The sequence below is a fragment of the Mesoplodon bidens genome (assembly GCF_964165515.1).
Source record: "Mesoplodon bidens genome assembly, chromosome: 15".
Taxonomy (NCBI): Eukaryota; Metazoa; Chordata; class Mammalia; order Artiodactyla; family Ziphiidae; genus Mesoplodon; species Mesoplodon bidens.
This window is the reverse complement of record NC_138171.1, coordinates 1071639-1128417: the sequence shown is the minus strand read 5'-3', so window position 1 is coordinate 1128417 and position 56779 is coordinate 1071639. Positions and strand designations below refer to the sequence as shown.

General features: G+C 62.9%; 1 protein-coding gene across 9 annotated transcripts; it reads right to left on the bottom strand.

Annotated features, from left to right (window-relative positions):
• Positions 1–566: 566 nt before the first annotated feature.
• On the bottom strand, positions 567–48200 carry KCNQ2 (potassium voltage-gated channel subfamily Q member 2; the record flags this gene model as incomplete). Of its 9 annotated transcripts, XM_081257144.1 has the most annotated exons (18): positions 567–1298; positions 1755–1878; positions 4420–4527; positions 6531–6662; positions 7073–7181; positions 7608–7831; positions 11290–11343; positions 15367–15396; positions 16267–16335; positions 19959–19988; positions 21075–21169; positions 26464–26559; positions 27241–27351; positions 31174–31299; positions 32162–32337; positions 32626–32752; positions 33626–33716; positions 47905–48200. In XM_081257144.1, the coding sequence occupies 18 exons, from the start codon at positions 48198–48200 to the stop codon at positions 567–569; spliced, it is 2730 nt and encodes a 909-aa protein (XP_081113270.1). The 9 variants fall into 9 exon arrangements, with proteins under 9 accessions (XP_081113270.1, XP_081113271.1, XP_081113273.1 ...); XM_081257145.1 differs by lacking the exon at positions 11290–11343 and having other exon boundaries at positions 7608–7827; positions 15363–15396; XM_081257147.1 differs by lacking the exon at positions 4420–4527 and having other exon boundaries at positions 7073–7202.
• Positions 48201–56779: the final 8579 nt, after the last annotated feature.

Below are 56779 nucleotides of genomic sequence, written 5' to 3'. Positions count from 1 at the left end.
TCTGCTCTGGGGTGGTCCCAAGGCTCGCCACCCTGCCCCCTCCAGGCCAGGGTACTGGACTTGGGGCCGGCTCCCATCACCGGACACTCAGAAACCACGGGAAGGAGGGCGACTGACCAGCAGCTCTGGGTGGGCACCCAAGACAGATGGGGCAGGACAGGAACGGGGGGCGGAGACAAGCCACACCCGAGGGGCCAGCCACCGCCCACCCAGGCCTCAAGGCCGCTGATCCTCACAAGACAGGCCTGCGCCTTGCTGCCACCCTCACCCGGCCCTGCTCCCAGCCCACGCCTCACCCCAGCCGCCAGGGGCCCGTCCTCAGCCTTGACCCCGGCCTCTGTCACGCCCAGGCCAACAGTCTGCAGAGTCTGCAGAGTGGGCACGGCCAGCCTGGCTGCCCCTCGCTGGAAAAGAATTTCTGCCGACCTCCAGTGCGAGAGACCAAGGGCCACGCCTGCCCAGCACCCCACACGGGCACCTGCACTGCGCTACTCTAAGCAAAGGGCCCCGGAGGGTCCGCCTCGAGACCGGGAGGCCAGGAGTCAGGGGCAGGCCGGCGGGCGGCCTCACTTCCGGGGCCCGGCCCAGCCCACATCGCCAAAGGGGCCCTCGCCCGTGGCAGAGCGCGGCGGAGGCCCGCACGGGGTGCAGAGGTCCGAGTCCGTGTCCGACTCGCCCTCCGCAATGTAGGGCCTGACTTTGGCGCACGGCGCGGCGGCGGCGTAGCAGCTGTTGAGGGCGTCCAGGTTCTCCTTGGACTGGGAGATGCTGAAGCCGCTGAAGGAGCGCTCCAGCTCCTCGTGGTCCACGGACGGGATGGAGATGGACGTGTCGCTGTCCCGCAGGGCGCCCTCGTGGGGCCTGCAGGCCGGGCCGTCCTCCGACCTCAGGAACTCCGTGCTGGCCCGGTGGCCCCCGCTGTAGGCGGACAGGGACCGCTCGTGGGCGGGGGGCGGCGGGATGCGCACCAGCGAGCCGTGGTCCCCCACGGGTGAGGCGCCGTGGCCCTGGCGCGGGTGGTACTGCTGCTGCCACGAGGTGGAGGGCGGGCACTGGGCGGGGGGCGCGGCTGGGGGTGCCGAGAAGTTCTTCTGGCCCGTGGAGCTGGTGGAGCGGACGAGCTTGATGATGCAGCCATTCCTGCTGCCGTGGTCCCGGCTGTCCTCGGGGCTGTGGTACGGCGGCGCCGGCTCTGGCTCCTTGGCCCCGAAGTAGGCCTCTGTCTCCGTCGGGGGGACGCCCATGCGCTGTGTGTAGATGTTCACCAGGAAATCCAGCTTCTTCTCCATGGACAGGACCTGCAGGAGGGGCTGCTAGGCCATGCTGGGCTGCTCCCCGGAGTGGGGGGCCCAGGCTGCTCCCCGGGTTGGGGGGAACTGGGCTGTTCCCCAGAATGGGGGGGCGACCCAGGATGTTTCCCACAGAGGTGCAGAGGCAATGGAGGGCAGACCCCCCACAGCAGCTCAGCCTCTGACCCCACCCGTCAGTGTGTGAGGCCTCAGGACTTCAGACATGGACCCTCCTGCTTGTCTGGGCCGCCCTGTGTCCGCTGCGGGTTCACCCCTTAGAGCAAACCCTACAGAGGGAAAGAACTGGCCATTCCTCTCCTCAGCTCCCATCAGGGAAGTGCCCCAGGCCCGGGGGGTGCTCCTGGGGGCCCAGGGTCCAAACACAGCAGCCCTCCCTCCCCCCAGAGCTTCAGCTCTCTCCCGCAGTGCCCGTGCCGACACCCCAGGACCCCCAGACTCTCCCACCTGCTTCTCCACCTTCCCCAGCCGTCCCATCATGCTGGGGTCCTCGGGCACCTCTGCCTCAGCCGGGCCCTTGCCTCGGTCTTTGTCTGCTATCGCCGGGCCACGCCCCACAATTTGGTCCACTCTGCCGGGAAGAGACCCCGTCCCCAGCGTGAGTTCAGGTGGGAGCGGCGGAGCCCGTGGCCCTCTCCTCCTGGCCAGGCCGCAGCCGCCAGATCCAGGCTCCGGGCTGGGTCCAGAGCCGACCGGGGGACAGCGAGGAACCAGGACACATGGACCCCGGGCGCCTGGTCCTTGTCCTGCTCTCCGCTGCCCTCGGGGCCTGTCCCCCGACCACTCCATTCCAGTGGGGCTGGCACATTAGCAAGGGGTAAAGAGAAGGGAGTTGGGGCCAAGCACCCCTCAGCTCCCCCACCCCCACCCCCGAGCCCTGCTCCCGGAGAAGGTGCCACCGAGGCCCCTGCCCACCCGGGGTCTGGAGGGGATGGAGATAAACGTCTGCAGCAGGAACCACAGAAGCGGGGGTGGGGGTGGGGGCGTGAGGACTTCGCGCCATGCGCCGGATGGGGGAGGGGACACAGACCAACACAGGAAACCACCAACGCACAACCAGAGGAGGGGACAGACAGAGCCACTGGCAACCAGAGAGGGGGTCCGTGTGTGCTCGTGCGTGCACATGTGTGCTTGCTGTGCATGCACTTGTGTGAGAGTGTGTGGGCCTGTGTGTGCGCACGCACGAGGGAGACGCAGACGCAGCTGAGGTGACCTCAAATGAGGCCATCAGTCACGAATGCCGAGAGGGGAAGGAGGCCTCCTTCAGGGAGGGGGGCTTCTGCTTGACCCATGCGGCGTCCCCTGTCCCCTGTGCTGAACGGGAAGGGCCACTGAGGGGCTCGGAAGGGACCTTGGGAGTGTCAGGGTGGGCGCCCGACACTGAGCCCCAGAAGTGCAGCCACGTGGACGCTGGGCAAATGCACCAGGGCCAGGGTGCAGCTGGGCAGGACAGCCACCCAGGCACAGGCCACACAGCCCCACCGCTTCTCTGGAGCCTCATGCACGAAGTGCACCACCCAAGCTCCCGAGTGGGGAGGGGCGCCAGCTCCTAACCCCGCAAGCAGCGTCACGGGAGCTGCCAGCCTGCTCGGCGGCAGTCCTCACCCACAGTGCCGCCCTAACTGCCTATCGGGGCTCAGGGTGGTCCGTCCTTGCTGTCACAGGAAGCAGGAGGGGATCAGGCTTGCGTCAGCCGCGGGGCAGCCTCTCATGCTCCACGGGGCGTCATGCTTGGTCATGCGGTGGCAGAGCTGCCGTGGGGCCCTCGGGCTCCCAGCAGACGCCAGTGGGGACAGAGCGGGAGGAGGGCTCTCTGGCTCCAGGCGTCCACACAGTCCAGGCACGGGTACTCAGGGCCTTCACCCCTGCCACATGACGGGCCACCCTCCCGGCTGCTCCCCTGGGAGCCTTGGCCCAGGGTCAGCCTGGAGCTGCCCCCGGTGGGTCTTCCGTGGAGCCTGTGCCACCCCCTCCCCTGGGCCTCAGGCCGAGGAGTCGGGCTTAACCCCTGTCCTTCTGGCTCCTTCTCTGTGGGCATCTGGCTGCAGTGGTCCAGGAGGCCCGCGGGGCTCCAAGGGCTGGCAGGGCCTTCCCAGCCCATGGCTCTGGATGCCCAGCCCCTGTGCCCTGCAGCAATGCCCAGGGGTGTGGGCTTCTGTCTCAGGGTCCAGCTTCCTTGGGGCTGGAGGTCCCGGGCAGAGCGGGGGACGCGGTGAACACTGTCTGGGCTGCCCGGGCTCAGGCCTGCTCCCCCGGAGATTCCTTTCTCATGGGAGAGCCGCCAGGCTGAGATGCCCAGCACACACTGACCCTCGGCCTCATGCACAGAAACCTGGACACACAGGGTCAGGCACCCCCAGTCGCCCCAATGGCCCAGCTGCCAGCACCCCTGCCGGCCTCCGGGATGCCCCTGGGCCCCTCTGCCAGCTTGGCCGGGCGTGTCTGCCCTCACCCCACATCCTTGCCCTGGGCTCTGCTCTCCCAGACCTGCCGGGGGGCGGGTCACAGCCATCATCTCCGTAGTCCAGGGGAGCAGGAAGGCTCCGAAGTCTGAATTCACCACCACCGAGCCTGCTTTTGCTGACTCACCACCTCACTGCCCACCCCTCACCCTGCCCACTGGCTGGAACTGTCTTCTTCAATAACCCTGACCACGGTGAAAACTGGAATAGAGCCCCCAAAGCTCTGGGGACTCCCCGGGAGCTGGGCTCCCGCCAGGACCTGCTCAGTCCACACAGCAGCCCAGGTCGACCCACCGGCAGGTGGTGGCAGGGGTCTGAGGCGGTGCTGGGGCAGGGCTCCACGTCTAAACGCACCTGATCCCTGGGGGACTGCCGCCCTCTTCTGCCCAGGGAGCCCCCACCCCCAGCAGACACCACACAGGTGTCGGTGGAAAGGAGCCCCCCGGACAGCCTCCCCAGGACCCCGCCAAGAGGAGCAGTTCAAGGGCACCCCAACCCAGCCTGCCAGGGCCTGCAGAGGACATCATTTTGTCAGGGACAGAGAAACAGCCCCTCGGTCCCATCGAGCAGAGCGGGTGCTGCCGTCATGTGGCTGGGGCGAAGGGGGCTGGCCATTCCACAGAGACAGGCGGGAGGCTCGGCATCCTGACCTAGGTGAGTACTGGGGCGACTCTCTCGGAGGGGCCGTGGGTCCTTTGGTGGGGTACTTCTTGTGCCGGGGAGTTGAAGGGGGTGGGGGGCCCACAATCATATCTATCCTGGCGAGTAAACAAGAAAAGAGACACCAGGAAAATGCATCGTGAAGCAACATGAAAGGGGAGGCAGCCGGAAACTTGCAGAGACAAAATGAATGACCCGCTGAGAGCAGCCGTGACCTTTCTTACAAACGGGACGCAGGGACACTGCGTTCCCGTGACCCCAGATGTGGTCAAGCGAGCACTGGGCGAGGCCACGAGCTCGCAGAGCCCCATCTGCCCGGGCAAGGGTACACGTCCAAGGACACGTGGCAGCTGGCAGCAAAGTACCAAAGGGCCCCGGGAAAGACACCAAGGCCCTGCCAGCAAGCGACAGACATCTGGCTCCTGTGGGGGTCGGTTTGTCTCGTCTGTTTTCCAGACAGAAAGGGAAAGAGAGGGGACGGCCTAGGACAGAAGAGCCTCGTGAACAAAAACCGCTGCCGTGAGTGGAGGCGGGTCAGCCGTCGAGACCCAGGGTGGCCTCTCACATACACACGTGTGCTCACACCTGCACACACACGTGGACACATGCACGCTCGCACACATGTACACACCGCAAGTTTGCACGCACGGCACACATTTGCACACTCATGTATACACGTGTACACTCTCACATGATTTACAAGTGCACAACTGCACGCACGTTTGCACAAACACACAGGGCTACTCAATGCTCAAGGAGGACGCTGAGCAGTTGGCCTCCCGGCCTGAGCCTGGGGACAGGAAGGGGTTGTCCCCTGGCCTCACCCAATGGGAGCAGCTGGAGGCCCAGAGGGGCCCCTCCCCTGGGATCTTGAGCAGGATGGGGAGACGCCACCTGCCACGGGGCTGGGATCTGGGCTGACCCCCAGGACTGCCCCAACCATTCAGACCCCCCACGGCCAGGGCCTAGGCTTCAGGGCCAGAGAACTGGCAGCCGCCTCATTGGAGGGGCCCTGGCCAGGAGGGACCTGACCAGCAGGAAGGTGGGATCCATTCCAGGAGAGACCCATGACAGCCACAGGCCTCCTCCCAGGCACCAGACACACGTGTGTGCCCCCGCTCGTCTGTGTATGGACGGTGCGTGCCTATGAGCACACACGTACTTGGTGTGCGTGTGTCAGTCCTATAGGACACACATGTGAGCACAAGGCTTAGAGCATGGTTATGTGTGTACACATGTGTGCTGGCACACGTGGGCATGTGGGAGTGGACATGGGTCTGTGTGTGTGCATGTCCTGGGTCCTTGCTGTGTCTGTATACACGTACGTACAGCTGACTCCTGGGGTGAGCAAGCCAGTGCTCACATGGGGCCAGAGATGGCAGTGCCAGCGTGTGCCCAGCCACGGCCCACCAGGCACGTGTCCAGCCCCACCGCCAGCTCCGGCCATGGGAATCCCTCTGTGCAGTGGGGAGGGAGGACCAGCCCTCTGTTCTGGAAGAGGTGCCACGTGGCCTAACTGCTGCCTGATGGGCCCACAGAAACCTGCACCTTCACCTCTCAAGAGAACTAACTTCTCTCCCCAACACACACGGGTACACATGGGCAACATACGTGCGTGGACACATGACACACATGGCACAGCACACACGCGTGCACCCACACATTTGCCAAAACATGTGTTGCACCCGTGTGCACACATGCACATGCATGCAACTGCACACACATGTGTACACACACATGCACCTGAGGCCTGAACACATGCAAGCGCACGTGTGCATTCACGCATGTGCATATGCACGCCCGTGTGTGTGCACAACACATACACGCTTGCCCATCGCAGCACGGGCAGGAGAGAGACAACAGAAAGGTTAAAAACAGACCACACAAGGATATGGCAGAAAGCCCACGTGGGGCCGGCGAGGAAGGGCCCACATGTGGCAACTAGCAGGGCCGGCCGCTGCGCCCACGGCACATCGCCGCCCCACCTCTGGCAGGAGTGTGCAGCTGCGCCGCGCCCCTGTCCCCAACCCCCACCCAGTTTTGGCCCAGAGGACCCAGCTCCACGCCCCCGGGGCCAGGCAGGCAGGGGAGGTGCTCTTGCCTGGACTGCAGGTTTTTGATGCGGGACAGCATGTCCAGGTGGCCAGCCGAGTACTGCTCAATCACGTCCATCACATCGTAGGGCCGTAGGCTCTCCTTGAACTTGCGCTTGGACACCAGGAATCGCATGACACTGGAGGGGGTGGTCGGGAGGCTGTGAGCCCTGGGCAGAGACCACCGAAGGCAGCCCCCCAACATCCACCTGCCTTGGCCCGCCCAGCATCTCTGAGAATGTCTGCTGGATGACTTGGCCCTGTCATCTGGGCCACCCACCTGTCTCGTACCCCAGCCACCCTTGGGTCCCGCTGCGCAGAGGACCCTTGTCCACCCGGGAACCCCTGTGCAGTGGCACCTCCCAGCCGTCCACTAACAGCCTTGGGCACCCAGCACCTGGGACGTAGGCAACGGCTGGGACAGCAGGTGCCTTGTGAGCCGCGGGGGCCGGACTGAAGGGGCGTCGGCCGCAAGGCAAGGCCCTCCCACCAGCCCCTCAAGGCCCCGCGTCCGTGGACGACTCTGCGAGGGGGCCCGCCGGGTCCTCACCACACGGCCCGGATGCTGACTTTGAGGCCCGGGGTCAGATCCTCCGTCACGAACTCGCAGTTGCAGCTCTTGTTGTCGTCTACAATGTCCTCCCCTGGGAGACTTGCTTCTGGGTGGAAGGACACAGCCCGTGAGGGGCCGGGCCACCCCCGGGATGGAGGGGGCCTAGTGCTCCGGCCCCACAGCGCACGCGTGTCCGAGGGGGCCTCCGCAGGCACACCCACACTCCAGCCCGCCCCCCGTCCTGCTTTTCCAGCCTGCTTCCCTCCACTGTGCTCCTCAGGGAGCGGCCACCACGAGGGTGTAAGAGGGCATCCCTGTGCACAGATAGAAGGACAAAGTGGGATACGTCCACACAGAGAACTCGGGGAACATCCGCCGTAAAAGCAGTGATGCGTCGGCACCAGCTCCATGGCTGAGCCTGGAAAACACGGAGCTCGGGGAGCAGAACCCGGTGCGGGGGGACAAGCACGTGTGGCCGTGTCGCATGGAGCTCCGGGAGAGCAAACCCCAACCCGGAGGCTGCCCGACCCACCTTCCGAGTTCTGCCGGGAGGCGGCGCCCCTGGCCCGGAAGGCCTGCCGTGCGCGGCCGCGCTCCCCGAAGCTCCAGCTCTTGGGCACCTTGCTCGGACTGTCCTCCAGGCTCTGGTCGGCGCTGGGCGACCGCCGGACGGTCTGGGCCTGAGGGGACCCCTTGCCCTTGGCAGCCACGCCGCGGGGGCTGGAGAAGACACGGTCTTTCAAACTGACCTTCTGACTGCTCCCGCGAGAACCGACAGACGGACAGACACACAGAAAGACAGCAAGAGAGGTCACTCTGCAAAGAACACTCGCTCCCGCTGGCTCCTGGCGGGTGGACAGAGTGCCCTGGCCGTGGGATGGAGCACGGGCCGGGGCGGGAGGGTCGCTAGGGCGAGCGGGGACAGGTCAGCTCCACCACAGGCTCCCCGGGGCCCGCTCAGCACTCAGCCTGGCCGGGGAGTGGTCAGTGGACTCTGAAATCACCTTCAGCTACCACCAAAAGCTGCCTGAGAGCTCGCCACACTGTCAACCAGGGCTCCCTCTTCAAACGCCCTGGGCGATGACGGCTTTTCCCTGGGCACCTCCTGAGGGCCCCCGGCCACTCCAGCAGTTACCGTGCCCGCCCTCCACCCCTGTAACCGCCCCGGGTCAGGACGGTGAGGTCTGCAGCTGGCCCCCGGGCCCCTCGGCCGAACCCCAGGAAGCTGCCTGGAGAAACAGGTCTCGGGGGGGAGCACGGAGAGCAGCACGAGGGCCAGGGTCTGCCCACCTCCCCTCCACCCAGGGCGGCACAGGCTCCACCCCCCACCAAGGACACGGCCGGGAATGGAACGTCCACACTTCCGGAAGGATGCTATGGGTGCCGGTCAAGCCCTGGCCCGAGGCCGCAGACAGGGTGCAACCACGGCCGCACAGCCACAGCCCCGTGAGGGTCTTTGGGCCTCGCTGCCCCCGTCTCTTGGTAACCATGGAGACGGGTCTGACACCCCACGTTTGTTGGTTCTAACACCCTCCAGGCAGCAGGCAGGAGAAAAGGGCGGTCTCTGGTCAGGGTGAGGTCAGGCCCAGGGCCAGGCGGCCACTCATTTTCTCCCGTGGACAGTTTCCACCATCTTCCCAGGAGGAGAGCGAGGCCCCCATGAACCATGAACCCACTCACGCCACCACACTCAGGGGCCACCCTCAGAACCTCCCGAGGGGCCTCTGCGCTGCCCTGGGGCCTGGGACCAGCCCTCATGGGTGCCTGGCAGGGCCTCTGCTGTCACTGGGAAGCTACCACCACCAGCTAATCCCTCAGACAGCGCCAGCCCCACCGCAGATGGCCCAGGTCAGCTGCTTCCATCGGCCCGAAGGGGACCCACAGCAGAGACACGTCGTCAGACGGCGCAGAAATGACCCACCATGGACAAGAACCAGCCTGTGGCCTGGTCCAGCCAGCCCACACACTGTGGTCCAGGTCGGTGCCCCTGCCCCGCCGCCCCCCAGGCAGCCGAGACCATCTGTGCTAGTTCTCAGGCCCGAGGCATGGAGCCCACTCAGAGGGGTGGCTCCTCCAGAGACCCTGGGTGTCCTGTGTCCCCATGAACACAGGAGCCGGGGTGTCTGCTTGCTCAGGACGCTGGTCCCAAGCCTGTAACTGCTGTGCCCGGCACGAGGCCAAGACAGGGGTGGGGGACCGAGGGGCAGCCAGAGCCAGGCTGTGGAGGCTGCTATGAAGGTGACCCTCTCCGTCCTTTGTTCCCAAAGGAGACCACCAGCTGGTCCAGGGAGACCATGAAACAAGGGCCCCACCAAGCCAGGACTGCTGGGGACCCCTGCTGGACCTGCTGTCCCGTGCACAACAGGGGCCCCCAGAACTGGGGCCCACGCAGCTGACTGCGATGACAGAGCCACAGGAAGGAGCCTTCCCTGGCCTTGGCCTGGCCCTGCCGTCCCTGGCTCTCAGATTGCTCAGACTGGGGAGGGGTGCCCTGCTGGAGAAGGCCACGGGTGGCTGTCTGGACTTCCACGGTCATCACAGCTCAGGGCTCACAGGCACGCAGCCCCCAGCCACCCCAGGCCTGCCTCAACTCCAGGTGCCCGAACGCCGACGGTCCTGCAGGTGTCGAGAGAGACCCTCCCTCGCCTCACAAGCCAAGGACAGAAGCATACACAGGATAGGGCTCTGGCAGCCTGCCCCCAGGGAAGGAGCACGAGGCCAGCCCACCTTCCGAGTGAGAGGGCATTTACAGGGGCCAGGGGGCAAGCTCAGGAGGGTCTGGGGGAGAAAGCGAGGCCCGGCCTCTCCTCCCCTGCCTGCCACCCTCCCCAGGGCAAAATTCCCAACAAGTGAAGCCAGCCATCAACAGGGACAGGCGAGCGGGGTCCCCGGCTGAGCTCGGCTGCACCCTGGTCTGCACGGCCGGCCGGGGCCCAGCTCAGCGGGGAAGGAGCCAGCATCCAGAGAGAACCGCCTGGCCCACAGCTGGACCGCGGATGCCCAGGGAAGGCAGGTGGGGGGGATGAAGTGATGTCCGTGAGACGCACACAGCAGGGCCAAGTGAGGCCTGGGCTCCTGGCCCAGCCATGGGCACCTCTGGCCTTTCTGGTTCCCAAGCAGCCTGATCACAGCCCCTGACCCGACCAGCCAGCCTGTGGCCAGAAGCACCCTGGACACCGGCTCTGGGCAAGCAGGACGGCTTCTGCCGGGGCCCCAGATCTCCCCTCCTGGGGCTGCAAAAGCCTCCTGCACGGTGCCTTACGTCGGGAACACACAGGCAGCATGGGCAGGTGGGGGCAGGCGAGCCTCCGGGCCCCTCTCGAGGGCGAGACGGGTTCAGAGCATGCACGGATGCAGATGTGTAAGCATGCCGCCGCCCGGGGGCCCCAACCCTGCTGCCCGGCCCCTCCCCACGCCCGCCGCTCGGCACCCCTGCTTCCAGGGCCATCACGGACCACATGCACACGATGACCGGTGAGTGCAGCTGCCAGCACCTGCAGGGCCGCACGGGGCAGGGAGGGGCGGGCAGGAGGGGGCCCCAGAGCAAGCAAGAGGACAGACGCTTCCACACCCCCGAGAGCAGATAGGGGAGAGAGAGAGGAAACGTGCCGGCAGTCAGGGAGCCCACGGGGCAAAGATTGGGCGGCCTTTCACCGACCCGTTTCCAGCCTGCCCTAAACCAGGCCTGCACGTCGGAGGGGGAGCCGCGGACCTCTGGCTTTCCGGTGTGTCTGGCGTGCCAGGACCGCAGGGAGCGGGCACACACACGACAGAGCTGCCTCCCGGTGGGCGGGCGGGCTCCGGGTTGAGGGCAGCGGTCCTCCCGTGCGTAGTAGAGGTGCTAGATGGACGAGCCGTGGAGAAGAGGCTCGCAGGAGAGCAATCAGGCCCCTGAAGGCGCCCTTTCTGGTTTTCAGAGCCCCTGGCCGGCCCCCCTCCTGCTTGGAGCACAGCATCGTTTGGCATGGGGAGAAGGAAAGGGGTTATAGCTCCACGGCCACCGTCACCCAGGCGGTAGTCTGGAGCCGGAGGGGGCCTAGGGCTCCACCAAGGGGCCGGGAGGCGAGCTGCCAATCAGAATCGGGGCCTGGGGGGCCGGGCGGGCGGCAGCCTCTCCCTGGCGCATCTAGAACCTCTAATAAGCAGAGTGCTTGGAGCGGGAGGGGGACAAGAGCCGTGCAGCAATGGTCGTCCGAGCGACGTGTCTGAGGTACCTAGCGTGTCCTGGGCAGCATCCACACAGGGACTCTGTGCACCGTCTGCCTTTACTGGAAATGAGGAGAGGACAGTTAGTCCCGGGGGTGCCGGCGACCTGACGCGACCAGAGGGAGCCTGGGCCGGGCGCGCGGGCAGGAGGCACAGGGACGCGAGGCACCAGCCACCCGGGGCGGCTCTGTGCTCAAGCCGCACCCGCTACAGAGTTCGCGTCTCAGAGAGAACGAGGGAGCCGTGCGTAAAGTCCTTCGTCGGCCTGGAAAAAAAGTAGTCCCTATTTTTGGAGAAAAAAAAAAAATCCCTGTTTTTTCCTCCAAAAATAACTTTTCCTTCCAGCGTCAGTTTGGGGCCACGTCTTTCAAAAGATGTATTATTTTTTTTGCTATATTCATGCCAACAACAACAAAAATAATACATGGGCTGAGGCTGTGCTGGTTCTAGAGGGACAGGATTCCAGAAAGCTCACGTTTCAGAGGAAAAACGTGCAAGTCTGGCTTCACAAACCAACCCAGCCAGCGGCCCGATCAGAAGTGGCCTCAGTTTACCCACAAGGCAGTGGCTGCCCCTCCCTGGAGGGGAGCTAAGGAGAAGGGAGCTTGGGGCTCCTGGACTTGAAAGGGCCGCCAAGGTCAGACCTTGGGTGAGGTCCACCCCGTGCTGAGGGCAGAGGTGGACCTGCGGGCGGCTCTTCAGGAAACGCTGCCCATGGTCACCCTGCCCAAGAACCTCCCCAAAGGCCCAAGACTCAGCTCTGCACTAGAACCTGAAGACTTTTCAGCAAAGATGAGAAGAACCAGCCAGAACCTCAAGAAACCCCTCACTTCCCTGTGGCCTTGCTCTCTGCCCCCACCTTTGCTTCTGAGACAGTGGTTCTCAAACTCTGTACCTGAGGAACCCAGACGCGGCCAATGGTCTTGACTCACAAAAGTGTTCAGTGTCCACACGTTCACTTAAACACCGACAGTGCCTGCCAGTGTCCAGACAAGGATCCCCCCACTAAACGCCAGCAAGCCAAGGTCAAGTCTCCTCAAGGAGCCCTCGCTCGGCTGCCCAGGCCTCGCCCTGCACGGAGTCCCCTGCGAGCGTGCGTGCTTCCCCAGTGGGACCTTCCCCAGTCACTTCGGGTTGTAGAACAAAACTAACTAGAGGTCGACCCCGGGTGGAGGGAGCTGGGGTCCAGCTATCCACCGAGCGCACCCACACAGGGGCAGACCTCCCCAGTCCCACCAGGGCCTGCAGGACAGATAAGGACCCTAAAGACCAGAATCCCCATGGCCAGCTCCCGCCAGGGGCCCCCAGGCCTGCACACAGGACCTGCCCCACCCCACCCCACCTGGAGGCTCCTCCCCTGGGAAAGAGGACCAAGCGGGGCGGGGTCTTTGCCCCCAGCCTTGACCAAGTCCCCGCCTCAACCAGCTTTGCTGCCTTCAAAACTCCCAGCAGTCACCTGCCCACAGCCCAGCACCGCCAAACCCACCGTTTCCTAGGCGACCGCCCCACGCCTGGCTCCCAAGCACACAAGACTGGGGAAAGGCTCTCTATCTGCAGCGACTGTCTTTAATTTTAACGAAAATTTAAACGGCCTCACATGGCCAGCGGCTCCTGCATGAGACAGCGCAGCCTGAGAGTGGGACAAGAGCGAGGGGAGGGTGGGCTGCTGCTGGCCTGGCCCCCCCCGATCACTGCCCCTCTGGTTCCGGGGGACGAGGAGCCCCAACTCCAGCCCGTTGCCTCTGGGTTCCAGGCTGGCGCTGGGGTTTCCTGCCCACAGCAGCCAAGTGGAGCTTCACCCCATCAGAACTACCGGCAGGCAAGCCCGGGCTCGAGAGGGTGGAAGAGGCGCCCACGGACACTCACCAAGACCAGACTGGACAGACACGCACCCGAACACGGCACACTGCCCCCCGCGACGAAGAGGGGAGCCACAGGACAGGGGCAAAGCGGCTGGGGCACAGGGGTTCCCCCAGGCACGGGAGGGGCGGGGGCAGTCAGAAATGGGGTGGGTCAAAGGGCAGGTCAAAGCCACACCCAGAGCAGCACAGCCTGAGACCCCCGCCTGCCCCGCCCCCAGCCCCACGCCTTGGTCTGACGCCCACACAGCCACGGGGCGCATCCCCATCCTGAGCCAGGACCGGGGCTCTCACGGCAGCTGAGGGAGGGTCCCTGCGTCCACCCCGTCCACCTGCGCTTCACGGGACAGGGTCCCCTCACCAGGCAGCCCAGGGACAGGCCCACCCTGCCGTGGGTCCTGTGGCAGGATCATTTCCTGCAGACCTACTATGCACTGGGTGCTACAAAGGGGCTCATGGCTGCTCCAGTCAGGGAACAGAAATGCCACCTGTTACCTGGCTGACAGGTGTGCATCCAGGAGAGGCAGGCCCTCTGTCCCAGGGCCTCAGCCCGGGGCCCCCAGGGGAAGCCGCTGGGTCACAGGCAGGGACACACGGACACAAGGGGAGGGAGGGAGGAGCAGGAAGCAGGGGGGCGGGGGGGGGTAGCCACAGAACGTGCCGGAGAGCCGGGGGGCTCCAGCGTATCCTCACCTTGAGTCCTGCTTTCAGGGTCAGCCACCTCATCCCCAAAGACAGAGCAGACGTGAAAGGGGCCCGAGAAGGGCAGTGACATGATTAAAGGCACTTGGGGGGCAGAGGCAAGAGTGTCCAGATCGGGGGAGGGAGGGCAGGAGGGGAGAGAGAGAGAGAGAGAGGCTGAGACGGACATTGTCGGGAGTGGAGACGCAGCGGGGCGGCGCGCACAGGAAGCCGCGTCGGGCCACAGGGGCCGCCGGGTGGGCGGGCCGCGCCGAGGGCCAGAGAGGCGCCCACCCGGGCAGAGCCAAGGGCAGCCGCGCCGCCTCCCCGGCCTCAGGGTCCCGGGGCTCACGGAGGGGCGGATGGCAGCCCCGACGGGATCCCACAAAGCACGCGAGGCCCTGCTGCACGCCCCTCCCAGCCCCCCTGGCCACAGCCCCGCGTCGGGCCCCCTCGCTCCCAGCCTGCCCAGGAAAACAGAGGTCACTGCCTGGGCTGAACCCTCTCTGGTCCAGGTCTGGGGGGTCACCACTGCTGCTCTTCGGGCTGCTTCGGGGCAAAGCCCTGCCGACCTTTCCAACCCCAGGCCCCAGCTGACATCCCCCTTTGGGGACTTGGGGGTGGGGACACATGCCCCCTTCCGATGGATGCCGAGGCGGGGCTCAGCCCAACGCCTCCCCAACTGGGCAGCCAGCCGAGCCGCCTTTGATCCAGGAGGGCACTAATGTGGGCAGGCAGCGTCTCTGGCCCCCGGCCTCGGGGACAGGGCTCCCTCTGCAGGTGGAGACGGGGCGCCGGGGGACCCTGAGCTCAGAGGTACCCAGCGATACACGGACAGGCTGGAGGTCACCAACTTGAACGCTGTGAACTGATCTGGATTTTTTTTCCAACACTAGGAGAACAGCAGAGTGCTGCCATCCCTCCTCTGCCCCCAGCAGAAGTCATCCCTGGGAGTCCCCATTCGGGGTCTCAGTCTCAAACTCGCCTAAAGCAAACAGAACCGCAGGGGCCTGGACAAACCCAGGGAGGGGGAGACCGGTCCCCACCGAGGGCTTGTGAAGCAGGGCAGGAGGCCCTGCCCCCAAGGGGACCCTCTCCCACTCCTCCAGAAACCTTCCACAAACCAAGACCTGACGGGGGTGACGCGAAGACCCCTCCTCAGAGCTGCCCCTCCTCCCACCGTCTGACCCTGACCTGCAGTGTCGGGGGGACACCCCGTGGGAGTGTCCACCTGGGTCGCCCTCGGCTCAGAACAGCCCAGGCCCTGTGCTGGAGCTGGTAGGACTGCTCCCCCGGAAGCCCCCCGCGTCCGTTCCGAGGGGCTACAGTCACGGGAGGGCAGGAGCTGCCCCTCAGCTGCCGAGCAGGCCCGGGGCCTGGGAGGGGGCGTGGACACAGGAAGCGTGATTTAAGGGCCCACATCACCAGCAGGCAGGGAGGGGTCCACCCTCAGCAGCACAGAGGAGCATGCACAGCCCGGAGGCAGCCCGCGCTCCCCGAGGACACACTGCATGCGCGGAGGCAGCGGGAGCAGGTGGCACTGACCTTGGAGATGGCTCCGGCTGGGGCTCCTTCCTGCAAACAGAAGCACAAGCCTGTTCGTGGGCAGCCCTCCGGGCCGACCCTGTGCAGAGCCCAGCTGACCCCCCCATGCTCCCACAGGCCGGGGGCTGCATGTGAGGGGCAGGAACAGCCCACCCACCCCGAGAGCCCACTGGGGGCCGGAGGAGGCGGGTCCCAGGGGACAGGGAATCCGGAAGGGGTCACGAGAAGTTCTGAGGCCGCGGTTGCTACCGCCCCGTGTTTATGGACACGCGCTTTCATCAGAATCACCGACATTAACAGACTTTCAGAGAGGAAGTGTGGAGGAAGCTCCTCCAAATCGACGCTCAGGACAGCTGAGGTCCTTCACTTAATCACACCCACGAAGACTTTTTCCAGATAAGGTCACGTTCACAGGTTCCAGGGCACGGATGTGTCTTTGTCGGGCAGGTGGGGGCGCACCATTCAACCCACTCCGGCCGCTCCGCCCACTGAGAGCCCTTCCTTGTCGGCAAACAGGCCTGGTCATGGGCACTCTCCCCTCCCCTCTCCTGCAGCCCAGCCTGGCTCCTCCGCACGCCCCTCCCGCGTCAAGCGCTCGAGGAGTCACAGGGTGTGTGACTGGGAGAACCAGCAGGTGCCACCGCACGTGTCCACCCGACACTCCAGGGACGTGCACAGTTGGACTCTTCTTCCCGCCTCAGGCCAGAGCACCAGCCTCCCGGCCCCACATGGAGCTCCCCTCTGTGCGCCCACCCCTCACCCGGCCGACCCTCAAAGCAGAACACCACCGGCGTCACCGGGTCCCACGGCAGCCCGACCACCAGCACCCTGCAGCTGCCAGCCCCTTGCCAAGCCCCGAGACGCTGTGCCCCGAGCGCCAGCCCAGGCGCCCCCGCTCACCTGAAGGTGAGTCCAGATTTGCTCTTGAGGTTCCGAAGCAGCTCTAGCTGGTTCAGCGGCGGGATGAGTCTGCGGCAGGAGGACAGGTGAGTGGGCCCCCGCCCGCCACAGCCCCGGGGCCCTCAGCCCAGCGCTCACGAGCAGCCACGTCTCACACGGGGACACGGGCTGTGGCCCGTCACAGGCAGAAAGAGGGGAGTGCACGGCGGCGGCAGACCCCAGGGAGCCCGGGCCTCCACCTCTGGGGCTGGGGCACTGTCTGACTCTGGGCTCACTCGCCCTGGGGGCCTCAGCCCTGGGGGTGCGCGGGGCCCGGGCCATCCCTAGAGGGGATCCCCATGTGGGGCCGGTGCTGCAGGGAGGACAGGGGGCTCCCGCCCCTCCGCCTTCCCAATCCCTGGAGAAGCACAGTTGCAAACCCAGCCCCCAACACAGTGGCGTTCCCAGACCCCTCTCTGCAGAGCCACTCTCTCTGCCAAGGCTCAGCGGGGCCGAGGTCACGGGAAAGGACTGTGCTGGGCAGAGCCCACAGGGCTGCAAGCGGGCCTCCTGGACGGCTGGCCTGGCCCCGCTCCGAGTCCCTCTTCCTAGAGGCAGTCACACCTACCAGGACAGCCGCACACCTGGCCCGCCTGCTGGCCCAGCATTCAGTGCTGCGGGCACCGGCCAGGAAGCCGAGAGGTGAAAAGTCCCCCTGGGATGCCAGGGAGGGTTTTGTACACCTGGGACATTCCTGGGGAAGCCAGGTCTCCCACCTCCAGCTGCAGGAGACTCACCCGAGACTCAAGTCCCCACAATGTCTGGGGACACTTCTGTCCCCAACCTCACCCCACTCCCCACTCTTCTCGCGGATCCTGGCCACCTTCGGCTCACACACAGCTTCCATGCCATCAGTGACACTGCGTGTCTCCAGGCCCTGGTCTCTTTCCTGACTCAACCCCACCTGCTGTGACACCCCCGCCTGCTCTGTGACACCCCACCTGCCCTGTGACATGCCCACCTGCTGTGACACCCCCACCTGCCCTGTGACACCCCACCTGCTCTGTGACACCCCACCTGCTCTGTGACACCCCACTGTGACATCCCCACCTGCTCTGTGACACCTCCACCTGCTCTGTGACATCCCCACCTGCTCTGTGACACCCCCACCTGCTCTGTGACATCCCCACATGCTCTGTGACACCCCACTGTCTGTGACATCCCCGCCTGCTCTGTGACACCTCCACCTGCTCTGTGACATCCCCACATGCTCTGTGACACCCCACTGTCTGTGACATCCCCACCTGCTCTGTGACACCCCCACCTGCTCTGTGACATCCCCACATGCTCTGTGACACCCTACTGTCTGTGACATCCCCACCTGCTCTGTGACACCCCCACCTGCTCTGTGACATCCCCACATGCTCTGTGACACCCCACTGTCTGTGACATCCCCACCTACTCTGTGACACCTCACTGTCTGTGACAACCCACTCGCTCTGTGACACTGCTTCCTGCTCTGTGACACACCCACCTGCTCTGTGACACCCCACTTTGACATCCCCACCTGCTGTGGGACACCCAAGTGCTATGTGACATTTCCACCTGCTATGTGACATCCCCACCTGCTCTGTGACACCCCCCACTCAGCCCCAGCCCCCAAACCCAGTCCTGAGCCTCAGTCCTTCTTGACCCTGGGGACCCCTGTCCCTCCTGTGCACCTGTGTCCGAGCCATCCTGGGCACCCTCAGCCGGTCCACAGCACCACCACCCGCCACACACACAGCCCTGGCTCCAGCCCTCACCCCCTCCTGTCCCCTCCCACGTCCCCCGTGTCTTCCTCTCCCTGGGCCTCCCTGGATGGCCACCCTGCTCGTGTGATGCGTTCTTGTCCTTCCCCTGCTCACACTCCCCGCTGCCTCCAAAACAGGAGGATCTGTGATACCCCCTGCACCCACGGCCCTGACCCGCCCCCGCCCACCTGCCAGTCCGGCTTTGCTTTGGTCCCTCCCGACTCCTCCTCTACCCAGCCACGCCCCCTAGCGCCCATCCGAGTGCCCCCTCCACCGGGCTTGCCTCAGTCACTGCCATCTCCAGGGCCAGCAGGGGAAGCCCTGCCCCTCTGTTCCCTCTGCCGCCCCAGCCCGGCCAGGCCTGGATCCTGGGAACACTAGCCCTCTCTCCCCCCTCCCCACTCCCCCTCCAGGTCTCTCCTGTCCTCATAGGTCCAGACCAAGCAGGAGGCCTGCGTGGTCAGGTCGGCTCACAGCATGGGCACAGCAGAGCCCCAGGACTGGACACCGGGACGGAGCTGGTCTCCCCACCCCCTTGGCCACCCACCACGAGGCCTGGAACGGAGACCCTGGGCAGCTGGCCCCACTCGGCCGCCACACACGCAGGTCCAGGGTAGGGGCACGCAGTTGGACGCCATGCCTTGGACACACAGAGGCAGGGGACAAAACACGGACGGGCAGGGCCGCGGACAGAGACGTGCAGGCACCACACACGTGGGGGCCACGCACACACAGCCCCAGTCGTGGAGGACGAGGGTGCAGTGGGCGATGGGTGGGGGGGACACATCGGGGGGCATCCCCAGGAGTGAGCAACGGCTAGTCTGGGGTCAGACGCCTCCGGAGGACAAGGCCAGCCCCCAGGCCCGGGGTGGGGATGGGGTGCTTCCACGGACGTCAGGGGATGGGGGGCTTCTGGAGAAGATGGACCGCGGGGGCCATCGGATCTGGGAGGAGCCTGTCAGGCTCTGAAGCAGGGTCCCCCCAACTGCCCGGCAGCCTGGAGCCCTGGGGGTCCAGGGCCAGCAGACGGGGAAGGATGCTGCTCCCAACGCCACCCCCTGCTGAGTGAAGCCCCTGTGGCCCATGGCCAACGGTGAAAGGCAGGCACTGTTGGGGCGGAGATGCCGAGGGGTCAGGACCCTCCCGCCACCGGAGCCTGGCCCTACACTGCCCAGCACGGCACCCTCTTCCCTCCTGGGAGCGGAGGGGTTAACTTCCTAACACAGTTCCCATGCAGGGCGCCAGGGGAGGATGAGAGACCGCCCCCACCCAGGCTCTGCAGGGCGCAGCACGGTGCCACCGCTCTGAGGGGAAGCACAGGGCCTACAAAGGGACCTGGCCCCGGGCACAGGGGCCCTCGTGGAGCAGTGCAGTGCCCCCGTCTGGGCACGAGGCCCCAGACTGAAAGTGCAGCAGGAAGAGAGCCATCTGGGGCAGACACGGTCAGTGGGGCCACACGGACGGACCGCAGGCCCCCTCTGCCCAGGGCCTCACGTCTCTCTCTCGCTGCAGTGAGAAGACTCGGGGTGGGGGGCGTATGCAGAGAGGGAGACTCCAAGCCCAGAGCTGCCTTCCAGGACCGGGGGCCACTGGCTGGGGTGCCCCCAAGCTGGGATGGCTGATATCCCATCTCCACCACCTCTGCACTGGGAGAAAGTGGGGCCCGTGGGGTGGGACCCCAGCCACTGAGACAAGGCAGGAAGCAGGACAAGGAACAGAGGACACCTGGACAGACAGATCCAGCACAAGAAAGCAGCTGGTGGGGAGGGCGGTCGGGAGAGGGAACCAGGGGAGCGAGGAGGGCGCACGTGGCTCCAGGCGGGGGCCACAGGCCGGGCGGGGGTGGGGCTCGGGGTGGCCCCAGAACAGTCCCCAACAGAACAGAATCACACCACACGCTTTCCGCCCATGCAGTCCTACCTGGAGGCCCCGTAGGTTTGAGTTTGCGAGCTTTTTCAAGTGTTTTCACACACACACAAAGGGAAAGGAATGAAAGATTTTAAAAGAACGGGATAAGAAAAAGAAAATGAAAAAAAATAGTCCAGGAAAGTGGGGGAAACAACAGAACAAAGAAAATTAGCACCAGGGTCAGTCCTGCCCCCGCCGGAGGGCTGAGAGCACAGCGCCGTCAGCGTTTCCGGGAAGCGGGGGGGCGCCAGGCCCCCACCACCCGGAAGCTGAGCGTCCCCGAAAGTGCCAGCGGGACGGTGCTGGAGGAGGGAGCCGGCAGATCCCGAGAGAGGCAGGTGGCAGGTGGGGACCCGCAGGAGGACCCTGCCCCAGGGACAGGGCTCCGTGGGTGGACACCCCCAGGGGCAGGTAAGGGGACTCCTCGGGCTGAGAGGCCCCAGGGCTCAGCGTCAGCCCTGAGTGGGGAGGGCGGGCTGGCAGGGCAGCGCCCAGCCCGGGGGCACCTGACCTGCATGGACGCTGGCCAGCCCGCACCCTTCTCACCTCAGACCTCGTTCTAAGCCGGAGCCTGGCACAGACAAACCCCGGGGGGCACAAGCCGTGCCTGGAAAGCCGCCTGCTGACCACGCAGCCCCCCAGGGAGGACTCCCCGGCCCCCTCCTCTCCCCCTCAGGGCGCCTGGGGTTGTCTGTGCTTTGCCCTGTCGGGACCTCGCTGTGGGGTCTGGGGTACTCAGAGACGCTTGCCCTCGCTGGGGGTCAGAGGGTCAAGGTTATCCTTTTGTTTCTAAACACGGGGCCCCCTGGAGGGGCTGCGGTCCCTGGAACCAGTTGGCATTTACCTCCGCAAGCTCTGGGGGGCTGTCGTCACAAGGTTTACACACTATGCACCTGACAGCAAAGACACTAAGCGGGGGGCGGAATGAAGGTGAAAAATAAAAGCCGCAAACTATAAAACAGAGAACAAAATTAATAGAATAATCACGCACGATTCCTTTTTGAAAAGTACATATATTTTAAAGAAAAAGAAACAAAAAATAATCAAAATGATGAACGACAACTGAAAAATGGAGTTTAGGAACAAAGGGGGCTGCACACAGGCGGTGCTGGGAGGTGCCGGAGGTACCTGTACATGGGGACGGTCACCGTGCGCTCATAGTACTGCCACGTGGAGTGCAGGTCCGTGCGCGACAGGTTGGTGGCGTAGAACCTCCAGGCGGACTGCGGGGAGGACAGGACGTCAGCTGGGCTCTAAGGGGTCCCACCGGCCTCTCCCAGGGCCTCGCCCCTGCGCAGCCCCGTGCGCGGGGCTCTGGACTGCGGCCCGGTGCTGCTCCCACCCCCTCAGGCCTCGGTAGCCTCTGCAGAATGGAGACGCAGCGGGGCGCGGGGCGCAGGTCAAGCACCCGGCGAGCCTGCAGCGAGCTTCGGTTCTTTCCTTCCATCTGCACTACCTGACGCTTGGAAGCCGTCACCCGGCATCGTGGTCACCTTCCTTCCCTCCCCGGGGGACGGGGTGGAGGGCAGAGGCAGGAACAGCCCTCAGCCTCCCCACCTTGAGACTGAGCCCCTGCCAGGCACGGGCCTGCCCCGTACACCAACCCCGACCCGGCCTGGGCTTCCGCTCCTCACTCTTTTTGTTAACTGGGGTAAAATACACATTGAATAAAATTCACCACTTTAAAGTGTGCAATTAACTGGTGCTAAGCCCATTCCCGATGCTGTGCAACCGTCCCCTCCAGCCAGCCCCACATTTTTACCACCTCAAAAACAAGCGCCCCCAACCCACCAGCGTGACTCCCCGCCCCCTCCTGCCCCCGGCCTGCCACCCCCAATCTGCATCAGTCCCTGTGGGTTTCCCTACTCCAGACACTTTGCAGCGATGGAATCGTGGCGCGTGGCCTTCTGTGTCTGGCCTCCTTCATTTAGCACATTCTCAAGGCCCATCCCCGCTGGAGCCTGCGTCCGAGCCTCCTTCTTTTTAAGGCTGAACCATATTCAGGCATATGGATGGACCACATCTGTGTATCCTTTCACCCACCGAGGGACATCTGAGCTGTCTCCACCTTTCAGCTCCTGTGAATCGTGCTGCTACAAACACCTGTGTGAAGCTTTTTGGCTGAACACCTGTTTTCAATTCTGTTGGGTGTATACCTAGGAGCGGGATTCCTGGGTCATGTGACATGTTTAACTTTTTGAGGAACCACCAAACTTTTCTACAGTGGCTGCACCATTTCACATCCCCCCAGCAATGTACGAGGATTCTGATGTCGCCACATCCTCATCAACACTTTTTCTTTTAATTTTAGCCATCCTGGTGGATGTGAAGTGCTTTTGATTTGCATCTCCTTCATGAAGAATGATGTTGAACATCTTTTAATGTTCTTATTAGCCATCTGTGTATCTTCTTTGGGGCGATGTCTACTTAAATCCTCTGCCCATTTCTTAACTGGGTTGTGTGTCTGTTTGTTGTTGAGCTGTATGAGTCCTTCATATATTTTGGATACCAGACCCGTATCAGATATATGATTTGCAAATATTTTCTCCCATTCTGTGGGTTGTCTTTTCACTCTCTAAAGAGACGCTATGAATAGTGTCCTTTAACGCACGAAAGTTTTTAATTTTGCTAAAGTCTTATTTTTCTTTTATTGCTTGTGCTTTTGGTGTCGTATCTAAGAAACCAAAGTCATAGAGATTTACATCCATAATTTCATCTAAAAATTTTAGTTTCAGCTCTTATATTTAGGCTTTTAATCCATTTGGAGTTAATTTTGTATTGGCGTGAAGTAAGGGTCAAACTTCACTCCTTTAAAAATGGGTATCCAGTATCCCAGAACCACCGTCAAAGAGACTGTCCTTTCCTCATTGGATAGATGTGGCACCCAACTATCAAGACTTGTTTTGGCCCAACCCATGGCCTATCCTGGGGAACGTTCCACGTGCACTTGAGAAGGATGTGTTCTCTGTGGTTGGTGACACATGTCTAATGACAGACGTCTGCAGGTCTAGCTGGGTCATGGTTTGTTCAAGTCCTCTGTCTCCTTAGGATCTTCTGTCTGGTTTTTCTACCCTTTTTTTTTCTTATGTATTTATTTTTGGCTGCATTGGGTCTTCATTGCTGCCTGCGGGCTTTCTCTAGTTGCAGCGAGCAGGAGCTACTCTTCATTGTGGTGTGTGGGCTTCTCATTGCGGTGGCTGCTCTTTGTTGTGGAGCACAGGCTCTAAGCGCATGGGCTTCAGTAGTTGTGGCACGCAGGCTCAGTAGTTGTGGCTCACGGGCTCTAGAGCACAGGCTCAGGAGTTGTGATGCATGGGCTTAGTTGCTCCATGGCATGTGGGATCTTTCCGGATCAGGGCTTGAACCCGTGTCCCCTGCCTTGGCAGGTGAATTCTTAACCATTGTGCCACCAGGGAAGTACCTTTCTACCCATTTTGAAAGTGGGGTTTGGAATTCTCCAGGTATTACTGTAGAAATGTCTATTTCATCCTTTAATTCTGTCAGTTTTTGCCTCATATGTTTTTAGGACTCTGTTGTTAGTATATAAATGTTTATGATTGTTAATCATCTTTATAAATTGACTCTTATCAATACATAACGGCCTTCTTTGTCTTGTCTATTTTGTCTGATACAAGTGTGGCCAACCTGGCTCCAGGTCACTGTTTGCATGGAATATCTTTTTCCATTCTTTCACTTTCAGTGTATTGTCGTCTTTGGATCTAGTACAGTTGGATAGATTTTTAATCCATTCCTCCAACCTCTACCTTTTAACTGGGGAGTTTAATCCATTTACATTTAAAGTAATTACTTATTAGGAAGGACTTGCTTCTGCTGTTTTCTTGTTTCTCAATTCCTCCACTATTGCCTTCTGTAGAGTTTCATTTTTTTCTAGTTATTATTGAGTCCCTTCTCTTTTCCTTTTCTGGTATTTTTTAGTTGTTTTCTTAAGGGCTACCCTGGGATTATGATTAATCCCATCTTAAATTTGTAACAATCTAGTTTGAATTAACACCAACTCAGCTTCCATAGTGAACAGAGACTCTGCTCTTGTGCAGTCCGCCCCCTTTATGTTGTAACTGTTACAAATTACACTCTCTACATTGTGCACCCAGAAATACAGATTTATGATTATTGCTTTATGCCTTTGTCTTTTAACTCATATAAGGGAAAAAATGAGTTACAAATCAAAAATATAATACTATTCATTTTCACATTTACCTGTGTAGTTAACTTTACCAGTGTCTGTGTGGCTTGAGTTACTGTCCAGGGTCCTTTCACTTCCGTCTGAAGAGCCCTCTCCAGCATTTCTTGTAGGGCAGGTCTATTAGCTACAAACTCCCTCAGCTTTTGTTTTTATGGGAATGCTGTGATTTCTCTTTTGAAGCATAATTTTGCCAGACCAGAATTCTGGGTCGACAGTTTTTTCTTTGCAGACTTTAAACACGTCATCCCACTGCCTTCTGGCCCCCATGGTTTCTGATGAGAAATCGGCAGTTACCCTCACTGAGGGCCCTTGGGCACCAAGAGTCCTTTCTCTCCTGCTGCTTCCAAGACTCCCTCTGTCTGTGGGCTTCAACAGTTTGATCATAATGAGCCCTGGTGTGAATCTCTTTGACTTTATACTACTTGGATGTACAGATTCACATCTTTCTTCAAATCTGAGAAGTTTTCAGCCTTATTTTTTCAGGTATTCTTTTTGCCCAACGCCTCTTCTCTTTCTGGGGCTCCCATTATGCAAATGGTACATCAGATGGTATCCCACAGGCCTCGTGGGCTCTGCTCACTTTTCTTCACTTGTTCTCTTTCTGCTCCTCAGACCGGGTAACTTCAACTCACCTGTCTTCAAGTCTGCCGATTCTTCCCTCTGCCTGCTCAGATCTGCTGCTGAACCCTCTAGTGCATTTTTCATTTCAGTTATTGTACTCTTCAGCTCCAGAATTTCTATCTGTTCCCTTTTTATTATTTCTGTCTCTATGGACATTCTCTATTTGGTGAGGCATCATTCTTCTGATTTCCTTTAGTTCATTTCCATGGATTCCTTTAGTCTTTTGTGCATATTTAAACAGCTAATTGAAAGTCTTTGTCTAGTAAATCAAACATCAGGGCTTCTTCAGGGGCAGTATCTATTACTTTTTTTTTTTCCTGTGACTGGATCACACTTTGTTTCTTTGCATGCCTCACAATTTTTTGTTGAAAACTGGACATTTTGAGTATTGTAATGTGGTACCTCTGGAAGTCAGATTCCTCCCCATCCCTGGAGTTTGTTGCTGCTGTTTGTTGTTGATTGTAGTCGTTTGTTAAGTGACTTTTCTAAGCTATTCCATAAACGCTGTATTCTTTGTGTGTGTGGTCACTGAAGTCTCTGTTCCCTTAGCTCAGTGGTCAGATGGTGACTTGACAGACCTTCCCTTAAACCCAAAGAACCAAAGAGGAAACAAATGCTCTCAGCCTCTGCAGACCGGCCCTGTGTTGGGGCACTCCTCCAACACCTGAGAAGGTCACTTACAGCTCTGCCTTAGCCATCACTTCCTGCTTGCACGGAGTCTAAAGATCAGCCTGAAGTGAGCAATTAGTGCCTTCTCCAGTCACTTCTGAGCCTGCGTCCAGCACTGGGCATGTGTGTGCCTCCTAGATCCCCCAGTGTATGGGGGTCCTTCCCAAGCCCTAATTCTTCCACGTCTCCTTCCCAAACCTCCGAGCTTCTCGGAGAGGAGGCGCAGAGGGTAGGTGCTGTGTGTTCAGGCAACGCTCCTTCCCTGTGCTACTCAAACCTCTGAACCACACGTAGTGCTGTGACTTTATTGTCAATATGGATGGGACTGGGAGGCATCTTTGTTCTTCTTCACACTCCTTTGCATTTAAAAGAAGTAGCCATTTGAAGCTCTTATGGTGAAAGACACATGCATACATACATACATAAAAGTAGGCTGCACCCAGGGCAAGACCACATCTTTAAAAAAGAAATGCACTTGAGGGGCCAGGGCAGTGTCCAGCCAGCAGTAAAGGCCAGTCAACTCCAAAGGTCCACTGGGTCCCCTGGGCTTTGGGAGGGGCTGCAGGAACGCTGGGCCCATCGGGCAGCCTGTGCTCAGGCCCACACTCTCAGGATGGCTCATGAAGCACTACTGGAGGCCGAGTGGCCACTGTGACCCCCAGTGACGGGGTGGGCATTGTGAGCTGGGGCAGCACAGACATCGCTCTGGCACCTACCTGCGTGGGGAATCTCTGAACCCTGATTCCACAAGTGCAGGATGTGTGTCAGTGCTGTGAAGGGACACCTCGGGGGCACCTGTGACAGCCTGGCCCAGGTCCCAGGGCCCACAGAACGCTGGCCAGCACCCTAGCTGCCAGACAGCTGTGGGCATCTAAGCTGGTTCTCAGCACAGACTCGAATTCCCCAACAGGGAGACAGACGCCTAGCAGGGCTCCACTCCAACACCGTGGGCCCAGGCCAGGGGTTCTGCTGGTCTACATGGAGGTCCCCGTGGCACTCCATGTGGGGGCCACCAGGACTCACCTGGATCAGGCCTGCTGCAGGGTTCCGCCTCTTCTCAAAGTGCTTCTGACGATGCTGCTCTTGAACTTTCAGGGCAAAGCCAGACCCCAAAATGCCCTGCAAGTCACTGGGGTCAGACGATGCCCCAGGGACCACAGCCCCACACTGAGTTCCTCAGGGTCAGACCACGTCCTGGGGACCGCACCCCCACCCCACCCTTGCCTGCACACTTCTGGCTCCACCTTCCTGCCTCCTCAGCCCCCAGTGCCAGGAGACAGGCTGGGGGGAAAGACTTGGATTTGGGGTAAAGGGAACTTCACGCTTACAGGAGCCTGGCAGGGCCCACTCTGAACACATCTGGGCCCAGAGATTAATCCTCCTCCCCAATTTGTCCACACTGGAGTGAGTGGAGGGGTGTGGTCCGGGGTCACAGAGAAGGGCCACCAGGAGAGCAGCATCGCCAGCCCCCCCACCACAGCTGCGGGTAGAGGGTTAACAGGGCCCTTGCCTCTTCTGAAGGAGACCTGACAGAGCTGTGTCACCGTACAGCACCGCTCCTGGTCACGAGGACCCGACTGGCCAATCCCACAAGGCTGGGAGGCGCTGACAGTGACCCACAGACACGGGTCAGAAGGTACAGCCTGGGGCGGCAGGTTGTGGAGGCTGCCACGTCCACTCCTGGGGGCTGTGGACCTGCTGGGAGCCCTGCCCCTGCCCCACATGGCCCCGAGGGCAGCTGTGGTCACCAGGGGAGCCCAAACCCCGTCCCCAGCAAAGGCAGGAAGGGGCGGGACTCACAGCAGGAAGAGCAAAGAAGGAGACGCCGATGAGGGTGAAAGTTGCCGCCAGGAGCCTCCCGTTCCAGGTCTGGGGGTACTTGTCCCCGTAGCCGATGGTCGTCAGGGTGATCTGCGGACAGCAGGCCCCCTTGCTCAGCCAGGCCGGACAGTGGCCGCCTGGAGGCCCGGGACCTGAGCCAGACCCTCCTCCTGAGGCCTCAGGGCAGCTGGACAGACCCCCCGCCGCGCCGCCCTCCCAGGGCCCGAGAGGCCAGGGTCGCTGCTGGCTGCCCCTCCCCCCTCAAGAATCACGTCCACACTCCAAACCTCCGCGCCGTCCCTGTGTGCTGGGCGTGGGGTCAGGCTCTGCCCTCATTTCACTCCCAGCCCGGAGTCGGGAGGCTGGCAGAGCGCCAGGGGCCTGAGAGGCGACAGGGCTGGGGGACCTGCCAGGGGCGCGGGGGGGGGGGTCCTGTGGGACCCCCGCGGAGGGTGGCTTGTCCGCTGAGGCCAGGAGAGCGGGAGGGGCCGGACTGGAGCAGGAAAAGGCCCCCCTCCCCAGGGTGCGGCAGGCAGGGCCACGGAGGTGCTTGTGGCTAGGCCTGCTCTGCGGTGGGGAGTGGCAAGGAGGACGTGGGGCCCAGACGGGCCTTCCCAGGAGCCCAGGGGGGGGCCATCCTCAGGGAGCTCCCACAACATCTGCCGAAGTGGAGGCTCAGGCCTGGTGTGCAGGACCGCCAAGGCCACACACAGAGGCAGGTACGGAGGCTCAGGACAGACCACGTGGCCAGCTGGGCTGGGAGGTGGGCCCTGGCGGGCCCTGAGAGGGGAGGTCTTAGCCAAACAGAGGGAGGGGCCGAGGTGCGAGCAGGAGAGGGGACTGGGGGCAGGGGCGGCCCTGGCCAGGCGGCGGACAGGAGCAGAGGTTCCTCATGGGGGACTCGGACAGCAGGGTCACCTGGCCCCCGCGCCAGGGGCACGGACATCTCCCACCGTCCACCCACCGTCCCCCCTGGGCATCCATCCCCCCGACTCGGGGGTCATGCAGAGAGTCCACCCGAAGCCCACTGTGCAGTCTGAGAAAAGTCTGCCAAACGGGGCTGAATAATCACGGCTTCGCCAGCAGGGACTTCTGTGCCGGTCCCCTGCGAAATCACAGCCAAGGCATTCGGGCCTGCATAGAAGGTTCTGGGGAGGCGCCAGCGAGCTGGGCACAGGTGACAGGGAGCTGGGTGGAGTGAGCCGGCTTCTCACCAGAAACCTCCCGGTGGTCGGGCTCCTCTAGTCGGCTGCTTTCAACAGAAACTAAACACATCTTAAAGACGTAAAATACTCAAAATCACGCGCCCCGCCCCCCCCCCCCCCCGCCAAGACTCGGCAGCGCGACAGGAAAGGCTGTGAAAGGACACAAGCCGAGGGTGAGGGCAGCGAACCGGGCAAGACGGAGGCCGATGCAGGCCTGACTCAGGGCCAGGAGGTGGGGAGAAACCCAAGGGCTCTCGGGGCTCAAGGAAAGGCCCCAGGCCTGGCGCTGATGTAGGCACAGGGCGCGCAGGGCAGGACGGCGAGTCTGTGCCAGGGCGCCCGCACCCACCCCAGGACCATGGACCCATGTCCTCCCCAACACCGGCGAACACTGGAGCAGCAAGAGGGGAGACACTTCCCCTCCTGCCCACCCACCAGCAGCCGGGCCTGTACCCCACATGCCTGGCCCTACTCTTGGGGACCCCAGAGCTGGTCAGAAAGCCTCCAACGGGCAAAGACTTCCTAAAAATTCCACTATCCCCGGACAGAGAGAAGAAAGTGTATCCATAAAACAAAGAATCTTGAAAACGAGACCAAAATCATAGAGTCAGGTGGAAGACACCTTCCAGGATGTAGGCAAAGAGATGAGGAATCTAGATAGGACACATTCCACGGTCCCGCCAGCGGCCTCGGAGCCCAGGGAAGAAGGGAAGGAGGAAGCTGTAGACTTTGAAGCCGAAAAGGGCACCAGGCTCCTGGAAGGAAGCGCCCCCCACAGGGCCCACGTTCCAGAAGAATGTCAGGGAGGGAGGGGCCTGGCCACCAGCGGGTGCGTGGAATTGGGGCACCTTCAGACACGCGTCTCACAAACTTCTTCCCTCAGAAGACTGTGACCTCCAAACCAAAGGCAGACTGGGGGTGGTGCTGGGGGACTCGGCACCTGGGGGCCCAGCATTCGGGGGGCCCAGCCCTCAGGGGTCAGCATTCACGGCCAGCGTTCGGGGGGCTGGCTTGAGCGCGCTGCAGTGGGGGACTCCCCCGGCGCCAGTGAGGCCCCTCCGAGGACCCCAGGCCCACAGAGCAGAAGAAAGGGGGGCTCGGGCAGGACGCTTTCCAAGAATGACAGGGCTGGGGAGGGAGCTCATCGCACCCTATCACAGAACAAAGCGAGCCTTTGAAGTCTAAAGTTCACAGGGGAGGGAAATCCCTGGCTGTTCAGTGGTTACAACTCAGCGTTCTCACTGCCGAGGGGCTGGGTTCAATCCCTGGTTGGGGGACTAAGACCCCGAAAGCCGCGAGGCACGGCCTAAAATAAAATAAAAATAAAGCTCACAGAGGAAATCCCGGCGCAGGTGGGGAATATGCGGAAGGGTTCCCCCGTCTTCTGGGGGGGGGACGCCAAAAGGGGGGGGTGGGAGTGGGGGCACATTTTCACTGTAACACTCAGGCACTACTTGGCGTGTTTAAGATTTTGATTCAATTCTTAAAGATGGGGAGGCCCCCCCGGAGGGCCTGGGCAGGGCAGGCCGAGAGGGCGGCGAGGCCCTGGCTGTCCGTTCAGAGGCTGGACGCACAGCGGCTGTGGGGGGCTCTGATGCGCGGCTCTCGGTGCCTGGGCCTCAACTTCCCTCTCCTGCCAAGCCCCGCCCCCGGCCAGGCTCCCCGTCACCCTGCTTCCCACGTGGTTGGTAGAGGGACACAGACTCCGGGCCTCGTGGCAATTAATACAATAACTACAAGTAAATTGCTTTCTGGCTCAAAGGCCAGGTGAAAGCAGGCATCCCTCTTGCCAGCGACTGGATTTGCAGCATCTGCCCAAGGTCACGTGGTCCTGATTTTTGGAACTGGGTCTGGGGTCCCAGGAGACAATGGACTCTAACCTCCCACGGGACCCTCCACACGACCCCCGGCCCAGTGCCCCCAGGCTGAGTGTCCAGTACCCCCAGGAAGAGCTCACAAAGGAGGGTACTCTGGCTCCCCTGCCTGGGGACGTCATGGAAACGGGGAAGAGGAGCCAGGCCGAGGCCCCCCGGGGCCCAGCCTGGTCTCCAGAGGCCACACTCCGAGAACGCGGAGCCTCGCCACTCAGAGCAGGAGGGCCTTCAGAGGGTGGCCCAGGAAGGCTTTTCTCAGAAGAGGCCACTTGCACCCGGTGACAGGAGAGGGGCCCTCAAGGGGCTCAGGAGGTGGGTGGCCATGAGCATGGGCTGAAAATCCACCAGCTCCAGACCCACCCTGGGCCGGGGCAGCCTGGGAGTTGAGCTGGGAGAGCCAGGGCGTCCAATTCCCCTTTTTCAAACTCTCCTGCCCATCAACAGGACCGCAGGACCCCCCTCCCCCCATCACAGAGGTCACACGTGGTCAGTGAGGAAGGAGAGAAGGTGACTGGCCATGGCTAGGCACAGGCTCCCGGAGGCCAGGCCTCTCTCCACCCCACACAGACCAGCGCATCCCCTACCACCACCCCTCCTGGGCCGCCACGTCCACGTGGCATCACAGTCAGTAGTGGCCAGTAAGAGGCCCCAGAGAGACGTCTCTGGCCAGGTCAGCCAGGGAGAGCTGTGCGTCTCCTGTCCAGGCCCAGGGGCACGCCCTGGAGTGGGGAGCAGGGGAGGGCAGACAATGTGCAGGAGGGACCCCAAGGAAGGCCACACCCGGTGAGCGTGTCCTCAGTGAAGGGCAAAGGGCCCAGCGGCTGGGCACTCACCAGGCCCCACCAGAGCGCGTCCGCGTAGGTATCAAAGTGATCGTTCTCCCCCTTCTCCGCCAAGTACACCAGAAACGAGGCCAGGATGAGGCAGAGGAAGCCGATGTACCAGGCAGTGACCAGCTCCTGAATAGAGGCACATCACAGCCGCTGGGCCAGCGTCCAGCCCGACTCACCCCCGGGAGCACGAGGCCCCGCCTGCCTGGAGGTTTGCTGGGCGCTGCATCCCCCGGGCTTCAGCGGGCGGGTACCCCTCCTGAGAGCTGGCCGCAGAGCCCCAGCAGCCCTGAGCCCGGGGCAGGCAGGAGCAGGGGCGCGTTTTCCAGTTCCAGCCCTGGGTGGTCCCACACCTACGCACCTCACCCCTGGAGGGCGGTGGGTAGGGACGGCTCAGTGCCGCATCCACCCAAGAAGGGAGTGTCCCCAGGCGGCCGTCAGCCAGTCAGGCTGGAGAATCTTGGGCTTGCTCGGACCCTGCCCCAACTTGCCTGAGCCTGGGGGAGACACCCCGACTGGGTGCCCTTCCTGGGGGTCCAGCACCTCAGCACCCTGGGGGACCACCACCCTCTCTGTCCTGCCAGCCAAGCCCCAGCCTCCGGGCTCAGACAGGAAGGGTAGTGGGGAAGGGACTCTTGGGACAACAAGCCCACCCACAAGAGGACAGCCTCTTGGCAGAGTCTGGCAGGGCGGGGCCTGGGTGGGCAGGGCCCCTGGCAACACAGGGACGGGATCTCGATGGGACATGGGGCCACAGCCCCCTTGCGGGTCCCATGGCCAGCGGCCACCACAAGCCTCAGCCTAAATGGGCAGGAGCCTGGGTGCTGGGGGGCAGCGGGTACTGATCTAGCACAGCCACCCAACCAAGGAGCGAGCCGGCTCCAGGGCCCAGATGGACCGGACCTGGCAGACAAGCTGGAGAGAAGCGGAAGATGGTCAAGTCATGGCAAGACGCCCAGAAGAAACGAGGGGCTGGGTCCTGCCTGCTCACCTTGCTGTGCGCGTAGACCACGGAGCCCAGCAGCTTCCAGGTGCCGCCCCGCCGGTCCATACGGATCATGCGCAGGATCTGCAGGAAGCGCAGGCTCCGGAGCGCCGACGTGGCGAAGACGTTGCCCTGGGAGCCGGCGGCCAGCACGGCGATGGATGCAATGAGCACCATGATGTCTGCGGGAGACAGCGGAGGAGCTCGGGGCGGCCCCTGCCACGGTAGGGCAGCCCCCAACCAGGGCCCCGGGAGGACGGACAGACGGACGCACACAAAGTGCCGGCGTGGGCCTGGCTCCGCTGTCCGCCCAGCCCAGCCCTGCCCTGGGCACGGCCGCCCGACACCTCATCGCCCTGCACTCAGGCCACAATAACCACGGGCTCTGACGCCAAGAGGGCAGGTGACGAGAAACTTCCAGAAGGAGCCATCCTGCAGTCCTGCCTGCCCCCACCTGCACCGGGCCTCACCGATCACACAGAAGGGCTTCCGCGCAAACTTGAGCCGCCCCCTCCAGCCGCGGTACCGGCAGCAGCAGCCCGCAGCCCAAATCCGCACGAAGTATTCCACGCCGAACACCACGATGGTCACGATTTCCTGCAGGGGAAGCCACAGCTGAGCCACTGCGGGCTCAGCTGGTGGGGGGCGGGGAGGGGAGAGTGCTGTGTAGCTGGTGTGCGAGTGGGGACCCCGTCCTGTGTAGCTGGTGTGCGAGTGGGGACCCCGTCCTGTGTAGCTGGTGTGCGAGTGGGGACCCCGTCCTGTGTAGCTGGTGTGTGAGTGGGGACCCCGTCCTGTGTAGCTGGTGTGCGAGTGGGGACACAGAGGGCAGAGCCAATGGAGGGTCTCAGGTGACTGCCAAGGGGATGGGGCTCCCATGCCCGGGGCAGCCCCAGGACACAGCGCAGGGTGGGCAGGGGCGGAGGGCTCCCCAGAGGTGCGTCTGGAGGCGGCATCAGCTTCCCTGTGGCCCCATACCTCCATCACCAACAGCAACACAGGAATTACCTGTGGTTGCCATGGCGCCTGCCCCGACCTATCACGGGGTTGCTGTGAGCTTCACAACCCCCAGCCCACGCCCGCATCTGCCAGGGAACACCCCACACTATGAGGTGGAGGGGGCCACAGGCTCTAGTGAGAACAGGAGGTGGGAAAGGGGGTGGCGACAGTGGGAGGCCTATCAGGCCTATCGTGACGACACAGGGAGAGGCCAGCCTAGGCTGGAGGGTAACAGGGTGCCGGGGGTGTTCGGGGGAGGGGTGGGTGGGGGCTGAGGATGCGGCCGCATCCCCCCCGTCAAGCTGGGAGGGACCCAAGGGCTACCAGGAAGAGCAGGGGCCATGGGTGCCGGGAGGACCGGGGTGCCTGCCGCTGGGCGTCTGGGAGCTCAGCCCAACGGGACCGGGGACAGGCTGCCGCCCACGGCCTCCACCGCCATCAGGCCCGTCTGCGCCGACCTGCGGGACGCACCAGGATGTAGAGCGCGCCCTCCGAGCTCTTCTCGTACTCCTTGATGGTGGAGAACACAGACAGCACGAGGCAGGAGAAGACCAGCAGGAACCTGGGGGCCGGAGCAGAAGACGGTCAGCCAGGCCGGGCACCCAGCCGGCGCGGGAAGGCGCCGGGCAGAGCAGGGGGCACGCGGCAGCCCAGGGCTCCACGGTGATGACTGGGCCCCGCTGCCCTCCAGGATGCCCACCACGCTCCCCCCGCCGCCCCCACCAACGTCCCTCGCCAACGTCCAACGTCCCTCTCAGAGGGAACACAAACAGCGGACACTGCCTTCTGGGCCACTGGGCAAACAAGAAATGAGTGAAGCGTACAGCCTGTGCCCACGCGGGGCACCCCGTACGCAGTCACCCCTCTCCTCATCCACAACTGTTTCTTCACCAGGCCCCGAAGTAGACGCTTCCTGTCTCCCAGCTCACACCAGCCTCACACACGCCGTCCCAGCGCCCTTGGCTGCCGGACCTGTGTCTACAGGCGGTGCTGGCGGGGGCACTAATGGAGCCAGGAGCCGACGGGCAGCAGGTGTCCAGCCAGAGCGGACAGGGTGGGGCTGGGGTCCCAGGGGGCAGAGCCCCCGAGGGCTGAGGGGCAGGACCCAGGCCGTCTGAGACACAGAGAACCTGGTACGGGAAGCTGGGCGGGGACCGCACACCATGCCCCTCCCACTTCACCACCACTGGGACACCCCCACCACCCCAGGGAGTCGAGACCACCATCCTCCGTGGTAGTGGTGGAGGAGGGGAGATGAGACCCTTCAGAGCCAAAGCCTCCTGGTCCAACCTCAGCCGGGCCACAACGACAGTGACTCGGGCCCTACCCCGCCCAGCCCAGCCTGCATCACGGAGCGGCGGCCCTGCCCATGTGCCCCAGAGGCCTGACAACGGGGCCCAGAGAGGCGCAGACCCGCCTCCACATGCGGCCCCTCCCCAGAGCGTGGCCCCGAGGATGTCTCCGGATGCGCCCCCAGCTCCAGGGCAGAGGCGCTAAGGGCAGATAACGGAGGCCGCTGGCGGAGACGCAACGCACGCGGGGAAACGGTCACGTTTCAAACCTCAATTAATTTCCTTTGCTCATTAGCCAATTTATTCAATTAGCTGAGCCCTGGGGGAAAAAATGTCCAGATGTCTCATGTGCCTTATACTCGTAATTCTCTGCCTGCGGTGGGAAGGAGCCCACGTGCCCAGAGAGGATCTGCCAGGGTCAGAGGAGATCCCAGGGTGCTGAGTCAGGACCCCGGGGCCTGGGCGGTGGGAGAGACTGGCAGGATCCCCAGCTCAGAAGGGGCACCTGGACCCAGCTCAGCTCAGCACTGGACGCGGGAGCCGGGGGGACGCATAGCATGGTGGGCTTCCCTGTGGAGGTGTCCACAGCACTGCAGGATGAAGAGCTGGTGGGGCCAACAGAGAAGGGAAAGTGTTCCTGGCAGAGGGAAGGGCAAGTGGAGTGGCGCCAGGCGGGGGTGGGGGTGGGGGGGGAGACAGTGTGTCCAGGACCCGGCAGCAGGCAAGTCTGACCAGACTGGAGACCGGGGCCCCGGGGTGCCTGACGCCATTGTCCCCTGTCAGGGAGACTGAGTCCAGGGCTGCGCCCACGAAGGGCTCCTCGTGCTGTATAAAAACATTCCTCTAAAGAAAAACAGGAAAGACCCAGGTCCCAAGGTGACCAGGCCCTCTCAGCCCCGCCTCCCCAGGGCGCTCTGACCAGCATCTCGGAACCTTCCAGAATGGCCAGGGCACGCTGCACGAAGCGCAGCCCTTCCCAGCAGGCAGCGGCCAGGCTGTCGGGAGCCCCACCAGCAGTTCAGGAGACAAACCTGCGGCCCAAGCTGGGAACCTCCCCAGCGGCCCAGCCCCAGGAAATGCCAGTGACATTCCAAGTTTTGTTTTTGATGTTTTGGGACAGATGGCCACAGATGGCACTGCCTGGGGTGTGCAGGGGATACAGCAGGATGGACACTCCAGAAAGAGGCCAGCACACCCACATGGCAAGGAGGAAGGAGAGGCGGGCAGCAGACTCCCACGGGCAGCGGGCACCCCAGCCATGCCTCCAGGTGCAGGTAGGGCCCCCGCAGATCAAGAGAGGGACAACTCCAAAGGGCAGTGATGTCCCCCACCCCTCGGCCACTCACAGGCAGCCACGATGGGGAAAAGGCACTTACTTCCAGGTCCCCTCCTGTCTGCGGGTAACCCTGTGACCGGCGACCACCCCTGCCTAGCACATAGCCGCATCCTGGGCCCGGAGACCGCCAAAGCCCACGCCCGTCCCGCGAGGCTGGAGGGGGCTCTGCCTCTGGCCTCGTGGTCCCAGGCACGGCATCCTCCATTACAGGGGACACTTCCCTGGGGCCCAGCCCCGGGGAGCCGGGGGGTAGGGGGGGCCAGCCCTCCCGCAGGACGACACAGGTGATCACCCCCAGCCCTGAGGCCCATCACGGGGTCGCCCGCTGCAGTTATGCTGGGGCCTTGGGCACCGGAGCGTCCTGGAGACCCTGGGGAATCTGAGCCAGGCAGGGGCCTTCCTTCCCAAAGACCTCTCTTGCCTCCGTGACCTGGCTCCTGGCAGGCTCATGGGAGCTGGCAGCTGTGGATCAAAGGGACCCCCCTCCTCCCCTCTCCTCCTCTGGAGAGGCATTGGGGAGGTACAGGGTGGGCGCCGCCAGCACCACTGGGAGGCCCCGGGAGGCAAGCTGTGTGCCGAGCACTGACCCCCCCGGCCCCAGAGGACGTGGTGGCTAGTAGCTGGGTCCGCTTCCTCCCCAGATGGGACCGGTGAGCAGTTCTACCCGCCCACAGGCTGGGAGACCCGTCCCCCTGCTGCAAGGTTCAGCTCAACGGCCAGCACCATCCTGTACATCTCCCCAACACCGGGACGGAGGCCCCAGGGCCCTGGGGGAGGGGAGTTCTCACGCCCTCCAGCCTGGGAACTGTCCAGGCTGCAGGAAAAGAAAGGAGGGGAGGCAGGAGGTGGCTCCAAAGGCAGAACATGGTGGCTAATTATGATAATGAATTCAACGTCAGGATGCTTCCCTGGCAGCGGTTGCCAAGGAGACGAGCAGCTCAAGCAGCTGGTCCCCAGCCCCAGATTCCAGAGGCTGTGATGGGGGTCAGGCGGAGGGGCAGGGCAGCCAGGGACCTCAGACCTTGCTCACCTGGGCAGGGGGGAGGTAGGCCACCTGGACAGTGAGCATCAGAACAACCACATCCCAGATGCACACCCGGGCCTGCACCACCCAGTTCACGAGTGGCCACGAGGTGGGGTTGACCCCAGCACTGCAGGATCCACCGCAGCAGGAGAGACCTCAGCCAGACGTCAGGAGGGACTTCCATTGCCTGAGCTCTGGGCAAAGATGGACCCCTCTTTTGAGACAGGTGGAGGCACGGCAGGGTCCTCAGGTAGGGATTCTGACGCACGGAGAGACACGGCAGGCGGGAGGTTACGGGAGGGACTGAGGGTGGTGGAGGCTTGGGCATTGGCCAGCGGAGCCCCCCAGTCAAGGCCTGACGACACCCCTCCAGGCGGTCAGCCCACCCACAGCCGTGCCGCAGGTCCTGGGTGCGCACGTGTGCGTTCTGCCTGACCTGCAGTCTCGGGAGGGGGCAGCCGTCACCTCCAGGGGGAGACCCCACTGCTTTCGGCCCTCTCCCCGCCTCCCCCCCATCTGACTGCAGGGAATACTTCTTTTCCGGAAAACGTGACAAAGCCTCTGCCGCCTCATTCCCACGTCTGGTTCCACTGCTGGGAGGGCACCAGGGTGGATGCCATGGTGCTGGCCCACAGCCCAGACTCTCTCGCTCCCTTCAAAGACTAAGTTGGGAGATGCCTGGGATTATTCATCTCCTTTTACATATTTAGTGAAATACACCTTTTATAAGCAAACGGCAAGGCTGGGAGGAAGGGAAGTCGTGTTATCAGCACCCCACCTGCTCACCCCAAGCCCCTGGCTGGCAGAGCTGGGAGAGGAGGATGGGGAGGGGTCCCTGACATCAAGCACCACCCCCCAGGCTACAATTCAGCTAGGCACCAGGCAGGCAACGACCCAGCAGACTGGAAGAAGAGGCTCATATGTTTTACAGACGAGAAAACGGAGGCTGTGATGCAGCTCACCGCAGCCGCGCGGGGCTGAGCCTGAGCACCCCTTCCACTGGCGGGGTCTCCCCAGAATAACGTCCACCCCGATAAGGCCGGGTGGCCCGGGAGCCCAGGAGAGGACGGGGAGGGAGGAGCCGCCGGCGTGCGGCCCAAGCTCCCGCACCGGGTCCCCGGGGAGCCTCCCGCTGCCTCGTCCATCAGGACTGCAGTGGGCGCTGCAGCCCGGAATCTCATGTCACCCTTGATGAACTGCACTGCCTCCAGTACCTGGTGCCACTGCCAACCTCTGGGCGACAGGAAGCCTGGACTCCAGGCGCAAACCAGACGCGAGGAATCGCTCTGAGATCCCGCCGCGGCCCGAGGGAGCGGGAGGCCGTGTGCAGACCCTACCCCGGAAACGAGGCCCGCCCGTGGGGCAGCCCGCCCAGGCCCACTGCAGTCCCTCCAGGCCCCGTATGTGCCTGCTGACGGGAGAATGGAAGGTTCTCGGAAGCACCCACCTGAGCCTGGGCCGTGGGGGGTGAAGCAGGCGGGCACTCAGGACCCCCGTACACGGCAAGTAAGTGCTCAGTAAACGCCTCAGACCTGACAGGCCCCAACCCAGGAAGTCCCAGACCCTGGGAAGGTCCGGCTCTGGCCTTGGCATTTGAGGCCTCCCTTGAATTAAATTAAATTGAATAATTGCACATTCTGTGGATTTCACCTCAATTAAAGAAAAAAAGAGAAACAGGCCAGGTTGTCAGGGACCGAAGCAGAGGGTAAAGCCCATCCACCCGTCTGTGCCCAGGCAGGCCCTCCCCACCTGTGCCTCAGCTCCCCTCTGCGTCAGCACAGATTTGGGTGGGAGAGCCCACCCCTCTGCCCACACTGCTCCCCGCACCCCCTGCCGGCAGGGGACCTGACCCCACCCTTCAAGGAAGGACACTGCTCTGAGGCCTCTTGGGGGGCAAGGAGGGCCCCAGCCTCCCCTGGGACTCCTCAGCATCCACACATGGGGAGCAGGCAACTGCTGGCTGGGTGATTTCCTGAGCTGTGGGGCAGGGGTCCCCCTCCAGGTGTGTTTTCTTCCATGGTCCACACTGAGCTCTGTCCTTGTAAGTCCTGGTCTACCCCGGCCCCGGCTCACCCTGGGGGTCCCCGTCCTGGGGGTGCGTCCCCCAGGCCTGCCACACACACCCCCAGCACAGCCACCTTTGGGGTCCCTCAAGTGCTGGGCTCTGTCCAGGGAGCTGGCCTGACGAAACGGTCAGCATGGCTGACTCCGGCCCTGCGGGTCCCATAGCCCCACCACGTGGAAGCCTGCGCAGGAGCGGGGTGAGGAGGGGAGGGGTCCCCCGAGGGAGGCACTGCCGTGGACAGGCCTCTGAGGTCAGGACCCAGGGCAAATACCATCTTTCGGGGGAGAGGTGCTCCTCCCCCCACGAGGGGTCAGTTTGGACCAGTCCCGGCATCTGACGTCCCCTTCGTGAGCACAGGACCCCACGCAGGCGCTCAGGGTACCCCCACACCAGGGCCCCTCATAGACCCGCCTCCCCAGGTCGACAGCACGGCCAGGCCTGCTCCCCCGGGCTCTTCCTGAACACCCTGCGAGCGGCTCTCGGGCTGGCCCGCTGCCCCCGTGCCCCACGGCCCATAGCTCAGTGGTCCTGAGCTAGAAACACTCCTGGTGTTCTGCTGGTCTCCATTTGCACACCTCCAGCGACAGCGACGGAGGGGCAGGCCCAGCCATGGGCAGGACCTCGTTTGAACAAGCCCCCTCCTGGACCAGCCCTGGTCCTGACCCCGGGGGACCACCAGGCGTGTGCTTGCCTGGGGTCCTTCTCCAGGCCAGAGGCGCTGTCTGCTCCCCAGCCGAAAGCCACCGAGGGCGGAGGGTGAGGGATCACTGACAGGGCCACCTCATTCTCCCCCGACCCCAGAGGCACCAGGAGCCCTGATGACAGAGACAAAGCCCAACACTCGTCCAGCAGAGACTCGTCTGATTCCACGGGAAAACCCCCACCACACACGGTCAGCACGGAGGAGGACAGAGCCTGGATCCGATCTCCTTTAGGAAACGCAGAGACGGGCACCGACGCTCGGCAGTGAATCGGGAAGGACAAACGCTCCTCCTCAGGTTTTCTGCATCTTCTCCGTTTCCTACGGTGCACGTGTGTAATTTTCATAATCAGAAAAGATAATGGACCACAACCAAGTGTTTCTCTAAGAGGCCGCCAGCCCCTCTCGCTCAGACCATGCAGTGCTGTGTGCCCACCACCTGGCCTGAAACACTGGATTTCCGTCCACACGATATTAATTCAGCACTCAGCTAATCAAACCACACAGATCGGAGAGGACCGTCTTGGAGAACATTAACCAAGGAGGAAGGAGCTCTGTGAGCACAAACGGCTGAATCGGGAGACGGAAGCGACGAGGGGTGGCCGTGCGCCTGCCCCAGGAGCCCCTTCCCCAGGCCAGCCAGCGATGGGCAAATTTCCCCACTTTCCACGGTCCTGCACGGAGCTCACTTGGAGAGACGGCCGTGGGCTCACGATCAGGACCTTGGCCAGCGCCCTGTACACCCATCCTGCCTCGGCTTGCCCGGGTCCCCCGCCCCACCCCCGAGGCTGAGCTCCAAATGCTCTCCCTTCCTGTTCCTCCGGGTGAGAGTCGGGGACCCCGGGCCAGGCCCTGCCCTCCTGCTGGAGGGCCCGTCCCAGTGCTGCCACCACAGCCCGCATCACGGCTCGGCCTCTGGGGAGAACAGACTTCTGAGGGAAGGAAGGCGTGGACCAGACAGGACCCGGAGGACGGAGGGGCCTGGGTGGGCGCGCACGCAGCAGACAGCCAGGAACAACCTGGGAGCTGAGACCTGTCACCACAACAGACGATTAAGGAATCTCTGGAGACGCTGTTGCCAATGAGTCCGAGTAGGACTTTCTGGAACAAACGCAGTTCTGTACATTTACAAAATCATTCCAGGGGGCTTCCCTGGTGGCGCAGTGGCTGAGACTCCAGGCTCCCAATGCAGGGGGCCCGGGTTCGGTCCCTGGCCGGGGAACTAGATCCCACGTGCACGCTGCAACTAAGAGTTCACAACTAAGGAGCCCATGTGCTGAGACTAAGACCCGGCACAGCCAAATAAATAAATAAATAAATATTTTAAAAAGATTAATCCGGGTCATCTGAAAAAATTAAGACCTAATTTTACTCAAGCCAGGTAGCCGGCAGAGCCTAAGGACGCTCAGCTCTGAGTACATCCTGGAGACTAAGGTCAGACTCAGGGCTGGCGGCTGGAACACACCCACCCTCACGTCTCAACCAAGTGAAGCCAACACGGCCTCTGCAAGGAGCTGCCGGAAAAGGCCTGCCCGCTCCAGCGTGCCCTCCCTTTGGCCAATCCCAGCTGCTTGGGCAGTGGGACCAAAGCTCTGGGCAGCTGGTGGCTGAGAAGCGAAAGCCCCCTCGTGGGCGGGCACCCGCCCCAGACCAGGGGTCTCCCCACTGTCCTTGGGGCTGCTGGAGAAGGCACAGCCCTCACCCAGCCTCTGCCCGGCTTCAGCGCTGCCGGCCCCGCGCACCAGTGCGCACTTGGGTCCGTCACTCAGCCCAGCTCACCTGCGCCCCGCCCCGCAGCGTCATGACACCTGGTAGAAGTCCTGCCGCTGTCCCTGTTCTCCCTTCGGCAGGCACCATCCTGCCCGTTCCCCGGGGAACCCCCTTTGCATGACGGAACCCTCACTTGCCAAACCCAGGCCTTCACAGTAGGGAACTCTGGGGCCTGCATCCCCTGGGGCTCTGGCTGGGCTGTGGATGAAGCCACCCAAACACACTGGGGCAAACTGAGGAATGTGGGCCCTGCAGCCCCCACTGGGAGGCACGCAGGCCCCAGAGCTGCCCACCCAAGGGCTCCAAGACCCAGGCATCCCCAGCCCTGCTTCCTCCTGGATGAATTAAAAGCTTGGTGCGGCCCAGCTTCAAACAACAAAGACCAGCCCTCTCCCTAACTCCAGACCGTTTGCAAAACAGCACCTGGACCACCTCCCTCCAACTCCGGCTATGGCTGTCTTAATTCACACGAGGAACAGACGGGCTTTAGAAGTAGTCATCTCTCTGCCCTGACCCCTCCTGTATGCACCCACCTCACCAAGAGGGGTTCACCGCCGCCCCAGCAGCTGCCAGGGGAGCAAGCTGAGAGCAGTCATCGGGCCACAGCCGCCTGCAGAAAAGTGGAAAGAGGGTCTAGGGGCCGGGGCAGCTTCGTCCAACCCTCCCCTCAGCGTGGAAGGCAGAGTCCCTGGGGGACAACCTCGGGGCTGCACGGCTCTCTTCTTTCTACCTCGGATCTCACCAAGCTGGCCCGGGCTTGCTGGCCGGGTGCCCCACAGCTGGGAGGGAACTGCATGGCACAGATGAGGCCCGTTTCCTGACGCCGCAGAGCTGTCAGCAAACCTCTGTTGGAAAGCGCAGCCGGGCACCAGCCTTCAGAAGGGAGTGGCTGTGCTAGAAGGAGCCTCCCATGCTCCGGGCAGTGCAGTCTGGAGATGGGCTCAGCCTGGCAGCCCCTGTGACACTAAGTCACCACACGACAGCTTAGGAGGGGGTGCAGCTCATCAGGACGCAGCCCATGCGGAAACCTGGGGTCCCCTTTACGGTCTGGGGGTCCATTGGTACAACCCGCTCGCAATGGTCCTTTTCAAGCCAAAACCGTTCTGGCCTCCATGCCCGGAGGTCCAGGCTGCTGGGGCCATTCAGCCGTGGAAGGAAGACCTCTCCCAACACCCGGGCAGCTGTAGAACAGTGAAGTCCTTTAGGAAAACGGCCAGTCCTCCTGGACAAACGCAGCTTCAGACGGGGGCCCCGTGTCTAATCGCCCGGCCACGTTCACAGCAGCCCCAGACCCCTCCGTCCAGGCGCAGCCACTGGCCGATGGGACTGAGAACGCACCCGGGCCGCGCTGAGGGCGGACGGCGCAGGGTGCTGTCCCGGACGCGCCCACCTCCCTCCGCCCGGTGTTCCTCCTGCTGAGTGACAGACAGCGCGGCCAGGACCCTGTGAATGTCACACGCTCTGAGCCCTGTGCTGAGCGATTCACAGGAGACAAGCACAGAGTGGTGTCCCCACGTCACAGATGAGGGAACACAGGGCCCATAGGCAGGATCCCTGCCAGGCCCACGGTCCCCACGGCTCGCCATCCTCTGCCCGCATGCGCCCCTGAACCATCACTGGTTATAACCTCACACCACCCCTGACGGGGCATGAGGGTGACAAGGTGACGTCTGTGACTAAGGCACGTACCCGGCGATTTCCACGCAGGAAAGATCCTCCATTTACTCTCGAGAACGTTTCAAGTGACCTGCCTACGAGGTAACCCAGGCAGCACGGTTTATAATGAGGCTATCGGACACAGGCCAATGTCTCTCACAAGCCTTGCCTCAGGAAGGGCCACAAGCCTCCAGCCCAGGGCCGACCCAGCGTCGTGAGCCCCAGGCCTGGCCCCCAGCCCCACCCCTCCCCGTCCCCCACAAGGAGAGGGTCAGCAGGCCCGGAATGCCTGCAGCACGTCCCTCCCCGTCGTTCCGAGCGCAGGTTCGGCCCTCCACGGGGTCCCCCGCCGCCACCCTGGCCCTCAGCACCGTCCATGAAAGGCCCCAGAGAACTCTCGGTCCTCTGGAGCCTGTTCCTTCTCCGGGGCATTCAGAACGCAGCTCCCGGGGGTGGGGGCAGCCTGGCGGGCTCACCAGGACGGACTCAGGACACCTGTGAGAGATGGCCAGGAGCGGACTCCGGGCCTCATCGTGGACACACAGGCGCGCAGGGATTAACACAGCCTAGGATTCATTTACTGACTAAAACGGACCAGGAAGAACACCCGCTGAGACGCTCTATCCACCACCAGGCTCGGGCTGCGCTCTTGGAAACAATCCGGTCTCTTCACAATCATTCCGAGTTTAGGTGTTTTCAGAGGCGGTGCCCACGTCGAAGCCCCCCACCGAGTCTCCGTAGAGACTAGTTTCAATGTTTGACTTGTACTGGTTTCTAACAAAACAGAGACTTTTCTTTGTTCTGATCTGTGAAACTGTCAAGAACAGAGCTTCCTACCGACCCCATTACCTTGAGGACACAGACCGCGTTTGCGGGGATTCTGTAATTAGACACTGTGATTAAGAAACACTTCATTGTCTTATTGTGGGTGAGAAATCCTACGAGGAGGCCTGAGGTCTCCAGACAGCCGGCCGGGGACAGTCTGCTAAGCCCTGGTCTCCCTGGAAACCACAACCCTCCTACCGTTTTCACCTTTGGGGAAATTTCCATAAGATTCTCCAACTCTTCAGTCAATAGACATTTCCTCCCCAGGGTTGCAGCGAGGTCTGGGAGCTGAAAGAAGCTGAGAATACAGCCATTCAGACCCCAGTCTCCTCTCAGAAGCAGACACCCTGGCCACTTGCCCTGGGCCCCCCCACGCCCCCCAAGTGCAGTCACACCGAGGAAAAGAGAGGCCAGCACGTGGGCGCACACTTGCCCACCCGAGGGCGGACAGGTGACAGGGGGCAGCAGGTGGCCTGCACGTGACCAAACGTGGAACCCCACTTGGGTTATCTGAGGCCACGCAGGGGACTGCAGCAGGGCCCTGAGGCCCGAGGCCCCAGGCACCCATCCCGCTGCCCCCAGCCACAGGCCCCGAAATGTTGGAGGCCCCCGAGACCCACCTGGACGCCATCCGAGGAGGGAGGGGGCTCGTTGGACCCGCCCGAGAGAAGACAGCTCGCAGGAGTGAGCCGCTCAGGCGAGCCCCGGCCTCCAGGGGCTGGTCCCTGCCCTGCAGTCACCGGCATTTTCCATCCCGCCTATTTTAAACACAGTCTCACCTGGCAACTCCAAGTGGCTTTTGGATGTTGGAAAAGTCAACCGATCTGCACCCCAAGCTCCCATCACTGGGCAGAGACCCCTTCTGTCCGGCGTGGGTGGGGCAACTCAGGAACTCAACCATCTCAGCCTCGGTTTCCTCACCAGTGAAAATGGGGCCACAAAGTGTGAAACCCCTGAGACCAGCAGACAGAGGGCCGGCCCAGAAGACGTGCGGTTCCCCTCCCCTCCTAACTTGAGCCTCGGGGAGATCCCCCCACCCCCCACCGTGATGGAGCAGCTGCCGCTCCCACCCGAGAGGGGAGGGGGCTGCGGTCCCAACCCAGGCTCTCAGAGGACCCCCCAGGGCTTGCCTGAAGCCGATGAGTAGCCCCTGGGGTCCCACTGGCCTGGACACACATCCCTGAAGTGGTTTGGGGCCTTTTCTGTGGCTCACACCCCCTCTGAGAGACTCATGAAAACTCTAGACCGTAGCTAGAAAATCCTCTCCTGTAAAGACGCCCTGCTCTAGGGGTGCACAGACCCTCGGAGCCCCGAGACCTGCCTGGGTGTGTGGAGGGCAGGCGGTGGGGAGCTGAGCTGCACCCCCTCCCCACCCCACACGGCCCAGCTCCCCGCAACAGGGCCCCCACTCCCCGCAGACGACACCAGCCTGCCCGCCCCGAATCCCAGCCAGAGCTGGGTGACGAGTCATGCGGGGCGGGGAGCAGAGGAAGGGACCCTGCAGGGGCCTCAGGGCTGGGAGGGGTGGCCCGGGCGGGCTCCCCTCCGCCTGGTCCGGGATCCCTCTTGACTCAGGGAAGCCTCCCGCCCCCAGAAGTGCTTGTGGAGCCGCTCACAGGCAGAAGCAGTGATGGCGACGGCTCCAGGCCCAGAGGCACGTCCATGGAGACAGCCCCTTGCGCAAAGGGCGGGGGGCACCTGGCCTGATGCCCACCAAGCCCGGGGGCCAGAGGGCAGCCACCTCCCTCCCCACCTCCGACACCCAGAGGGCTCAGCATACCTCTGCCTTCCAGAAGCCAGGCTTTGGTGGCAAAAGGCAGAGGAAGGTGGCCCAGGAGGGCAGCACTGCCCCAGTCCTGGGACTACTCCCTGCCCCCACTGGCCCCCACCAAGGCCCAGCTCAGGAGGGCCTTGAACTGGTTTAATCAACAAACCAAACAGACGAGGGCCAGTCCATGCTGGGGGGCGGGGGCTGCACAGGGGAGGCCGCACCATTGGGGACCAGCATGGGGGCAGTGAAGGCCTCCTGAGTCCAGTGGGCTGGGCCCCAAGGATGGGCTGGGCCTGGGGACAGCTAGTGAGTTCCAGGCCCAGGGACCCGGAGGGTGACTGATGAGCAGGGACAGCGGGACAGAGGTGTCGCCACTCAGGAGCGCCCCGGGCCAGCGCCGGGAGAGTGGCGACCCCACGCGGTAGCCTCCACGATGCCTTGGGGGCAGGGGCAGCTGTGCCCCGCTCACTGCCCCTGGACCCTCACACGCTGCAGGCCCACCTGTCCCAACTCGGGCACTCCCGAGTGGGGGGCGATGCAGACCCACACCCAAGAGAGCAGCTGCCTGGCCCCCAGTCCCCACACTCTGTTGCCAGTTCTGGAGGCTGCAGCTTCCAGGACGCAGGACGCACAGAGGGGTCAGCCACTTCAGGCCTGGGCAGGGAGAGGCCACACAGAGGGGACCCCGGGAAGTGCTGCCGGCGGGGACCTTCGTGCCCAAAGCACAGCAAACCCTCCAGCAGCCGCACCACAGGTCAGACAGGAGTGGGGGCACCGCTGGGTTGTGCCCATACACCAGAGGTCACCTCGGGCCAGGACCTGGCTGACCAGAGCTGGCCCCCGCCCAGCAGGGAGAGGAGGCACGGGGCTCTTCCAAGGAGGAAGAGCGCACCTGGGCATGTCCGCCCCGGGAAGAGCCAGGTCACCTCCCTGGGGCAGGCGGGGCCTGACACAGTGCCAGGGGAGCCTCTGCCTCTTGGGACTCCCGGGGTGGCTCAGCGCTGGGGCTGGGGACAGTGGCCAGGAGGCCTCCAGGGCTGTGGTGACCCCCAGGACAACTACCCCTCCAGCAGCTTGGCATTTCCTCCCAGGGTCTTCTCCCCCACCCACAGAGGGTCCGTCCAGAGCACACACTCACAGGTCACAGGCACACTCACGGGCACACACACCCTCATCCCAGGTGGGCACTTGGTCGGAGATGGTTTCCCAGAATCCACCCCTCACTCCCATCCCCAAATGCCTCTTTCTCACAAAATGGCCGAGTCCCGGGCCCAGTCTAGCTGGGATGGGAGAGAGCGCCTGTAGGCTCAGAGGCCGTGCTCGCCACCGGCACGGGCGCGCGTGCACACACACACACACACAAACGCCACACACTCGAACACGCGTGTGCACACAATGCCGGCCTGTGGCCACCAGCCCTGCCTCAGGAGCCAGGAGTTCCCCGGACAACGGGCCCAGGGACACCGACAGCCCTCCCAGGGCCAGGGCTGGCGGCCCCAGGATGGTGGCCCCCCTCTTCCTGGGGGTCCACTCCGTAATAAAGGGGGTCTGGAGCCCAGAATGCGCACAGGGGCGTCAGGCATGCACCTGCTCCTCCAGCGAGCAGCTGCAGAGGGGCTCAGGGCTGTGCTGGGTGGAGGGGAGGGTGGGGCGACGCAGGCCAGGCCAGGGGTGGGTGCAAGCACCACGGGGCAGGAACAGCCAACTAACTGCCCTCAGCCTATGGCTGGGGGAGGAGAGTAATGATGGGACCCCTCCGCCATTTCAGCACCCCAGAAGCTCACCCTAGAAGGAGAGTGAGCGGCTTGGGGGGATGGGGAAGGGTTGGCCAGCCCCTCCCCCCATTTCCCCTTCTCTGAGGGAACCCGTCTAGAGGGGGCCCTCTAGGAGTCCAGATCCAGTGCCAGGACGGGCAGCGCCGCCCTCCCTCCCTGGTCGGCCCTTTGTTCGATGCAGTGGCCGTGGGGAGGGGCCTCTCAGGGCTGAGAAGGGGAGGCTGGGGCGCTGCACATCTCCCCAACCTGCGGGGGAGGGACTGATGCAACCCAACCAGGCCGCTGGCGGGCGCGGGAGGGGGACAGGCGCCCCCACCCCGACCCCAGAACTCCTTCCAACCAGACTTCTCCAAAATCGCTCTCCAACCTCTGTCCTTCGCTTGAACCAAGGGACCCCAGGCACACGGTGTGACCGACGCGGGCGCTCGGACACACACGGAGGCCCTCGTAGCCCGCAGCTGCGCGCCCACGGGCCGCCAGCGGCCGATCGCCCGGGTGCCTCGCGACCCGCGCCCGCCGCCCGGGTGGGCACTCACACGTAGGCGTGGTAGATGAAAGCCCAGCCGCGCGGCCGCTCCAACACGTTGTAGAGGAAATTCTGCAGCTTGCGGTAGAAGGCGTTGCGCTTGGGGGGCTTCCCGGCGCCCGCGCCGCCCGCGCGCGGCTTACTCAGGATGCTGCCGCGCTTGGGGGCCTCGGAGCCGGCGATGAGCAGCGCGCCGTCCCGGGTGGAGTCGGCCGCGCCGGGGTCCAGCCCCACGAAGCCCACCTTGAGCTTCTTCTCCCCGCTCGGGCCAGGGTACACGCCGCCGTTGCGAGACTTCTGCACCATGGTGCCGGGCGGCGCCCGGGCGGGCGCGGGCTCAGCGGGGGCGGCGCGTGGGGGGCGGCGCGGGCCCGAGCCCAGTTCCCCGGCCCTGGAGCCGCATGGCCAGGCGGCGGCGGCGGCGGCAGCGGCGGCGGCGGCTCCGCGCTCCTGCCGGGCCCGGGCCGCGCGCGGGGACGCTGCGGCCCCCTCGCTCCGCGCGCGCCTGGGCGCCTGGCCCGCGGCCGCGCCGGCTCCGCCCGCCGCCTCGCCCCGCCCCCGCCCCCCCTCCGTTAACTCCTGCGCCGCCGCCCCGGCCGCCAGAGGCAAGGGGAGGGGAGGAGGGGGAAGAAACAGGAGGGAGGATCAGGCTGCGCCACCCCGCCGACCTCTTCCCGCCCCTCCGGCCACGTGTGCCCTGACGAGGGAATCCGGCCCCCTGGTCCCCTCTGGGGTGGGAGGGCAGGACCAGGCAAGCACACGCCTGAGCAGAGACCCCAGCTCTCCCTGGGATCCCCAGGTGGTGCGGTGCCAGGGCCTGGCCGCAGTTGAATTCTTACCAGCTGGGCCTGGACTGGACACCTTGGAGCCGGGGAGGCCAGGCTGGCTCTCTGTTAGAAGGCCCAGCTCCCCGGGGCCTTATGCTCCTGGCCTCTAGATGGACCAGGCATGAGGACGCTTTAGACCCCAGGCCCTTGGCTGTGCAGGGAGGCGTCTGCGGAGACTTCCTTCCTAAGAGGTAGAACCGCGCCTTGGAGAGGACGTCCCGGGGGGAGACAGCTGGGAAAAGGTGGGGGTTCGCAGAGGCTTCTCGGCAGAAAGAAGAGGAAGGAGGGTCAGGAAGCTCAGACCTGAGAGACACCCCGGGGAGCCTTGAAGTCCCCCAAGGGCCTGGGATTTGTTCTGCAGACCCCAAAGAGGGCTGAGGCAGGGGCAGGGGGTTGGAGCGTGGGCCCCAGGACAAGACCTAGGCCTCAGGCCAGTGGAGACGCTGGTCCCACGGTCAGGACAAAGGAGGGCAGGCTCTGGACACAGATGGCAGGGTGTCCCCTTGGCAGGGAGTGGGCAGAATTGGCCTCCCCTAGCCATGGGTGTCCTGGGGGGGGTCACTCTGGAACCTGCTGCTGGAAGACCAAAGGGCTCATTCCTCAGCTCCCGAGGGGCCCCCGCACACTCGATGCTCTCAGCTCCTCACCATGCCCCCCCGGACCCCCCCATCTGCACACCTAGGATGGTGTTGGCTTCAGGGGCCCCGCCTGACTACACCCAGACCCCTCCCACGTTCACCCGGTGTCGTGGGATCTACCAAGCGAAAGGCCCTGTTTAGTAGCTGGCGCTGCCCTCAACGGTAACTCGGCGGCTAACGCAGGACCCCTGGTGCCAGGTCAGCTGTGTTGTTTGCCCTTTGGGTTCCAAAGGCGTTGGCGTGGTTTTGTTTCTCTTCAGTTGGGCAGAAGACATAATGGACAACGCAGGCACAGGGCTAAGTCATCTAGAATGTTGGGGAGACTGCAGCGCATGCCACACCCACACCTGTGCACACAGGTGCATCCCAGGGGCCACATTCCTGACCCCCACCTCCCTGCCTCCATGCCTGGTCACTAGCTACAATCACCAGCGTTAGGGGGGTTCTCCCCCGCTGAGCCCAGGCTGAGGGAGGAGAGGGAGGCCCTGGATTACGAAAGGGAAGAAGGGGCCACTGCGTCCCGCGCGCACTGGGTCTGCACGGGGGTGGCGTCTGGGGGACACTCATGCTCAGTCCTCAGAAACTGGGTGAACCCCTGTGACTCAGACGTGTAGACTCCACGAGGGCTGGGCCACCCCCTCCTGCTGAGGGGAGGTCTCCCAGACCCCGGGGTGCCACCTGGGCTGGGCATGGTCCCTCCCTGGGGGAACCCCTCCCCAGGGTTGGATGGGAGAGCAACGCGAGCCCACGTTAGTGTGGCCCCCCGAGGATGAAGGTGTCAGCGGCGTTCCAGGGCACTGAGCAGGGAGCAAGGAGGGCACGTCGCTGAGGTCCGAGGGGCCCCTGGCTGCCTTCACGACCTCCTGGGGGAGGCGGTGCCGAGAGGGAGCCCCCGCCCGGCGGCAAGGGGACTGGGCTCGGTTGCAGGCATCCTCCACCTCCCCAAGCCCCTGCTCGCTTGTCCACAGTGGCGTTGGCACCAAGAGCTTTACCGCATCTCTTGGAGGTTCCAGAAGGCGAACACCGCATCAAGGTCTGAAAACCTCTGCTTCCTCTGTTGAGGGTGTCCTTTCCGTGATCAGCTGTGTTTTCAATTTTGTGTCTTGCACACCACGGGCTGTGCACTGTCAGCAGTCTGGTCACCAGTGCCCCCACCCCTGCCACCTGGGCAAAACAGGCTGTTGAAAACAGTCGGTTGGGGTGAATTTTCATGCAAGTGACAGGAATTCCGTTTATTTCAAAATAGATGGGAAAAGCTTTCAGACTCAAGCCGTCTTTGCCAAGACTGCAGGGACGGGGTCCAGAGAAGGGGAGTGGAAACATTCGGATGCACACAACGCCCAGCCCCAGTCTGGGGAGGAAGCTTTCACCAGGACTCTGGGGCGCTGTCCTTTCAGCACCGCCCCGGAACCTTCTGAGCCCAGCCCGGTCTTCTTCCGCCCTCTCCCCTGGCCGCCTCCTCCCCCTCCTGTGTCCCCCACGTCACCGGCGACATCGAGCTGTCACGTCGGAGGCCAGCTCAGAGTCTCACCCCCGGCCCCCCTGTACTCCCGCGTGTTCCCTTCCCGTGGGGGAGCTCACCACGCAGGGCTGTGACCTTGCTTCCCGGCCCGGCTCCTCTGCCTTTGGGTGCATCTCACTCACCGTCGTGTCCCCCAGAGCCTGGCACAGATGAGGCCCACACTGCGAGGTCAGGGGATGTCGCAGCCGCGGGTGTCGGAGGCCACGTGGAAGCGCATCCGGATCATCCCCTGTTTGGGAACCTTCGTGGTGACCCTTCCCACGGCTCAGCCCATGGGCTCAGCATTTCCCGGGAACCCGCTTCTCCACAAGCCCGGGGGGTGTGACTCTAGCTTCACAACAGACAGACGGTGGCACCAGAAGACTTCTGAGCACAGGGGAGCGAGTGAAGAGCACGCAGGCTTCCCCTGGCCGTCCGTCCCGTCCGAGGGCCATCAGCAGCAAGGTCCTGCCGGCTGTCCCCAGGGGGAGGTGGCTCCGGAACCCTGCTGTGGGACCCCTTTTCGCTCAGACCCGTCTGATGCTTTGTTGACACCTGCAGTCACCAAAAAGATACTTACATCCCGGTGTTCAGCCATGCTCAAGTTCATGGCCAGTGACCACGTGGACATGGGGGGCAGACCCTGAAAAGCAGAGTTTCCTGTTTCACCACCACCTCATTTCCTCCCAGTAGAAAAGAAGCAAGCTCCTTCCCCAACCACACCGCCTTCAGAAAAACAGATGGTCCCACAGAGGCCCAGAGGGAAACCTCCACCAGGCTGAGAAACAAGGCAATTTGGGGAAATGAGAAGAGACAGGTTCTCAGTCACATAACCTGGGTCAGGGCTGTTGTTGCCTTAGTGCTGTGATTTGGGCAACAGGAAGCACCTACCCAGACAGAGAGTCCCACCCCCTCCAAGGAATTTTCCGTTATTAGGAGCAAGGGCGGTTGTATTTATCCAGCTCATGGAGGGAAAAAAGGAGTGAGGAAAAATTCAAGATATGAAAGCATTGATTTTTTTTAAACATCTTGCACTAAAGTCAATATAAATTTAATGTATAGGGTTTTCTTTTAAAGGATCAGAGCTCTCAACAAGATTCCCCAGCCCCAGCTAATTGCACGTGGGAGATGACTTGTATTTCTCAGCCGCCGATAACACCTTGACGCCAGGAGTCCATGGTCGCCTGTGACAGTGGAGACAGGCTGAAGGTGGGGGGGTTGTTTGGGAGGCTGTGCCTTTTGTCATCTCTGAGGTGTGACCCAGGCCCCACCAGCGTTCTCTCTCTCCGAGTCAATGCTCCCATGACCCATGTTCCTCGCCATGGCCTCTTTACCTGTGTGACCTGGCCCGGCGGTCGCAGACCCCCACCTCTCCACCCCACGTCCCTTCCTCCCAGCTCTGTGCCCTGGGCACACGACAGCCTCAAGGACCCTCAAGCAGGTGAAGGGGGCTTTGAATATACTGTTCCCTCTGCCAGGAATGCTGTTCCCTCCGTTAGCACCCAAAGGTCCCTGTGGTTCTTCTCAGGGAGGCCCTGCTCGTGGATTTCCCCTGAGGTATGATTCCAGCCCCAGCTCTCAGGTTCCCCATCACAGTCTGAAACTGGGTTACTTATTGTCTCCCCTCCTGGTCGTCCCCCAACCCCACTAGACAGGGAGCTCAAGAGGAGGATGGTGCCACACTCACAGCCCTGTGCACACACCCACGGCCCCGTGCACACTCACAGCCCCGTGCACGCTCATGGGCCCGTGCACACAGATAGAGCCTCACACACACGCACACAGCCTCGTGCACAGTCTCACGGCCCCTGGCCCAGACCACAGAAGCTGCTCATCAACATTCCCTGAATGAGTGAACAGTCACTTTTTTTTTTTTTTTTTTTTTTTATTTTTATTTATTTCAGTACGCGGGCCTCTCACTGTTGTGGCCTCTCCCGTTGCGGAGCACAGGCTCCGGACGCGCAGGCTCAGCGGCCATGGCTCACGGGCCCAGCCGCTCCATGGCATGTGGGATCTTCCCGGACCGGGGCACGAACCCGTGTCCCCTGCATCGGCAGGCGGACTCTCAACCACTGCGCCACCAGGGAAGCCCCCAGTCACTTTTTTCTAGAGCTAGATGTTGCTTGGAGCCTCTAGCCAGGATGAGTCCCTGATGACCGGCCTGGGGCTTGTGTGGCTTAGGGTCTGCCCAGGTAGACCATGGGTGGATGTGAGCTGGAGCACGATGCCGTGGAGACAGGCTGCCCACCAGCAGAGCGGTCAGCACCCTGCCCACACACGGGCATGGGCATCTGGGTCCTGGCTGCCAGCCCACTGCCAGCCCCAGCTTGCTTGAGTGCCCGGCTTGCTTGGCCAGATGTCCAGTAGGCTTTGGACAGGGCTGTCCAGCCTGGGGCAGGGCCCATGGGCAGTCAGAGTCCCCCCCCACCCCCGGCCCCCTCACCCAGTACAAGGTCACCACACACTAAGCCAGGGAGATGGGACAGAAAGGCTGGACTCTTGGACCAGCAAACCAGGACACATCAGCCTAGACAGAGCTGGAGCCCTCAGCCAGCACCACGGGCTCAGGCAGGGTGGACCCTGATGAATCACTCCACCAGCAAACGCGGCTCCACCCCACAGCGTTGCCAGAGGCAGGGTGGTGCTGCAGAGCGTAGCCCTGGGGCGGCCCCGCGGGCTCATCCAAGCTGGTCAAGTGACCTTTGCAGAGCCCAGGGGTCCTCATTGGTCGAGTGAAGAGAAACGGTTCCCACCTCATGGGGCTGCTGGGGGATGCTGGAAGGAGGCGACCCTGAAAACACCACCCGGCACAGAGCAGCATCCAGGAAACAGCAGGGAGATGCATGGTGACCCCAGTCCTGGCTTAGAAGCACCCTCTTCCTTGGTTTCTTACAGACCCTCCCCCATGGGAGAGTCCCCCAGCTCAGACACACTGACCCCCTCCCTTCTTGGCATCCAGCCACAGAGATGAGATCCACTTAGGCCAATCATTCTTACCCAGGGCAACTTTGTTCCCCAAGGGACATCTGTAACGTCTGGAGACATTTTTGATTGTCATGATGGACACAGGTGCTACTGGCATCTAACGGGTAGAGGCACAGAACAGGCTCCTCACCCCCAAAACAGAGACTTTTCTATCCCTGGATGTCAATAGTGATGAGGTTAAGACACCATGATTTAGGTTAACAAGGTCTTCTCTCAAGTTGCAAATACTTCCAGGAGTTAGCCATTCACCCCTTAGTATAAAATAGTGCCAACAAATGGATTTTCTTTCTAAATCTCCTAATAGTACCCAAGCCAAGGGATGAGAATTTTCATGGCAGGAGAGCAACTCTCCCCAACCCCAGGAAGGGCTTTGGGCAGGGCAAGCATCTGTGTGAGGGGCACACTTGCCAAGAGGCAACAGGACAGCTCATCATCAGAGTTCAACAAAGTGACCCTGGGTTTTCCATGTTGCTATTTTCTAGCCTGATGACAGAATCTACCTTTACACCATCACAGAATAGTGCAGTCTTTGCTCCTGTTTCACAGCTCATGTCTGTGTGTAACCGGGCAAGGTGCTGGCCCTCTCTGGCCCTCGTAAACGATACCACAGGATTGTTACAACCGTTCACGGAGTTAAGGTTTGCATGGCACTTAGAACAATGTCTGGCATGAGTAAGCATTATATACGCTTTAAAGTAAAAATAAATGAATCGATGCCAGGGCTGCCTCTGCAATCTCGCATTTCCAACATGTACCACCTTCCTCAACACTGGGGAGGAGGACCCTGGGTTTCCGGAGACACACAGTAAAGAAAGGGACGAGAGGACACCAGAGGCACCCAGCATCCCAGGGGCCGCACCCCCGCCAGTGGAGGCAGCTGCAGGCTTCCAAGAGAGCCGGGGCTCGGGGCAGCGCCGCCTAACACAGACCCCGGCCCTAAAGGTGCGCGGAGCACCCATCCAGGTCCTGCCCTCTCTGAGGGGCAAGAGGTTTGCTCAGAGGCCAGAGATGGAAGGGGACGTTTCACAAACTCCCACCGCGGGGTTCAGACGCATGATCCCCACCCGCTTCCCCGTCCCTCTTCCCTCCTCTGTTCTGTCCTCCAGCTCCCCGTTTGGCTCAGCTTTGCCGCTCCCCCCCCACTTTCTGGGCAGCTGAACCCCAGACACCAGGACCCCAGCCATCTCGAAAGATCCAGCTTCAAGCAGCAGCTGGCACGGTCCTTGTCACCAGAGCCCAGGGTGGGCCCTCTGGGCCAGGGAGCTGGGCCTATCAGTCACTCGGGGCTGGCACAAGCCCAGCCACGGCCCCTATGCCCCCCAGAGCTGCCAGCAACCCTGACAAGAAGATGGCCTCGGAGCCTGGGGCCACTTCACCGAGCATCGTCACAGAGACGGTCCAAGGAGAACGATCTGGTCCCTGCCCCATGGACCCTTCCAGGCCCACCCACTCCGCCTGGGCGGACACGGGACAGGCAGGGCCGGGGAGCTCTCGCCTCCCCCACCCCTGCTTCCGGCCGCACTCGGCCCACAGCCCAGGCCCAGCCCCCGGTTTGCAGCTGATTGGACCTCTGCGCTGGCAGCTGATTCGACTGGGCTCCCAGCCACGAGCCCACGTCTGTGTGGCCCTCGCCCTCCGCAGCCGACCCCCAAAGAGAGACGCCAGGAAAGGAAGCAGCTCCACTGGACACCAAGCTCCGTTCCTCCCCAGCCCACCCAGACCCACCCCAGTGAAGTCATGAGCAGCCAGCGCAACCCCCCAGCCGGCTTCTCCCCGCACAGGCGCAGGACCGGGAAAGCTCCCCAGCGCTGCCTGAGACCAGCCACCCACTGCGCCCTGGGCTCAATCCTGACTCCAGCCAGCCAGCCAGCCAGCAGTGCATCTACAGCCGGGACACAGCTTGTGCGGGCGCACACACACTCACACTCGTGCACACGTGTGCATGCTCATGCGTGCTCCCTCAAGCACGCACAAGATGCACACACGCACACATGCCTGCACACATTCGCTGCCCTGGCTCCCGTGGGCTCCAGGACCCCCACCACGTTCTCCCCACACTCCATACAGCCACACGCAGACGTGCACAGCTCCACACCCAGGTCACACTCACACAGGTGTGCACGGCTGGATACACACACCAGGGGCACTCGTGTAACCTGGCACACCCATGGTCCCACTCCGAGACGCACCAGGGCACCCAGGAGGAGACACACCCACTGCCCCCCACAAGGGCAGTCACTCCCTGGCGAGAAGCCCTGGGGTCTGAGGCCGCTGTCCAGACACAGGACTGTCACCACCAGGGTCACCCAGGTCCCTGGGGGAAGGAGGGAAGGTGCTTCCTGTCTTGAGGGGAGGGCACCGGGAGCCCTGGGGAGACAAGGGCAGGAGACAGATCAGATCTGGCCAGCTCAGCAGGACCCTGCAGCCCCAAGGACTCAGAAATCTTTCGGAGGTGCCCGAAGTGCACGTTGAAGCCGCCAGGCGGGTCCTGGCACATCTTGCTTTCAACTATTCCCCAGCCCAGCAGAGGGTGGAAGACCCGGCCCCGGGTCTCAGCTTCAGGGGGCAATCGCCCAGCCTGGGCTCCGGAACTAGCCCTATGGCCCCTACGTCCTGCGCAGCAGCCCCGGCATCCAGGCCCAGTGTGAGCGCTGGCCTGTGCCCCCTGCTCAAGTCCTGGCCCTGAGGCTGTACCCCCGCCTGCACCCCAGGGTGCCCTGTCCGGGCTGTGGTGCCACCCACCCTGTCCACCCGCCCTCCGCCTCTGAAGCTGACGCCCCGACCCCAAGGCCCAGTGGACCCCGCCCCCTACCCTGCTCCCCTGCCCCACCCACCACCAGACCAAAGGGAGGGCCCCCCACGCCCTCCACTCACCGCGCAGCCTCAGCCCGGACTCCGATGGCCGTGCCGGGAGCTGGACAGCAGCGGAGGCAG